Source organism: Peromyscus maniculatus, chromosome 10, assembly GCF_049852395.1.
Source record: "Peromyscus maniculatus bairdii isolate BWxNUB_F1_BW_parent chromosome 10, HU_Pman_BW_mat_3.1, whole genome shotgun sequence".
NCBI lineage: Eukaryota > Metazoa > Chordata > Mammalia > Rodentia > Cricetidae > Peromyscus > Peromyscus maniculatus.
The window spans coordinates 9,194,155-9,262,160 of NC_134861.1; the positions used below are offsets into that span (position 1 = coordinate 9,194,155).

General features: G+C 52.5%; 4 protein-coding genes across 7 annotated transcripts in view; 1 reads left to right on the forward strand and 3 right to left on the reverse strand.

Moving 5' to 3' along the window:
• Window positions 1–2,587: 2,587 nt before the first annotated feature.
• On the reverse strand, window positions 2,588–11,831 carry Polm (DNA polymerase mu). 3 transcript variants are annotated; one of them, XM_006972986.4, is made up of 11 exons: window positions 11,444–11,827; window positions 10,255–10,435; window positions 9,794–9,892; window positions 9,501–9,671; window positions 8,808–8,879; window positions 6,508–6,628; window positions 5,040–5,172; window positions 4,790–4,892; window positions 4,446–4,688; window positions 4,279–4,362; window positions 2,588–3,833 (listed from the first exon to the last, which is right to left on the reverse strand). In XM_006972986.4, exons 1-11 carry the CDS (start codon window positions 11,629–11,631, stop codon window positions 3,747–3,749), a joined length of 1,482 nt encoding a protein of 493 aa, XP_006973048.1. In that variant the 5' UTR covers window positions 11,632–11,827; the 3' UTR covers window positions 2,588–3,746. The 3 variants fall into 3 exon arrangements, with proteins under 3 accessions (XP_006973048.1, XP_076401981.1, XP_076401980.1); XM_076545866.1 differs by having other exon boundaries at window positions 11,560–11,824; XM_076545865.1 differs by lacking the exon at window positions 4,279–4,362 and having other exon boundaries at window positions 11,444–11,831.
• A 20,429-nt stretch (window positions 11,832–32,260) lies between these two features.
• On the forward strand, window positions 32,261–41,937 carry Aebp1 (AE binding protein 1). Its single transcript, XM_006972987.4, has 21 exons — window positions 32,261–32,764; window positions 34,257–34,631; window positions 35,047–35,118; window positions 35,242–35,313; window positions 35,419–35,529; window positions 35,604–35,672; window positions 36,303–36,380; window positions 36,736–36,816; window positions 36,899–36,952; window positions 37,544–37,653; window positions 37,729–37,868; window positions 38,198–38,282; window positions 38,379–38,523; window positions 38,627–38,712; window positions 38,958–39,081; window positions 39,321–39,517; window positions 39,620–39,799; window positions 40,003–40,354; window positions 40,435–40,574; window positions 40,667–40,766; window positions 41,107–41,937. The coding sequence occupies exons 1-21, from the start codon at window positions 32,518–32,520 to the stop codon at window positions 41,700–41,702; spliced, it is 3,414 nt and encodes a 1,137-aa protein (XP_006973049.1). The 5' UTR covers window positions 32,261–32,517; the 3' UTR covers window positions 41,703–41,937.
• Window positions 41,938–42,035: 98 nt separating this feature from the next.
• Pold2 (DNA polymerase delta 2, accessory subunit) lies at window positions 42,036–48,127 on the reverse strand. Of its 2 annotated transcripts, none has more exons than XM_006972988.3 (11): window positions 48,069–48,127; window positions 46,549–46,824; window positions 44,901–45,022; window positions 44,606–44,729; window positions 44,189–44,303; window positions 43,897–44,095; window positions 43,559–43,639; window positions 43,253–43,410; window positions 42,911–43,038; window positions 42,519–42,620; window positions 42,036–42,269 (listed from the first exon to the last, which is right to left on the reverse strand). In XM_006972988.3, exons 2-11 carry the CDS (start codon window positions 46,820–46,822, stop codon window positions 42,109–42,111), a joined length of 1,464 nt encoding a protein of 487 aa, XP_006973050.1. In that variant the 5' UTR covers window positions 46,823–46,824; window positions 48,069–48,127; the 3' UTR covers window positions 42,036–42,108. The 2 variants fall into 2 exon arrangements, with proteins under 2 accessions (XP_006973050.1, XP_042141599.1); XM_042285665.2 differs by having other exon boundaries at window positions 47,472–48,074.
• A 19,331-nt stretch (window positions 48,128–67,458) lies between these two features.
• The window catches only part of Myl7 (myosin light chain 7), a 2,415-nt gene continuing 1,867 nt past the window's right edge, over window positions 67,459–68,006 (reverse strand). The window contains exon 7 of the mRNA XM_006972989.3: window positions 67,459–67,605. Coding sequence (XP_006973051.2) covers window positions 67,504–67,605 — 102 coding nt within the window. The 3' untranslated portion in view covers window positions 67,459–67,503. The remainder of the gene's footprint in view (window positions 67,606–68,006) is intronic.

Sequence of the window (68,006 nt, forward strand, 5' to 3'; positions counted from 1 at the left end):
TGTGTATCCAGAGTTAAAAATCTTAATTCCTAGTCACCTGATAGAGACTCAAACCTGTCATCATGTACAGGAAGCTAGATGAAGCCTTTTTCTAGAATTAGTTAGTACTCTATATGACTATTAATATCATGACAAAAAGTTTAAAATATAGTTTATATTTTGATAATGTTTGTACAGATATTTACATTTTCTTTATCATGAAATATAACATCAATAAGAGATAACATATTTAAGTTTTGAGATTCCAGCTGGGCTGTGGTGGTGCATGCCTTTAATCCAGCACTCGGGAGGCAGAGCCAGGCGGATCTCTGTGAGTTTGAGGCCAGCCTGATCTACAGAGTGAGATCCAGGACAGGCACCAAAACTACACAGAGAAACCCTGTCTTGAAAAAACAAACAAACAAAACAAAAGTTTTGAGATTCCAAAAGAATATTTCTCAAAGGACTTTGACACTTATTCTAAAATTTATAATGTGTTTGCAGTTCTGTGAGGGATAGTTATATCATGTTAGGTGTAGTTATGACCTGGTTAAATATATAATACATTTACAATTGTATGTGGGATAGTTAGACTATATTAGGCATAATTATGACCTGCTTATTGTTTTCGTTTGGAAATTAATCATGACATAAGGAGGTACAATTGTGTGTCAAATTGACAAGGGGTAGATTTATGATGGGTGTTCTTGCTATATCTGGAATGAACTAAACCCCAAGTGGCTGGGTACATCGGTGAGGGATTTTTTTTTTCTTCTTCTTCTTTTTTTTTTTTTTTTGTTTTTTTTTTTTCCAGACAGGGTTTCTCTGTGTAGCTTTGTGCCTTTCCTGGAACTCACTTGGTAGCCCAGGCTGGCCTCGAACTCACAAAGATCCACCTGCTTCTGCCTCCCAAGTGCTGGGATTAAAGACATGTGCCACCACCGCCTGGCTTTTTTTTTCTTTTTTCTTTTTGATCTCGAAAAATTTTTATTCAAAGAACATTCATGGTTTTCAGTAAAGTCCATTCGTGTGTGTGTGTGTGTGTGTGTGTGTGTGTGTGTGTGTGTGTGTGGTTTATTTATTCTCTAAGTAGCACTGGGCTGTCCTAGAACTCACAGTGTAGAACAGGCTGACCTTGAACTTAGAGATCTGCTTGCCTGTGCCTCCCAAGTGCTAGAGTTAAAGAGATGGGCTACTATGCCCAGCTGCATGTATAGATTTGTGTGTGTGTGTGTGTGTGTGTGTGTGTGTGTGTGTGTGTGTGGTTTTTTTTTCTTCTTAATTTAATTATTTTAAGTGGGAAGACCTAGTTTTAATGCTGGATCTTTTGAGGCAGAAGAAAGACCCATTTTAATCTGGGTCCCTCCTTTTGGTGGCAGGACATGGAAGGAAGCTCTCTCTCTCTCTCTCTCTCCTCTCTCTCTCTCTGCTCTCTTGCCCTCCCTCTTTGGCAAGCCCATTTATTCATTGACATTAAAGGCTACTTCTCTGGTATTCTGGCATATACTGAAGACAGCTGAGACATCCAGCTTTGTGGACTGAACAACTATTGGGTTCTTGGAGCTTCCTTTGGTAGACAGTCATTGTTGGATTAGCTGGACCACAGCCTGTAAGCCATTCTAATAAGTCCCTATTTTATATATATTCATTCTGTAAGTTTAGAGATCCATGACTAATACACATGACCCCATAATCCTATGCCTGGCTATTTATCCAAAAGAAATGCGAATATATTTGTGATGTTGAATATTGTCAACTTGACAGCACTTAGAATCACCTAGAAGACAAGCCTCCAGGCATGCCTGTGAGGGATTACCTCTATTAGGTTAACTGAGGTGGGCAGACCCACCCTGAATGTGGATGACACCCTTCAGCTTGCTAGTGCATAAAAAGACTAACTGAGCATGCACATTCATCTCTGCTTCCTGGCCAAGGAGTCAAGCTCCCTCAAGCTCCATGCCTTCCAGGCCATGATGGACTGAACCTTGAACTGTGAGCCATAATATAAGTCCTTTCTCCCTTAAGTTGCTTTGTAACTAGGACAGCACTGTTCACACAGATACACTTACATGCGTGCCCACGGCAGCTCTAGTTACAATCACAAAGCCAGTGTAAACCTTCTGGAGCTGGGTGGACAGTGGGAGGCTCACAGCGTGCAGCAACAGGAGAAACAAACTTGATACATGTGGCAATTGCAGGAGCCCCCAACAATGGCTTACATAAAGCTTAGTTGCATGGCTATGACATATCTGTAGGGACAAAACCAAATGAGTGGTTTGGGCTAAGCCTGTCACCATACCAGCACGCTGTAAGGCAAGGTTCTGGAGGACACAGCTATTGTGCACTGATGGTGTGTGTGTGTGTGTGTGTGTGTGTGTGTGTGTGTGTGTGTGTGTGTGTTAAAATGCCCAAAACTAGACTCCATAAGAATTCATCAGGGCCTGAGGGATGGCTCAGAGGTTAAGAGCACTGACTGCTCTTCCAGAGGTCCTGAGTTCAATTCCCAGCAACCACATGGTGGCTCACAGCCATCCGTAAAGAGATCTGGTGCCCTCTTTTGGTGTGAAGGCATACATGCAGGCAGAACACTGTAGACATAATAAATAAATAGATTAAAAAAAAATTCACTTTATTGAATGTCGATCTTTAAAATACTTATAATGTGGCGATTGGTCTGGGAGGCTCTCCTCTGTCAGGGAGAGTGGGCACTGGGTGGACAGTAGGCAAGGGCAAGGGCCTTCTGAGTCAGAGGGTGCCGGGGGTGTGAGGGAAATGGAGGACATTGTGCCGAGTCCACGTCAGTGCTTCTGCCTCAAGTAGGTGAAGGAGTTGGTCACAAAGGGTCTGCAAACAGGGACAGGAAGTGAACCGGGAAGGGGCGGGGCTTAACTAGAGGGATACAGCTGAGACTGGAAGAGGTGACAGAAATGCCAGAGCCACGGACCCGCCTGAGGACTGCAGGTTTGGAACTGCCGCAGGGGCTGTCGGAAGTGGCAGAGCGACTGGTTTTGAGACAGGACCGGGGAGCCTGCACCTCACAACTCAAGACAGCAAGGGCACTCGGCTGCAGCCCACTGATCTTGCCGGTTTTCAGTATTGCTGCCAGGCTGAGCTGCACAGCCTCTGTCCCAGAATTCACTGTGGGGCTGTGGATGCAAAGGGGACTGTGGGTAGGCAGGCTAGGCTCAGCCCAGGCTGGAGTGTGAAGGGGGCAATAGCTACGAGTGGAAGAAGAGGCATGTGGAAGAGGACTCTGGGGCTGTGCCACTTATGAAGTCTGGGGCCCAGCTGTGGGTGGTGGCGCCCGGCAGCCCCAGGGTGCTGTCTTGGGCCACTTCCTTCTCCAGATTCTGTAGCACAGACCTCACTCAGGTTTCTTGTGCATCACCAGAATTATACTTCCCATATCAGCTCAAGCACAGGGCAGGCACACGGGTCCCTTTTCCAGCACACTGAATAGGGTATCCAGCAGACAGCAGCTGGACAGACCAAATGCTCACACCAGGACCAGAACCAAGACTTCAGACGGCCATAGTTCCATGATCTACGAACTGCTCAGAGCCCCCAACCCTGGGGAGTGTGGCGGTTGAAAGCTGACTCAGGGTCACCCCTTGCCAATGTCCCCGCCGCCGCCGCCGCCGCTGAAAACTCCATTTGCACAGGTGAGGCGATGGGGTGGCAGCACACCTTCTGTCCACAAACATCCTGGTCAAACGTGAGGCGACCCCTCATTTTTTGTGCGTGGGTGTGGTGGCCAGCAGGCAGGATCAGGCGTTTCTCTGCTCTGGAGGGAGGTACTTGAGGCCCAGGAGTCTGAAAATGTCTTCCTCAGAAGTTGCATGGAAAAATGTCTTCTGCAAGGAACAAGAGAATCAGTGGCTGGGGCCCAGATCAGGCTTCCATGCAGTGTAGCTGGGCCCAGATCAGGCTTCCATGCAGTGTAGCTGGGCCCAGGCCATGCTACAATCCAGTGTAGGTGGGCTCACGCCATGCTACGATCCAGTGTAGGTGGGCCCAGGCCATGCTACAATCCAGTGCAGCTGGGCCCAGGCCATGCTACTATCCAGTGTAGCGGGCCCAGGCCATGCTACTATCCAGTATAGCGGGCCCAGGCCATGCTACTATCCAGTGTAGGTGGGCCCAGGCCATGCTTCCATGCAGTGCAGGGCCAGGTCCATGTTATTGTGCAGCGTAGCTGGGACCATGTTATACTCCCTGGCAATGCACATTATGTTTGAGATTGGGGACCAGGACCCGGGTTATAGGAACCGTTTTTCACCCTGGTTTCTGGCAACTTACCCGCTCGGGATCAAACAGTCCATGGCTGTTGAGCCACAGCCCCTTCTCTTGCCGGCTGAAACGCCGCAGCTCCCGTTCAAAAAGCTGGGGAGGGATGGGGAGGACACGTGCCTTTGGCAGGGCCGGCCCACCGCAGGCCCAGGCCCCCCAAGGAACACAAGACCTACCTGGGAGCCAGTCCAGCCAAGAAGAGCGAAGGGGAACTGGCTGTTGGGGGTGACCACAAGATCGACCCTCACGGCTCTCCGGGCTGGACAGGGCTGCAGGCTCCCCACTAAAGCTGCACGCGGGGGCTGGGGCAAGCACAAGATGCAGAAACTCCTCTCGAAGGCGTCCATGGTGTAGTTCTGCCGCAGGAGGCGGCCAGAGTCTAAGTGGCTGCGATGATATTGGTGATACAGCACAAGTCCCTGCGAGAGGGGAGGCAGGTGTGGCCGGGTGCTGCCCTGGTGCTGGGAGGGCAGAGGGCTGGTCAGTCGTCACTGCTGGGCAGGGTGCCGGAAGTCCTCACCTGCCTCTGCAGTTGGCTCATCACTCGGGGCAGCAGCCCCGCTTCTTGGCCCTCCTCAGGGTGAGTGATAAGGAAGTCCACATCATGACCTTCTGACTTCCCCCTGAAAGAGAACGTTTGATTCTCTGGCTTCAACACAAGGCCATGTTCCCTTCAGTGAGTGGAAAGGCCGCCTCGGCATCCACAACTCAACTCCCTACCTTAGGGAGGAGCCTAGGGTATCCTCGGAAGGGACGGTGGGCCCTCTTACCTCCGGAAACCGCCGGTCAGCGTGACGGTGGCTCCAGGCAGGGTCTGTCTCACAGCGGCCTCCACCAACTGCTGCAGGGCCTCCGCGTCAGCTCGCCCAACTGGGGTGCTCAGGTCCTCGTAGTACTGGAGCCCTGTGGGCAGCACAGCCCATCTTCCTCAGAGAGCCCCACCCCCCAGACGCAACAGCCACCACAGCCCTGTGGCTGTAGGAAAGGCAGAGGGAAGGGTTGGAGCCGGAGCAGATCGAGATCCTATTCCTGGTCCACTCCTCCTTTTAAAATAAATTCTTATTTGGGGATAACTATAGATTCTCATGCAACTGAAGGAAACAAGATCCCTGGTGCCCTTTACCCAACTCCCCCCACAAACTTAGTATCTTGAAAAACTCCAGTGAGTTTGAGACTAGCACGGTCTATATATAGAGTTTCAGGCCAGCCATGGCTACATCCCAGAGAGCTGGGGCAGAGCTTAACATGTGCCTTATAAGGCCCTAGGTTCAATCCCCAACATTACAACATAACAAACCAAAAACTCCTTCATAGAACTACATGGCACAATGAAGCTAACACAGGCAAGACACAGCCTGCACGTCCTAGGTTTCAGCTTCTCCACTAATCAAAGGCAACCAAAAGGTGATAAAAAAGACGCGACGAAGATGAGTCCGCTCCTAGCCACCTCTCCTTTGGCCCATTCGTCTTCTGGCCTGTCACAGGGGCACTGCTGTGCCCTCCATGCTCAGTTAAGGAGGTTTAAGCATGAGAAACGGCAAAGTCTTGCACACAGCAAGCTCTTAGTAAACACTGCTGGCCATCCTGTCTACCCTGCCCCAGGAAGAGACAACTGAAGCATGAAGCACCCCGGGAAGGACATTGGCAGGCCGTGGCGCCCTTCAGTAGAGTCTCCAGCCAAGACCACTGGAGCGACCAGGCAGGCTACACAGACCAAATGCCTGCTCATCACCTGCTGGCTTCCAGAAGCACTCAGGAGTTTCATGCTATCATTTCTCTGTGTTTCCCAGAGAAGGTAACCAAGACTCATAGAGGTTAGTCCTGAGGCCATGGTTATATACCATGGAGAGGAGAGGACCCAAACCAGGCATAACAAACCCAAGGCTTATGCTGTTTCCACTCAATGGTGGCACCTGTACCCCAAGACTATGTATACCAGGCACCACATTGGACAGGCAGGCCCAGACCAAGACTGTCCTCAACACAAATTGAGATCAAACAGGAGGAAACATGAGGCCCAGATGCCACGGCACTGCTATAATAACAGTCACTGAGGAAGAGCCATGGTAGACCCCAGCTCCAGGGAGAACACCCCAGGGAGCCCATCTACTTGCTACCAGGATCCCTCTGCACCAGCTGCTCCCCGGCACTCAGGGAGTCAGTCAGCATGATCCCCAGCAGAGCGAAGGGCTTCCGTGTGTAGGGCTCCCCAGGTCCAGGTGGCTCTGGAAAGCTCACCTGCTTTCTGCTGCTGGGTCAGTCTCTGGGGCTGCCCTCTGAGCTCATCCAGGGTTCGCAGGCCTTCCTGGTACCACCGGTTGGCAGTCTTCACACCAACCCCAAAGATTTGGGTGAAGAGCTGCGTGGGAGAAGAAGAAGAAGGGACGGACAGGTCAGGGGCAAATTCCCTGGAAGGTGTCCCTGAGAATGCTGCCGTCATGCCCAGTGCCACAGGAGGAGGACTCGATCCTGGAGTCTGGCCCACCCAGACCACTGTCACAGGGGACTGGACCCACATACCCTTAGAGTAGCCCCACTAGGGACAGCATATTTCAGCTGCCCAACTACCAGAAAACTTCAGGAAGCTCTCTCTTCACCCCTTATAAAAGGTCTGTCCCCTTAATGCCCAGGCCCAGCCTGAGTGGAGTTATCCTGATATACTGGCTCGCCAGGTTTTTAGTTCACTGGGAAAATGCCTCCACTTACTACAGCTGGGATTTATTGTGCTTTCCCTTCAACAGCGAACTCAAGGAAGATTGAACAAAGAGGGCGGGTTCAACAGAGGCACAGGAGGCCTGGCCAGCCTCTACCACAGCAGGTGTGGAGAACTTGCTCCCAAAGGTTCAGACGCCAAAGGGTCCGTGGAGCCCTGGACTAAGAAGCATGTTGTCTGCCTTGGGCCAATCATGGAGAGACTCTCCCAGGAATTTTGGGATGAGACTAAGGCCAGCCCACACAGTAGTCGAGATTGTATACATGGTCCAAACCCTTCTGGGGCTATGTCTCCTAGCAGCGGAGGATACCTATACGTATCAGGAGGATGAAGGCCAGGTGTGGCCATGCACGCCTGCGACAGATACAGGGCAGCCTCGAATTTTATCACAAACAAACCAAATAGAGCTGCCTTGGAGAAGGACTGTCTCAGCCCTGCCCTTCCTGGGCTTTTCCCAACCCTGTTTCCTTGATTCTCTGAACTCACAGTGTAAGACAGAACCTGGCTTTCAAAATCTGGTACTAGCTCGGTAGCGGTGGTGGCACACGCCTTTAATCCCAGCACTTAGGAGGCAGAGGCAGATGGGTCTCTGAGTTCAAGGCCAGCCTGCTTTATAGAGCAAGGATAGCCAGGGCTATACAGAGAAAGCTTGCCTCGAGAAAACAAAGACAAAAACAAACAAAAAAGATCAAGTACCACTTTTGCAGAGGACCTGAGTTCAATTCCCAATACCCAGGTCAGGGAATCTACAACTGCCTCTATCTCCAGGAGATCTGTCACCTCTGCCCACTTCACTCACCCATACTGTGTGTGTGTGTGTGTGTGTGTGTGTGTGTGTGTGTGTGTGTGTGTGTGTGTACATACATGCACACCTACCCATGCATGCATCTGTGTAATTTAAAGAATAAACCTACAAAAAAACTAATCTGACACGATTTGAATAAGGCAGTGCATTCTGGTATCTTAGCATCTGGGAGGGGAGGGCAGGGGGAAGGTGGGCTCAGCTACAGAGTGTGTTCTAGCCCAGCTTGGGCTGTGTGAGATGCAGTCCACCAAAACCAACAAACCAACCCCTGGTGCTGTGGCACTTGTCTGTAATTCTAGCACTTGGGAGACTGAGGCCAGCCTGCACTACAAAGCAAAACTGTCTCAAAACAGATAGATAGAGAGACAGAAAAAGACAGACAGACAGAAAGACAGATGAATAGATAATAGGCTGGTGAAACTCAGCAGGAAAGGCAGGACTGCCAAGCCTGGAGTTTTGAGTTCCACCTCTGGACTCTACCCAGCAGAAAGGGAACTAACGCTTGCAAACTGTCCTCTAACCTCCACATGTGCCACGGTGTGTGCCTTCCCCCAAAGAAATAAACAAAAATTTTAAAAATTAAATATGCTAGGTCAAGAGCACCGGCTGCTCTTCCAGGGGTCTTGAGTTCAATTCCCAGCAACCACATGCTGGCTCACAACCATCTATAATGAAATCTGGTGCCCTCTTCTGGCCTGCACCAAGAATGACACCTGAGACCACAGAGATGGGGTGATATACACATTTTGTTCAGTGTGCTCTTTAATACATACAAGAATATTCCATCAAAAAACCAGATGGTACTGCATAATGCAGAAAATTCCCTATGCTCAAAACAGCCTCTGCCTGCATTCCCAGTGGCAGCCTGGTGCCTATCAGGTATCAGTTTAGCTACCATTTCTTAGTGACCCACTATGACCCCAGGCGGGGCGAAAAGGCCTTTGCTGGCTGCTTGCTCATGCTGTGGATTATGCTATGCAGGGTCCTAGCCACACACCCCCTCCCCACCCCCCGACACACCTTCATGGTCTGGTGCCTTTCTGAGCTGCGGACTTGTTCCACCTCCTTACATGTTCCATGTTCCAGCAGCTCCTGGGACAGGAGACAAAACAAAACTCTGAGCCCGAGGGTGAGGCAGTTCCCTCCACACCCTGCGGAGAGGGGCTCTGTGGTATCAGGGACTAGCAGTACTTGGAAGGGAGACTGCACCCAGGGAGGTAACCACAGCTGCAAGGCACAGCTGGGGTGGCAGGGGCCCCAGCCACAAAGCTCTTCAGGGCTGGAGTTGTAACAGTCAACGGGACCTATGATTGGCTCACTCCTCATGAGAGTCCCAGGATATACCAATGTTTACCTTTAGAAACATGTATGACTTCATCTAAAAGCGGCTTTGCCACTATGGGTTCTTGAAGGAAAAGTATCCAAAAGGTCGGTTCAACGTTGGGTCCTCAAAAAAACCCAGACATCCTGGCACCAACAACGGCACCAATGCAGCAACCTCCACTGAATCTGCTCATCCACCCTAGGGCGGGGGAACAGCTCACGTACCCGTGAATCTGAGCTTGAAATGGTTTACTGTGGCCTCGAAGCGGCATCCGTGTGCATGCCCATACTTCCAGACTGGGCTCTGAACCACCAACTCTCCTGCTATCCCACCAGGCCCAGGGCCTCCCACTCCACACACTCACCCCACTCAGTACGACAAGCACCTACCTGGATTACCCTAGAGGAGTGTTCTCCAAAGAGGGGCAGCCCCTGCAGCTGGCTCAGGGATGTGACAGGGCAGGGGAGAGACTTGAGCACCGAGGCGGCTCTGGAGAAGGAGAGAAGACGGCCCTGGTTGCCTTCAAAACCTGCTGCCTCTGCCAGGGTCTCCAGAGCCTCCTGCGGGGAGGGCCCTTGGTTAAGGTACAAGGTGGGCATGGGACCTTGCCTCAACCTTTTAGCGACCAACCAGCTTTAGCCCTGCTCTCTGGGGCAGGGATCTGCACACAGACGCAGCTTACTGAGAGGGTAGTGTTATGGTGTGTGAGAGGTGTGGGACGCTGACAGGCGTAAGTTGGCATCATCACTGAGCTTGGGGGCTCCTTCCTGGGTTCAGGTACCTGCAAAAAGGCAAGGCACGGGTCATCATGAAGCCGCAGGATTGGCATGTCCTCTACCCCTCAACTCTATATGTTTTGGCGGGGAACTGAGGTCTCAGAAGCGAGGGAGCTTGCCTCCTGTCTCCTAGCAACCTGGCTCCCAAGCATCTGGAGGACAGGTTCCTGTCAACTCAGTTCATCCCAAGTACTAAGGAAGAAACACCTAAATATACTAGAAGTAAGTAGGTCCCAAATGCTCACAACAGAGGTGGGATGGTCTGGCCCCAAATCCCTGCTGTGGCCTCTATCGGTTTCTCAGTCCCCACCTGCTCCTGAGGACACTGAGGCACTGTCACAGCTGAGCTAGTCCTTCCCTAGCTCACCTCCAGGTGGTGCCGGACCTCCTCAGGGACAGGCTGCCCTGCCGCCATGCTCTCTGTAAACCAGCTGATGTCCAGCAGAACTGGCTGGGGGCGGCCTGGGAGAAGAGCATCCATGTTCTTCTGCCAGCAGATGGCCTCCTCGGCTGAGGTCTGCTCCATCACCACATGCGTCACTTCCGAGCTGGGGTAAGAGGAGGAGAATGAGACCCAGGGCCTCTGCTGTCCTGCCCTTATACCAAACTTTGCTTTTGTAGTGCCCTCTATGATGACTGTCCTGCTTTCTTCAAATGCCTTCTTCCAGAAAGCCTTCCCAGCCCCTCCTGAGACGGATGCACCCCTCTCCACTCTTCTACCTGGTTCTTAGTGCAGGGACACTCACCAGCCAGTTTGACTGGTTAACTTGTCTGCCAGGGCCAGGTGGTTCTGATCTCAATGCTAATTGTTTGGAGACTTGCTATGTAGGACAGAACTCTAGCACCCTTTCAACCAGGATTACAGGCAGGCAACCCACCCTGCTAAGATTTAAATACAGACACAAGAGTTTTGCCCTATTTGTTCAAACCCCAGTAGGCAAAAAGCATGGTCTCTCTATTTGCTTTGCATTGGAGAAATCCAATGTAAACTATTTTGTCGGGCTGTTGTAAAAACGTAGAGCCATGTGCAATCCAAGTTGTTTTCTTCACTCATGTGTGAGTCTGGTGCACTAGTCTTTAGGAATGTTTCATTATTTGGGGGCGGGGTGCAAGCAAGCTAGCCAGCCTAAGGGGGCCAGGCTCCAAGTTCCTTTATTACTCTCAGTCGCAAAGTTACTCCATTGCCCTGGGCATGTTCTCTACAGGAGCTGGTTGGTGACTTCTGCAAACTCAGGACATCCTTGACCACTGGCTCACTGGGAGGGAGAGCGGCTAGCAAATATGGCTAACTACTTTTCCTTGTATGGCTTTTTAAGAAGTCTCTGGCTTGATGGCACCGTCTTAAAAAAGAGGAACTCTGAGTTGGAGGAAGGTACTGTGACCGCGAAGTGCCAGGGCTGGCTTAGGTCCCAAAGCCGCAGGTGCTGCCGTCCGCAGCTGCGAACCATCTCCCGCCCTGGGCCACGGTGGGAACATACCCTAGGGTGGCCGGCTTATACCAGCCCCCCGCGAGGCTGGCACCCCACCAACACCGGGCCCTCGCGGGAGCCGCACACCTGTAGGTATCTAGGACGCGGAAGCCTTTGGACCGCGCCAGACGCGCGAGGAAGGCCCGGCGGCTGCGGCCCATGCGCGGCTCGGCCAGGTAGATGGCCACCCCCGGGAAGCGCACCGGCGGCGGCGCGGAGGAAGCACCAGCGCGGTCTGGGGACTCAGGCCGCACTCGCCGCCGCTTGGGAAGCATCTGGATACGGAACTCAGGAGGCACGGAAGGCCGCAGAAGCGACAGAGCCGAGGTCAGGAAAGAAGGCGGAAGGCCAGCGAGGAAGCTGGCGGGGAGAGGAAGCGGTGTCCGCTCCACTGCGGGGGGTGGGGGACTCGATGCAAATGAGGCGCGCTCGGGGAAGGGTTGGCTCCGCTCCTGAGGCCCCACCTCTATGCAAATAACGTCCGAGGACTCGTCTGCGGCTGTGGACCTCCTCCCTGGGAAAGCACCATTGGCTTCGCAGACCTTAGACGGGGAGGGCCTGGGTCTGTGGGCGGGGCTTCTCAGACTGGGCGGGCCTTTTTCTTCGCTAGGGGGCGGGGTCTTCACCATCCTTTTCCTATACTCCCCCCCGCAAAGGGCGGTGCCTCAGCTTACCCTGGACCAGCTGCCTCTGTTGGTGACACAGCGCCTGCGCGCCAGCCTCTGCGTCTGCAAAGGAGAGCAGATATGTAGTCTGCGAGTGAGCTAACGGACTGTGAAAAAGTTTTCCAATCTAACGGCATTGGGACCAGCTGGCCGGCCATCTGGAAAAATAGAAATTGGCCCCCTCCCTCGCTGCTTCAAGTCAAGTAAACCCCAGATGGATCAAACATTTAAATCAATCTGAAAAGAAACCAAAACTGTACTGGCAGAAACTCGATTTTTTTTAAGTTTCTAAAAATTATTTATTAAATTTATTTATCTTTGTTTTATGTGTATACGTGTTTTTGCTTGCATGTGTGGCTGTATAACACGTGGATGCCTGGTGCCTGCCGAGTGAGAAGAGTCAGATCCCGGGAAATGGTGAGCTGCTGTCCCTGTGAATGCTGGGAACCTAACTCAGGTCCCCTGCCAGAGCAACAAGTGGTTCTTAATTGTTAAGCAATTTCTCTGGTCCCTTAATTTTTTTTTTTTTTAAGATTTATGTGCTTGACTGTTTTGCCTGAATGTATATATGTGTACCACATCTATGCCTGTAAAGAACCAGCCTTCCGCTGGCCGCGGTGGCACATGCCTTTAACCCCAGCACTTGGGAGGCAGAGCCAGATGAATCTCTGTGAGTTCGAGGCCAGCCTGGTCTACAGAGCGAGATCCAGGACAGGCACCCAAACTACACAGAGACACCCCTCCCCCCCCCAAAAAAAAAGAAGAACAGCCTTCCTCCATTTTAGGCTTAAAAGCCATCCTATAGTAGAAAACAAACTAAGTCTGTTCCTGTTCATGATAAAACTTATGTTTCTCAAGGATTGGGCTATGCCCACCCCCAACCTTAACTACAATGGTTCTGTACTGCCTATACAGAATGGCAATCATGTCTTTGTTTCACAAAGTTGTTTATAACCATCTTACAACCCTACCTGTGTTTCAAAACGTTATATGACTACCTGTTGTGATGACCTTGTTTTGGCCACATGTTCCATTCTGCTCCTATAACCCCACCTATTTTGCCGGTCAAATCTCCCATTTGGAAATCCCCTACCCATGAGCTGTAAAAGCCTTGTCTTCCTCAAATCCAATGCTGACCTCTTGAACCCCACCTTAGGGGGAGGCAGCCCGTGTTCATGAATAAAAAAGTTAGCTTTAATTAATTGCTTGCTTTAATTAATTTGCCCATGATGATTTGGGTTGGTGGTCTTTCTCCTCCCATCTTGGGGATTAACACCTGGTGCTGGTGGAAATTGGAGGAGTGTGCTAGATCTCCCTGAACTGGAGTTAGGGATGGTTGGGAACTGAACCCAGGCCCTCTGCAAGACCAGCAAGTGATCTTAACTACTTAGCTGTCTTTCCAGCTCCACTGGAATATTTTTGTGATCTCAGTAACACAACCAACTTGGTAATACTGGAGGGAAAGGGTGGCAAGTGGAACCATATATAAATTTACAATTTGGCCTGGCGAGGTGGCATGCCTCTGTACTGTCCGCTGCCTCTGTACTGTCCGCACTCCAAGCTGAGAATGGAGGGTCTCCAGTTCGAGAGTAGTTTGGGCTAGCTGTGCGTTGTAAATACTGAGTGTGCTATACATATGTGTGTGCCTATTTGTGTCCCAGAGCATACCAAAGAACAGGTCTGTAATCTTCCTGGGACAGGGGGAGAAGGGAAGGGCTCTTTCCTGGAATGCTGGGGAACCTGTTTGAGACTCCCCGGGTCCTGGAAGTAGCTTTGACAGCAGGGCTAACAGTAGGATGCGTAGTCATGGGGTAGGTCTTGGACTCGGTGAGACTGAGATGCGCTTGAATGGAGTTGCCATTCTTGGAGAGCAGTCCTTGGACTGTAGTAAGGACTCCACAGAGTGGAGACTTAAGATTCATATATTTGGGGGGTGGGGGACTGGAGAGATGGCTCAGTAGTTAAGAGCACTGGCTGCTCTTCCAGAGGTCCTGAGTTCAAATCCCAGCAACCACATAGTGGCTCACAACTATCTATAGTGGGATCCGATGCCCTCTTCTGGCATAAAGTCGTACATGCAGACAGAGCACTCATTCCTAATATATACATATATATTCATATATGGAAATAGTCTTTACGTTTCATTCCTCAGTTGACTTAATCGCCCCACACAGTTCTTCTGTGGTAGTCACTGTAGGAAGGTGGTGGAGTGAGTCTGAGAAGGGGAAGGACAATAGTGAGGCATGTCACCTCCTCTGTATATATCCAATACTAGGTGGCCTTAAGATAAAAGGGATGTGTGTGGTACAATAGCCTGGATGAGTCTAGAGAGCATAAATGCTAAGTAGAAAGAACCATGCCGTGTGGGCTCCTTCTGCCTACATATACACCCCAGTAGGACGGGCCCACAGAAGTTCTGTTAGTGAGGGCAGTGGCTCTCGGGAGGCAGGCCTGAGCCGAGGGCAGAGATCTGACGTGGGGGTGGCGAGTCTCTGGCCTCTCCTTTCCTGAACCCCCAGGCTGCTCTTGTGCCTCTCTGGAAACAGCGACATCTGACTGGTTTGGGTGGTCTGTTCCAGTGAAGTTAGTTCAGAGGTCCCATCGAAGTCCCAAGCCTCCCATTCCCCTCTCTGAGACCCCCACAAAGCAGAGAGCCTGCACAGACTACCTCATGGCTGGGCTCCATCAACTGCTCTGAGGCTTGCTGTCCCTTCCCACCCCCTCCAGGCTGGCTCTTCCTGCCCGTCTCAAACTCATGTTTGGATTACTTTTGCCCCAGCTGTATGAACTGGTGTTTTTCCAAGATGAATCTCCTGCTCCAGAAGACCTTGGCATGGTGTGTGTGGGTATGTGTGCGTGCGTGCGTGCGTGCATGCCTCTGTGTGTGTGTGTGTGTGTGTGTGTGTGTACATGAGTGTGTGTGTGTGTGTGTGTCCAGCCCCATTTTTTGTATTTTTAACTAGCAGTGGAGCCGGGGTCTGCAAGCCCCCCTTGTCTTTCCCTCTTTCTGGGCCTTCAAGACCCCTCATTGCCAGTTATGCCTGGGTTGGTTAGACAAATAAACCCAATGAACCTTCATTTTAAGGATGCTCCCTTTGCTACAATCCTCTGGCCAAGGCAGAAAGGGGTCCTGGGGCCCTGGTGCTTCTTGATTTCTCCCCACCCCTATATTCCAATGGGGTCCCATCCTGGACCTCCAGCTGCCCACCCAGTTCTTGTGGGTGGTGCCTGTCCAGAAGCAGAGACACACACCTTCCTTTAAAGGCAGCAAATGTTTCTCAAAAATAAATCTTCTGTATTTGTTACACAATCAGCCAGGCCCTGGCAAGCCCCAGCCCCAGCATTAGTACATCGAATGCCAAAAATCCAAATCTAAGCCAGACACGGTGGCACACACCCATAATCCCAGCAATGAGGAAGCTGAGGCAGGGTACGGGAAGTTTGAGGTTAGTCTGGGTTACATAGTGAGACCTGTCTCAAAAAATAAAATTACACAAATCTTGAGGTTCTGATAAATCTACATACAAAGGTCAGAGAAAGCAGTAAAGCTAGACCCAGGTAGCAGATTGAAGAGTAACACACACACACACACACACACACACACACACACACACACACATCCATAAGCCAGACCCAGGTAGCAGATTGAAGAGTAACACACACACACACACACATCCATAAGCCAGACCCAGGTAGCAGATTGAAGAGTAACACACACACACACACATCCATAAGCCAGACCCAGGTAGCAGATTGAAGAGTAACACACACACACACACACACACACACACACACACACACACACACACATCCATAAGCTAGACCCAGGTAGTAGATTGAAGAGTAACACACACACACACACACACACATCCATAAGCTAGACCCAGGTAGCAGATTGAAGAGTAACCCCCCTCCCCTGCAAACATCCTCGTCCTTCCAGAGTTTTTTTGGAATAAGAGTCTTTTGCTGATATAATTAGGGTAAGAACCTTGAGGTGATATCTTCCTGAATTAGAGAGATGTTTCTTGACCTGTGTCATTCTCAGGAAAGAGGGGGACACACATCAGAAGAGCCCAGGGGAAAGACAGCCGCCGAAGGTGACAGCAGAGACGAGGCCAGTGCAGCCACGGCCTGGAAGAGGCGGGCAGGGGCCTCAGCGGCAGACTTCGGCACGTGGGTCTGCTGACACCTGGGTTTTGTTTGTTTGTTTGTTTGTTTTATTTCTGGCCTTGAGAATTGGGAGAGAGTAGGTCTCTGCTGGTTCAAGCTGCCCAACTTGTGACAATTTGTTACAGCAGTCATGGGACAGGCACACCAGGGCTTAATGACTACAACATGTCAAAGCACTTGAAGGTCCTGGCCAGTGTTCATGAAAGGCCGGCAATCCCCGGGAGCCCCAGTCCAGCAGCGTTAGGAGTCTAACCACGGGCTTTCCAAATGCTGCTGGCAAGTGGGCTGTAGGGGAAAGAGATCAAGACAGAAGGGGCAAGTGCCAGGAGCAGAGCTGACTTCCAGCCTTGGAAGGAGCCCACCCAGGTGTAAAGAACATCAAAGAGAACCTGAAGACAGATGCTGGGGGGGTGGAGGTGAGGGACAGAGGTGTGGCGAGGGCTGAGCCGCTTTGGAAGGTTGTGAGGACTCACAACCATCCGTAATGAGATCTTGTGCCCTCTTCTGGCTTGCAAGCATGCATGTAGGCAGAACACTGTAGACATAATAAATAAATAAATAAATCTTAAAAAAAAAATCCAAAAAATGGCCAGGTGTGGTGGCAAATGCCTTTAATCCTAACGCTCAGGAGGCAGAGGCAGGCATATCTCTGAGTTTGAGGACAACCTGGTCCATATAGAGAGTTCCGGTCTAGCCAAGGCTACACAGTGAGACTCTGCCTCAAACAAACAAAAAATCCAAAGATGAGTTCATTCATACTACTGCAGAAGCTGACACTATTATATTTTTTTTAGTTATTTTCTCATTTACTGTGATTACTATTGAAATGAAACAGGGATACAAATTCGGGGGAGGGAGGTCCCTGGTTTATGGACACTGAGTTAGAAAATCTTGCCATCTCTCCTGGTTTCTGACCCACGGTGTAGGTAGGTGGAGAGTCCCAAGAGGCTCTCTGGGGAGGCAACAAGGTCCCCCTGAGCAGCCTCAAGCTAAGGTCAAGGTCAAGGGAAAAGGTGACAGCAGCCAGGAAGGTTTGTGGAAAGACCCTGGAGTCCCCGTCAGGGTCAGGGCTGCCCCAGAAGTTGAGTGGTCAGCTGGTAGATCAGGTGGGAAGTAACAACTGTTAGATGAATGGAGGACTTGGAGGCATCTGCATACCATGCTAATGACATATTGAGTTTTTTATTTCTTTCTGAATATGCTGAATTGCTTGTAGAGGTTCCTTGGTCTGTGCTGGGGCTACGCACCATAAGCTCATGGCAGCTTGGAAATCTTACCGGTGGAGAATGACTTGATACCCAGTCCTACAGAGCACCCAAGCTGAGTGGTACAGCACATGGTAGGTCAGTGGCTATTTCACCTCCTGGTCCAGTGCTCATCATTGCTTTCATCAAGTACCGCACGCTACTTACCTGGGAAAATACACAAATGCAAAGTGTAATTTCTACTGAACATAGTTGTCACACCACTGTAGACTTGAAAATTTGTAAGTCAAACCACCATAAGCTGGGACCCTTTGCACTTTGGGAGTGGTGGCTTTATATCTATCTATCTATCTATCTATCTATCTATCTATCTATCTATCTATCTATCTATTGGGTTTTTTTTGAGACAGGATTTCTCTATGTATCCCTGGCTGTCCTGGAACTCACTCTGTAGACCAGACTGGCCTGGAACTCAGAGATCATCCTACCTCTACCTACCAAGTACCAGAATTAGAGGCGTGTGCCACCACACCCAGCTTGGTTTTATTTTTATAGTTTTTTAAAAATGTGTATAAGTGTTCTATCTGACTATGTATGTTCACCACATGCATGCAGTGCCTTCAGAGGCCAATAGAGGGCGTTGGATCTTCCAGAAATGTAGTTACAGCCACCTATGCCGTGTGGGTGCTGGGAACTGAACCTGGGTTCTCTGCAAGAGCAGTAAGTGCTCTTAACCACTGAGCCATCTCTCCAGCCCCTGCTGTTGTTGTTTTGATGAAGTCTTGCTGTGTGGCTCAGGGCTGGAACTCCCAATCCTCTTGCCTTTGCTTCCAGGGGAAAGAGAAGGGAAGGTACAAACTACTACACCTGCTTTCACTGTCAGTTTCCCCACATTGCAGCTGACGTAGCCGGTTCAGAGCAAAACGAATGTATCCAAGGTTGCTGCAGCCATAGAGGCAGAAGCATGATTTAAGTACGCAAACATATATAAACTATAACTTAGACTTTGTGGCTGAGGTTATAGCTCAATGTTAGAACACTTGTCTATCATGCTTGAGGCCCAGTCACAGCAAAAACGCAATCCCCACAAAATAAACACACACACACACACACACACCATCTAACTAGCTAGCTATTTAACTTTAGAGCCACCCTTCCAACCATTCATTCAACAAACACACAGCCTGCTGTGTAAGCACATGGAATACAGTGTATGTGGCATACAGAAGCCACTGTCCACATGGTACAAGACAGACAAGGAGAATGTACATTGGGCCAGCAGGTTAGTCAGTAACAGTGAATGTGGCCCCAGGAATTCTTACCGCATACTGCTTTCCTGTAATGATGTTGATGTCTGCTCCCCCTAGAAAGAAGTAGAGGCTTGCCTCTTTGTGTGTGTGTGTGTGTGTGTGTGTGTGTGTGTGTGTGTGAGTTCTTTCTTTCTACCCTGTGGCGCCCAGGTATCTAACTGGGGTTGTCAGGCTTGGTGGAAATTGCCTCTCCTAGCTGAGTTGTCTCACTGGCCCCTTTTGATTATAAGCTGGTCCTGAAACTTGCTTTGGCCAACACAATGCAGCAGAAGAGACTCTGTGGCCCCGTGTGTTTTCACTTACAAGGTCTCACAACTGTCATGTCAAGAGGCTGGTCCATTTATGGGTAACAAGAAGCCATGTAGACAAGGATCACAGCTCCCAACCCAGACTTGGGCTCCTGCTGACCACAAACAGAGCAGGAACTCACAAAACTGTATGTATCAGTAGAGTGTAAAATCAAAACCAGGGAAGGGGCCAGAGAAATGGCTCAGAGGTTAAGAGCACTGGCTGCTCTTCCAGAGGACCTGGGCTCAGTTCCAAGCACCCACATGGCAGCTCACAACTGTCTGTAACTCCAGTTCCAGGGCATCCGACACCCTCACGTAGACATAAATATAGGCAAAACACCAATGCACATAAAAAGTAAAAAATGAAAACCGAGGGAGAAGGCCTGCCCAGGGCCGGAAGATGAGGTCTGAGCAATGCTCACACAGGCAAGCAGGCCTGTTCTAGACAGGGAGCTAGCAAGGTGAGCCTGTGTTCTGCATGGTCAAAAAAGGAAGCACCCATGCAGCTGGAGCAGAGCACAGGGAAGAAGGTCAAAACGTGGTCAGATCATGTGGCCCTGGTAGTCACCTGAGGGTCTTTGGCTTTCACCCTGAAGTGGAGATTTCAAGCAGAGGTTCAAAGTAGGACTTGACCCTTGTCAGCTTTAACATAAAGGGATAATGGTAGGAGAGACCCCTCCTACAGGTGACTGTCCTGCCCCAGATGAGGAAGACAGGCTTCTGGCTACACCATGATCTGAACGGATCTGCTCCAGCGGCGGACAGGCTGGACCTGCCGTCACCTGAGAGCAGAAAGCTGAGTGTGATGTAAGTGATGGTCCTGAGACCTACAGGGACATGGAGGGAAGAGGGTGAGGATCACCTTGCTCGATGAGTCACAACCTTGGAGCAGTGAGGTCTACAGCTGCAAATGAGGACACTGTCAGGAGCAAGGAGACCAGCAAAGGAGGGACACAGGTGCAGTTGTGAAGGGACCCAGTGCAGCTTCCTGCTGCGACAAGAAGAAACACCGAAGGAGATATCCAGAAGCAAACATGAGGAGGAGGGTGGAGAAGCTGGCTAGAGTTGGAGGGTACCTGAGAACCATAAGGTAACCCGTTCTCGAGGCCTCACCAAGTTCTGCTGGAGGCTGAGGGGTCAGGGAGCCTCCTGACCAGAAGCTGACCCTGGAAGAGTGGCCTCCATCTTCCATCCACTTGAAGGTGTCGCTCCGCCTGACACTTAAGTTAAATGACAGCTTGAGCTCTAGTTTCCTCCTTCAGGAGACAGGATCCTGCAGAAGCCGAAATGCAAACTGTAAACCGACGGACAGGAATTACACTTCCCACCGGGACGGGACATCCCTTGGTTACTCATGGCGGCACTGTGTGAGATGTGGATGGCTGAGCACACGCCTCTGGACACAGCGACTTAAGGACCAGATTCCTTAGCTTGACTTTGCCTTCTGATGCCCTGGAGGCCAGGGGGAAGGGACGAAGGCATCCTTGTAGGACTGCAGCAGGCCGAGTGCTGAACTCAACGTGAAACCACTCAGGGAAGAGTCAAATTGAGTTTCCAGCGTTCTCCAGTGTTGGGCTGAATTCACGGACACAACAAATATCACTGCATTTGTTTCAGATGTTGGGTGTGAAAAGAAGTTCGCAATATCCAAGCCTTGGGAAGCTTCTAGAGAAGCAACCTAGATGCAGTTAGCTGAGGGGAGCCCCAGGTAGGAATCCTAGCCCATGGGTCTCAGGCGAATCCAGATTCAGATAAACCGCGAGCACAAATGAATGGAGCCCTTAGGGACGTTTGTGCTCTGAATGAATGTGATTGTGTTTTCAAGAGAGCTAATAGATGGAAAGAGAGAGGGAGAGAGTCTGTTTACTCCCTGGGGGAACCTTACGATGATGCCTTCAGGAGGAAGGAGGGAGGCAAGCAGTGGAGCAGGTGGGCCAAGAGTCGTGAACTGCAGGCGAGGCGCCAGGGCAGGCAGCCTGTGCAGATGCCTGGAGTTTCCACAATAAAATGTTTCTAAGGGTGTGCACATCTCCATAATGAGGTCAGCCTGGCTAGTGCTCCCTGCCAGACTGCTCCAAGCACTCCACACATGTCAACTCTTTAATGTCCCGTCGGAGGGGGTGACATCAATACCCGACTCTGGCCGGGGAGGGGTTGGAGACAGAGAGGGCAAGCAGTGATGGAGCCGTGCTGGGCTCCCTCAGGTGTCCCCAGGTCTAAACACAAACCTCTGGAGGACTGTCGCTGCTCGCTCTGGTGGGGGAGGGGCGGCCTGTACTTTGATAACACTTATCGATAGTTTTGTTATTTGGCCTGACGTTTTCTAATTTTTCTAGAGTGAGAGCACAGTACTTACGCAATAGAAGTCTTTTGAAAGAACCGTCTTCACAGAGTGAAGGCAGCAACTGACCCGGAAGGGGGTAGAGGAGCTTCTGCAAGGTGGAGATACTGAGCCCGGGGCTCCCACCCCACGAAAGGGCATAACTGAGCTAGGCACTGGCCAAGACAGAGACACACTGCATGGCACCCACATTCTCGTAGGGGAGAGCCAATCAAACACTGGAGCCTCTCTGTCCCCATCCCTGCTCCCCACCAGGGAAGGACTGAGCCCATGACTATATATCCCTTCTCTAATTCAACACAGCTGGCAGGGATCCAGGCCCTACTGGGAGGTAGGGAGGATCACCCAGGGTCCCCAATGGTACAGGTATCCAGAACCATACAGGGTGTGGTCGCCAGTGGCATTTCAGTACCTCTAGGCATGAGCCCACTTTGGGAAGGGGCATCTGGGGAGGGGGCCAGGCAATGTGGTCATCTGCCACATATGAATTCTTCCTTCACCACTTGCTGGAGTGGCCGGGCAGTGGTGGCGCATGCCTTTAATCCCAGCACTCGGGAGGCAGAACCAGGCGGATCTCTGTGAGTTCGAGGCCAACCTGATCTACAGAGCGAGATCCAGGACAGGCACCAAAACGACACAGAGAAACCCTGCCTCAAAAAAAAAGAAAAAGAAAGAAAGAAAGAAAAAGAAAACGACTTGCTGGAGTGGACTCCTTGCCTCCTCCCACCAACAGGAGTCTGCTCCCTTGACCCCCCCCCATGCTTTCAACAGGATTTTGCAGTGTCAGCTGTCTAGGAGACACACTGTGGGGGGCACCTCTCCCCTCCCCTCCTCTCTCTGGGAGTCCCAGCTACTGCTTCTAAGCATTTTTGGCTCTGTCAACTCTTCGGCCATTTCTTGTGGTTGTACGTCTGCATCGTCCCTATCCCTCTGCTCTGTGCAGGCCACTCCAGTGACTTTTATTCCCAACCCAGTGAAGATCCAAGCTCAGGCTGACTTACCGCGTCTGCTCTCACCCCCACCCACCCCACCCCCACCCCCCACCCCGCCTCGCCCCTCCCCCAAGGTTCTCTGACCCGAGATCTCTGCGGGCCCCACTCAGCCTTCCTCCCAGGGGGTCTGTGTTGGTCTTCAGTGTCAGGCTGTAGCCATTGTTTCCTCTGCTGGAGAGAAACCTCAGGGACAGTTCTTCCACATGGTGGGTGTCTTCGTCAGGGTTTCTATTGCTGTGAAGAGACACCATGACCATGGCAACTCTTACAAAGAAGAGCATTTAATTGGGGTGGCTCGCTTACAGTTTCAGAGGTTCAGTCCATTATCATCACAGCGGGGAGTATGGCGGCATGCAGGTAGGCATGGTGCTGGCTACATCTTGATCAGAAGGCAACAGGAAATAGTCTAAGACACTGGGCCGTGTCTTGAGCACAGGAAACCTCAAAGCCCACCCCCACAGTGACACACTTCTCTAACAAGGTCACACCCACTCCAACAAGGCCACACCTCCTAATAGTGCCACTCCCTTTGGGATTATGGGGGCCAATTACATTCAAACTCCCACAGTGGGTAAACGAGTCTTACTTCCTCACCCTGTAGAAGGGGATTGTCTAGAGGACCGTAGGTGGGTGATTCATCAAGGTAGGCAAGGGTGTGAGGGTCAAAAGTGTGGACTAGAGCATCTCTAGCAAGGCAGTATCAGGTCAGGAGCAAGGTACTGGTCCTTGAGTTTTCGGACACATTCCAGAGCTAAGGAAAAGGGGCAAGACGTGGGAAGGGTTGTCTTACAGGCCCCCAGAGTGGACCTGCCTCCACTGTGTGGAGGCCCTCAAGTCTTTGCAATGGCCTGGGGGTGGTACATGGGGATGGAAAGAGATGTGGGACAAGCAAGTGAGTCAGCCATGATGCACAGACACTGAACTCCCAGCCCGGGGGAGGCAATGGGCCAGGAAGACGGCCAACCTTGGGAATAGTGATCCAGACCCTGCAACACCAAGGGAGAGGGAAGTCAGAATAAAGTCCAGGCTAGACATGGAGAACAAGAGCTGTCTGAGGTGAGAGTGGGCGGTCATCTCTGCAGCAGGAGTGCTTCCACAGGGAGGAGGCGGGAAGACAATAGGGACCTATGAAGGGTTGGGCGAAGTGTTTGCCTAGGCCCTGGGTTCGATCCTCAGAACTGAAAAAAAAAAAAAGAAAAGAAAAGAAAAGAACATACCAAATGACACTTTTGGACCCCTTGCCTCAGAAGGAAGGAGAAGAAAGTGGAGCCACTTGGGAACTCGGGGCAACCTGAACTCTGCCCAGGGGAGATGCAGACTGAGCTATGAAGAACTGCCTGGGGCTGAGGGAATGGACATTTATGTGTGACTCACCCTTCTTAGCCGGGGGTAGGGGTGGGGGTGGCACTAGAGATGGCAACCAGGCAGCTATAGGTCCTGGCATTAGACCTGGGGCACCCCGTGTCCTGGCGAGCATTCTCTCCCTCTCAATGCTGGCAGGAGCTGGGGAGCTGGGCTGGGTACCTGCAGGGTGTCCCCCAGGCTGAAGCTGGCTGCCCACTTCATGTTTTCCTTGGCTGGGCTTCTGGCTGAGTCTGCAAACGGCAGGAATATGAGTACCTTATCCCCCCACACACACACACACCACACATGTGCACAGACACACACAGACACATACACATACCACACATGTGCACAGACACACACACACACATCACATGTGCACAGACACACACAGACACATACACATACCACGCATGTGCACAAACACACACACACACCACACATGTGCACAGACACACACAGACACATACACATACCACACATGTGCACAGACACACAGACACACACAGATACACACACACACACACCACCCATATACACATACCACACATGTGCACAGATACACACAGACACACAGACATACATAGACACAGACACACATACACACCACACATGTGCACAGACACACACAGACACATACACATACCACACATGTGCACAGACACACAGACACACAGATACACACACACACATACACATACCACACATGTGCACAGATACACACAGACACACAGACAGACACAAACATAGACACACACACACACACACACACACACACACACACACACACCACAGCTGTTGATGTGGCTGCCCCCAACGTCTCATGCTTCCTAAGATTGGAGTTCACACCCTCCTCATCCAGACACTGACTTTTTTTTTTTAAATGGCATCTTTAGATCTCAGGGATCTCACTAAACACAAGAACAAGAAAAATACCACGTGTAGCAGAGGCTGTTAATGTCAAGCCCTTTAGTGACAGCCCGGGATGTCAGGAGAAAGCTGTGCCTCCCACCTCCCTTTGTAGCTCTCTGCCCTGGCCTGGGACCCAGTTGTGATTAAAGGCCCACGGAAATCAATGGAATGAATGCGGAGCTTCCAGAGAGTGTTAGAAGTTTTGTTGTTTGTTTGCTGGTGGGTTGGCTGGTTTGGGGGGCGGGGGACGTCGGGGGATTCCAGATGGTTTTGCTCTGTAGTACACACTAGCCTCAAACTCTTGCTTCTTTTGCCTCTGCCTGAGTGAGGAGAGCATGGATGCCATCCACCACACCTGGCTACAGAGCGTTCTTAAAGAAAATGTCTGTGGGCTCGACGTTGTGAAGATGGCCGGATCACAACCATTGGTTTGTATTGTGAGAGCGAGGCTGTATGTTGAGGCCAAAGGAACAGCGTCAGAGGAGCCGGAGCCTCTGACGGTTGTTAACGGTTATTAGATTGCCTTACTCAGAACTCCTTGCCTAGATTTAATTTACAAGAGTAAGACTTACATTTTCATCATATTTTAGGTACCACAACACCGTCACCACAGCAGGGTGCTTGTTGGAGTTCAGCTGCTTGCAGCAGAAGTAGTCTTCTATTCTCTACTGCCAAGTGGTCTTAAATAAGACGGCCTCCCCAGGTGTTCCTGTTCCCAGTGTTTAGACAGCTACTGCCTGGTACTTCTTACACGGAAAGATTGTGTGTGTGTGTGTGTGTGTGTGTGTGTGTGTGTGTGTGTGTGTATGCATGTCATGTCATGCCTGTGGAGATCAGAAGACAACTGTCAGAAGCCCCTCTTGGAGGCCAGAAGAAGGTATTGGATCCCTAAGGCTTGAGTTACAGGTGACTGTGAGTGCTGAAAATAGAACCCGGGTCCTCTGGAAGAGCTGTCAGTGTTCCTAACCACAGAGCCATCTCTCCTGCCCCTTGGTTTAGATTTTATAACCTTTGGTGAGGTCGAACATTTGTATATGTTCGGTGGCTACCTATGTTCCTTTTGTGAATTGTCTGTTTATGTCTCTTAGCTCACTCTAAAAAAATTTATTTTACTCTACTTTTTATATATGGATGCTTTGGCTACATTTATGTCTGTGTGCCAAATGCATGCCTGGTGTTCATGGAGGCCAGAAAAGGGCACTGGATCCCCTGGGACTGGAGTTACAGACTGCTGTGAGCCACCATGTGAGTGCTGGGAATGGAACTGCGTTCTCTGGAAGAGCAGCAGGTACTCTTAACCTCTGAGTCATCTTTCCAGGTCTTTTAGCTCACTTTTATTCTTTGGATTTTTTGTTTTTTTTGTTTTTCTAGTGGTAGGACTAGAACCCAGGGCCCCATGCATGCTTGGTAAATGCTCTCTCAGTAAGCTAGACATTTAAAAGGGAAATAGATTCAAATTAAACTTTAAAAATGCAGCTTTCTTTGCCAAGCTGTGATGGTGGCACACACCTTTAATCCTAGCACTCGGGAGGCAGAGGCAGGTGGATCTCTGTAAGTTTGAGGCTAGCCTGGTCTACAGAGTGAGTTCCAGGACAGCCAGGACCACTTTATAGAGAAACTTTGTCTCTAAAAAACAGTTAAAAATAAATAAAATAAAATAAAAATTAATAATTAAATAAAAATGAATAAAAGTAAAAATTATTGTTTTTCAGGTACAAGTATGCAGATGTATCTCCATGAAACCTTGAACCTTGAACCATGTTATAGAGGTTTAATAATGTCATTTTGCCTCATTTCACAGAAGAGAGAAATGGACTCAAAGAGAGTCATTGGCTTATCTATAATTTCTGCATTCAGGAGGCTGAGGCAGGAGCATCATGAGTTCTAGGCTAGCCTGGACTACGTAGCAACACCCTGTCCCAAACGAACAGAAAGAGTGCAATGCTGTGGAGTTTGACTTCCCGGCAGGTTGGGCTGAGGCCGCAGCTGGTTCCTCAAACTCCAGGAGGCGGATGATGCTCACTCTCTTCCCCAGTGTTCTGTTTTCTTTGAAATTTCATCCCCAGTGACCTTTGTTGTACACAGGACCAAAACTAGTATGCAACCAAGTTCTCTGCCCAGGGCGAGGAATACTGACTGAAATCTTAACCTGTCTGAAGTTAATCTTGATGAAGGTGTGCGGGGGTGGGGGTGGGGCAGCAAACGGAGCCCATTTTGAAGGGTCTCCTCCTCTCTGGCTTAACACTGGGATGATTGTAACACTAACTTGTCACATGTCCTCTTCCCAGACCGGCAGGCTGCAGAATTACTCACCAATGCTGGACGCCTGCCCTGCCTGGATGTGGTGACCCCCCATTCCAGAGAGTCTCCCCACAGCTGGGCCCACTGTCTGCCCTGCGGTGAGTGGAAGGAATTCAGCACGAACTCTGCTCGCTCAGCAGCCAGGCCCGGGGAGCCTGGACTATGGAAAATCACATGTGGTTTTCAAGTCGTTGGAAACTGAGAGGATTGTTCTGCCAGTTGGTGGGGTGGCCAACCACTGCCTGGAAGACCCAGGTTCACACAGCACAGGGAACCACCGCACTTCGTGGGCCTGAGCGTCGGACCCCACTGGTGAAGTCCAGGCAGGGAGGCTGCAGAGAAGGAGATGTCTCTAGGGACTTCTCCCAGAGCAGGGAAGAGTCTGGTCCTTTTCCCTTTGGTGCCTGGAAAGACCCAGTGTCCAAGAGGGACACTTTCTGAGGTCCCAGAGGCCTGATGGCAAGAGTCAGGTTTTTTGGACCTCCAATTCAAAACGGCATCTCCCCAGATGCACATGGTGGAGTTAACCGGTAGACATGGGAACAATTGAAAAAAAGGGGGTGCAGCTTATAGGGCCATCAGAACACATACATGGCTTACTCACCTCAGACCTTCCATGTTGGAGCTGTTGCCACAGAGAGTTCATAGGCTTCAGGCTCAGTGAGGGAGGTCTGCCTGCTGCCTAGTTCCCGGGTTCTTGCTGCCTCCTGCCCCATGTACAGCTCCCCATTAGAGCTCAGGGCTCCTGGCAGATAAGTTTTGGTCTCTGATCAGGCTCAGGACCTGACATCATCACAATGGTGCTCGGGAGCTTCTGGGAAGGAAGCTGGCCCCACCCTCCTCACTGGTGCTGCCAGGGACCTGTTGGCTGTTGACTCTCTCTCTCTCTCTCTCTCTCTCTCTCTCTCTCTCTCTCTCTCTCTCTGTGTGTGTGTGTATGTGTGTGTGTGTGTGTGTGACAGAATCTTTGGAAGGTGCGTTCTGTTCAGTCTTAGAAGGCTTACCTGGGACTGTCTCTGTCACTGATGCTGTCCTCTGAACAAGTCACCTCTCTCTGGGCCTTAGCTTCTTCACTCAGAAAGAGAGAAACAGACTTACCCAGCAGGCTTTGCCTCGGGGCCCTGCCGGGTTGGACTTGAGCTTTCATGAGAGGTCCACGGGCATCGTCTGGCCAGCTGGTATTCCGTTCCCCTCTCCCAAAACAGTTTGGGGGTCCTTGTGTGGGCTCTTCTGTCTAGGGTCCCAGTTGCTGAGTTCCTGGACTCAGCCTTTTCTAGCCTCAACTTTCCACAGGAGAGTTACACCTCTTTGGTGAACTTGCAAGCCAACATCCTGTTGAAAGGTCTAGACATTCTATTGTGTTTTTGTTTATTGCAGGGGGGTGGGGGGGTGCCATTGCACATGTGTGGTGATTAGAGGCCAGCTTGCAGGAGTTGGTTCTGTCCCTCCACCATGTGGGTCCTGGGGACAGAACTCTGGTCACCAGGCTTGGTAGCAAGTGCTTGTACTCACAGAGCCATCTTGCTGGCTCACCCCCTAGATACTGTTGACCCATAGGCTAGGACACACATGGAGGTGTGTACAAATTGCCTTGGAACCCCAAGGCAACTGGGCTGGTAGAGAGGGGCTGGGTGGTCAACTGAGTGGTATGATTCTGCCTTGCCCACCTGCACCCAGGCATGCGGAGAGCCACAGGGATGTGATATTTCATCAGTTCCTCCCTGAAATGGTCCTACCAAGATGACCAGGGCCATCTTGTTACACCCTTGGGAAGCAGAGGTATACTTCTGGCTCCAGAGTGTGTTAGGTAGATTTCAGCTAAGACCTTTAGACTTACACAGTTCTCTTAGATGGAGCCACCGCAAAAGGCTCCCACTGCGTGGGGCGAGAGGAGCATCTGCAAAGAGATGCTGTGAATTCCTCAGGAACTTCTTGGGAGGCCACGGCATCTCGCAGACATGGGGCACAAGTGAGGAAGCTGTGGACACCGTTGGCTAAGACAGGACTCTGAGATCTGAATACAGGAGAGATGGCAGAGTCACCAGTAAGTGAGGAAGCTGTGGACACCGTTGGCTAAGACAGGACTCTGAGATCTGAATACAGGAGAGATGGCAGAGTCACCAGTAAGCAGAAGGGGGTCTGACCATTGTGACCCCTGGAGGCTTGAATGGTACCTGCAACGGTGACATTAGATTGGTCCAACGGGCCAGACCCCTGCTCTCAGAGTCAAGCCAGTCCTTCCCATTGAAGTGTAGGAAAACTAAGGTCTTGCTTCAGGTGAGAGGAAACAGGAAATGCCTTCCGTCTCCAGCTCCTTTCAGGCTCCCCTCTCCTGCTTCTGACCCATCATCAGTCAGCATTAACTGACTAATGACTAATATTATTTTCTTTTTTTTGAGACAGGGTTTCTCTGTGTAGCCTTGGTTGTCCAGGAACTCTCTCTGTAGACCAGACTGACCTCGAACTCAGAGACCTACCTGTCTCTGCCTCCTAAATGCTGGGACTAGAGGCCTGCACCACCACAGCCCAGCTCATTTCTTTATTTATTTTTAAATATTCATTTTTAATTGTTTGTGTATTCGTGTTTGCCTACAAATACGTCTGTGTACCATGTGCATGCAGTGCCCATAGAGGCCAGAAGAGGGCATCAGATTCCCCCCAGAACTGGAGTTACAGATGGTTCTTAGCTGCCACGTGGGTGCTGGGAACTGAACTTGGGTCGGCTGCAAAAGTAGCAGGTACTCTTAACCAGTGAGCCACCTTTCCAGCCCTTACTTATTTTTGAGGCAGGGTCTCACTACAGAATCCAGACTGGCCTCAAAACCGCTATCTTCCTGGCTTGACCTTCTGAATGCTGGGATGACAGGTGTGCTCCACCTGACCGGGTCTACCAGGTCCACTTTAATTAGAAACTTTGATTTCTTACCCTGTTTATAGTATCTCCACCCTGAGAGCCTGACCTCAAGATTGGTTTCTCATAAGAGGTAGATACCCTTCCTTCTGTGGGGAGATCTGATATGCAGAAGGGAAAGAGATCTTTGTGTCCTTTCCCATGTGACAGCTTCGCTTATACGATACCACAGAGCATCATCTGCTTTGCCCTTGGCCCAACCTTAGCCTCTCTCTCCTAGTTCTTCTCCTGGGCTTCTCTCTGGCAGGTAGCCCTCTTGGCAGGATGCTTGTTCCAAGGCCTCAGAGGTACAAACTACACAGATCCACTGACGGAGCAGAGGCTCGGGCCTCCGCCCTCAAACAGCCTCCATTCTCCCGGGGGCCTCTCCTTCCAGTTCTGCAGCACTAAAAAAATGGAGGGACACCATCCTTCTCTCAGGCTGTCTGTCCTGAGATCCCTTGGGAAGACCATGCTACATTCACATGGGAGGCTGGGGTCAGGAGGGGAGTTACCAACTGTCTATTGGGCCCCCCAGAACACTCAGACATGGACACTTAGTGCTGCTCTTGGATCCACTAAGTGTTCTTGGTCATGGAAGCCACCGGCCTCCCACTTCCTCAGCTGGCCTTGGCTGTGCCCTCCGGACATTTGACTTAGATGTTGTGCTCTTCGGCAGAGCGGAGGGCTCCCCTCACAGACTCTGGCTTCTGGTTATCCCCCTGCCCCAGGGCTGTGGGCCCAAGTCAAAAGGACTTCCTGAGGATGGGTTCCTTAGGGGAGGAACAGCAGCCAAGCATAACATTCCGTGTCCACCTTCCTGGACTCCCCTCAGACCTCCAGGGCCCACCTCCTCCCAGGCCCTTCTGCTGGCATTCCTGTTAATGACTCACTGAGGCTGAGGAGAAGGCTCTCTAGACCTTGGGGTTTTGTTTTCCATTTTTGACATGGCTTCTGTTTTCTCTGGCAGAGAACATCCGGCCCAAATTCAGTCCAAGTATGACCCATTCCCAGGGAAGTGACATCCCATGGCCCCTCATGCACCCTGTAGCCTCCCCAGCATGACACATTGGACCAGACTGGATGCATGGAAGCAAATTCCCAGAACTGATTTTGAGCATAGTGATTCAGAGGAGGGCAGTGGGCGAGACTTGCTTCATTCATTCTTGGTGCTACCACCAGGCTGAAGTCACTTATGCGCTGGCCTAGCTGTGAGAGGGTTGTCCTGGGATGGGGACAAAGCTGATGAGGGCCAACGGCCTGTGGGATGCAAGTGTTGACCATGTGTACCAGGCACAACCCAGCACGATCCATTTAATATGTTGTGGACACTGGGGTCACTTGCCAAAACAGATGGCTAGGAAGGCAGAGACAGGATAACCTCAGGAACCAGTTCTTGATGTTGTATCCCTGCTTGCTTAAGAAGAGCCAGAAAGGGGGCTTCCTGGGGGTGGGTGTGGAGCCCAGTCTCTGAAAGTCTCCCTGGTTCTCTACCTGCTCAGGCTGGCCCGGGGAGGTAGGGGTTGAGATGTCCTGACCTGCATTTTCCTTTTTCTCCATGTCAATCATCCTAGGGCCCCTATTCTCTATCGGGGTGCCTCCCCACTTGGTTGAGAGTTGCCTGCCACTGGCCTGGACCTACAGCTACAAGCCCACTTTTACATCCGTCTTCCTTCAACGGCAAATGCTTAGCTGTAATGGCCACTGGGGCCAGCCAACGTTATCTTCTAGAAGCCGATGGCAAACACCCTGGCACTTCCACCGATGTATCCTGGGATGCTCCGAGTCTCTGTGCGCCCTCCGGGCCTGTGTGGTAGCCAAAAATATTGTGAACCATTTGTTGTTGTTTTAACCGATTCCGGTTAGAGAAAGGAAAGAAATAACTATTTGTCCACATTGGGACCCGAGCGCTGAGCTCTAAAGTGGGGCTCTATCTCCAGGACAGCAGCTGGGTTGCTGAGGGCAGTTCTTCACAGCCTCCCTCGGAAAAGTGAATCCTCACAGGCTGTCTTCTCTGTCGTGGACAGTGGTTGGCTCCACAGGCCTGGGAAGTTGGTGATAACTGCACGAAGGCGACACTGGTGACACGCAACAGGTGACACTTTGAAGAACCAGCCTCCAGAGAGGGGGAAGGAGTGGGATGCCAGTACCCGCGGGGCCTAAGTCTCTTTTACCCTCCCTCTTCTCCTAGCAAGCCGGGAGGCTCGGAGCAGAGGGCACAGCAGGTAGAGCATAGGCCTCCTTAGACCCCGCACATCCGCACATCCGCTCCCGCATTTAACTTCTAATCTGCTCTCTCTCCTCCCAGGCCTTCCTTCCCCCCACGCGCCCTGCACCCAGACCCTCTAAGCTGGGCGCAGATGCTGCTGGTAGTCGGGGCTCCGCGCTGCTCCGCCTCCCTCCCCCGCAGCCCCCGGTCCAAGGCCAACTCCTTCTCCTCCTCCTCCGGAAACCCGAAGCCCCCGCCCTGGCCAGGACTTCGCAAGCACTCTGGAGGGCGGTCCGCGTGAGAGCTAGCCACGCGGGGTGGGAGCGCCCAGCGCCGCCAGCCAGAACCTCTCCCGGAACCCCTCATCGTCCCTGAATCTCCCTCTCCCACCCCTTTTTGGATACCCTCGACGCCCACGTTGCTCCTCAGGGTCCCTCACGCCCTTTCCCGCCCCGCCCCCCGCGCGGGGCACCGCCCCTGCCACCCAAGTCCCGGCTTGAGCCCACGCCGCTGCCGCGCCGTGCCCAAAGCCATGGCTGCGGTGCGCACCGCACCTCTGCTCTGCGGCCTCCTGGCACTGCTGGCGCTGTGCCCCGTGGGGAGCCCACAGACGGTGCTGACGGACGACGAGATCGAGGAGTTCCTCGAAGGCTTCCTTTCGGAGCTGGAGACCCAGTCCCCGCCCCGGGAGGACGACGTGGAAGCCCAGCCACTTCCCGAGCCCACCCAGCGCGCCCGCAAATCCAAGGCAGGGGGCAAGCATCGGGCAGATGCAGAAGGTGAGAACCAGGAGGCGTGGGAGGCCATGGCCTCAGGTGAGCATACAGGTGGAGGGTCTGGACACTTCCCCTGCTGCCCAGTGAGGAATGGCTCTCCAAGTGCAATACAAGGCAACATCGTGCCAGGCAGCAGTTCTAGCCAGGAGTTTGGAGACCTGGAGGTATGTCCAGCACAGGGTGGCACTAGGCTTTTGCGGTTCTGGGGATCCAGTCGTCCAAGTCTCATGAGGATGTAGGTTTGGGCCAGAGGGGGATTGTGTTTTACCTCCTGCCGTTCAAACTGACCCTAGTCTGTTAGTGGCAGGCTTCTGTCTCCTCTCCTCCCTCAGAAACACACAAGGAGGGGAGGGGGATGCGGAAGACTTCTGTTCTCCAAACTTCCAGGTGAAAGTGGGCAGTCTGAGATGGTCAGAACTAGCCGAGGTGATACCATCGCGGAGGCATGTAACCCGGAGCCTCTTACGTAACCAGTTGTCCGTAAATCTTGGCTGGTTTTCATGGCCCTCTGGAGGGTGGCAAAGGATCTTGTGATCTCTCTCCCAGGAGACTGTAAGGCACCACTCATCATTCCTGAGGTCAGCAGCTCCCCCTCCGGCCCCCACTGCTGTAGGTCTATCCTGCTCTTCCCTGCCCCTCACCTCCCTGCACACTGCCTCCAGCAGTCATGGCTTCCTAGACAGGGCTGAAATGACCCTGCTTCTGCTCCATGTTTTGTGATGTTCCCTGTGTGTGTCATGTTTCCCATCCACCATGAAATTCTCTGCAGCATTTGGAGCTCCTAGGGTGCTGGGAGGGTGGCCCCTGCTGCTAGACTTCTCTGAGATGGGCCAGCAGCTAGCAGCTGCCTACCTGTTCCTCTGTCCTTGATGTGGTCCCCAAGGCTTTCCACCTACCCTAGACCTTCCTTTTAGGCTTCAAGATGTACTGAATGCCTGCCTGCCTTCCTGCCTGCGTGCAGGGCTAGGGAACCAAACCCAGGGCCTTGCACACACCAGGGGACGGATGGCTCTAGTACTGAACTTGAGGGTCTCTTTGAAGTTTTCTTGTCGCTGTACGGAGGCTCTAGGAAGGCCGAGCCATGTTCTTTAACTTGCCTGGCAGTCTGCTCAGGAGCCTTGCTCCTCCAGGCGCCTTCCCTGAGCCTTCATGCCTGGCACAGAACTGTGCTCCGGGACTAACCAGACATTGAAAAAGTGGATTGTGAGGGTCCCCCACGAAAGTTTTGGCAGATGGAAATGGCTCCCTAGATATCATGCTCCATGCTCAGTCGTCAGAGCAGCCGAGAGTTGACGCTGGGTGCTGGGGATGTGCAGACAGGGAGCCTGGACACGGATCTCATTCTACCTACCATTTGAGCAAGTGACTAACCTCAGTTTCCCGAGCTATACCGGGGACTGACGAGTGCCCCCACACTCAGGCTGTGGGCACCCTGAGGGACCACATGGGTACACAGAATGGGCTCTGATTGATTCTACATCTTCATCCTTGGCAGTCCCTCCTGAAAAGAACAAAGACAGAGGGAAGAAAGGAAAAAAGGAGAAAGGCCCCAAGAAACAACCCCTGGAGGTGTCCACCAGACCTCCCAAGAAAGGAGAGGAGAAGCCACCCAAGGCCACCAAGAAGCCCAAGGAGAAGCCACCCAAGGCCACCAAGAAGCCCAAGGAGAAGTCGTCACCTAAGGCCACCAAGAAGCCCAAGGAGAAGTCGTCACCTAAGGCCACCAAGAAGCCCAAGGAGAAGCCACCCAAGGCCACTAAGAGGCCCTTGGCAGGAAAGAGGCTCTCAACTGTGGCCCCCTTAGAAACGCTGGAGTGGCCACTACCCCCACCCTCCAGCCCCAGCCCCCAGGAGCTACCACAGGAGAGAGGTTTGTAGCAGACTCCTTGGGGTTCTGACCTCCTTGAGGACATGGAGAAATGAGGAGAGGTTCCTGGGACCCTAACATAAGGAAGCTTTGAAGCCTTGTCCTGAACTTGGTAGTTTTATCAGCGAGTTCTCTGAAGGCTGCCACTTGGGCAGGGAGAGAGCTTGAGAGCTTATAGGTAGAGAAGCCTGTCTCCTGGCCCCACCTGTTTCCTCCGCTGGCACCAGCTTTATAATAAGCTTCCCCGCATCCCCTAGGAGGCAATGTAGCACTCCAGCCCCAGGGTATACCAGCGGAGTGCCTGTGTTTCCTTGGAGTGAGCCGTGATCTTAGGAGGGCGACCATAGGGTCCACAGGCTCTCAAGGTGGTCCGGGTAGGCACCCCTGTTTATCTGCTTCTGGGTCTTGTGTGTTGTAGGAAGAACCTTCCCGAATACCTGGCAGGGTCAAGGAGAGGGGACCCAGATGGAGGCCAAGGAGCACCAGCCGGGTGAGTAGCTATCATCCTCTCGGTCTCAGGGTGACCAGCCACTCAGCCCTGCTAGACTCCGAGGACCTCTGGACTGGACCTGGGTAGGGTTGTCAGGAGGCCATTGTTTATCTTTCCCCTCAGAGCCAGAGGAGGAGACCGAGGCACCCACACTGGACTACAATGACCAGATAGAGAGGGAGGATTATGAGGACTGTGAGTAGACCCCTACCCAGGCGTGGACTAGACTCTGGCCTGGGCACTGATGGTTCTACCTGAGATCCACCCAGCGCGGCTGCTTAGAATCTACCTCCCCCTTAGTTGAATACATCCGGCGCCAGAAGCAACCCAGACCGACACCCAGCAGGAAGAGGCTCTGGCCAGAGCGCCCTGAGGAGAAGGTTGAAGAACCAGAAGGAAGGAAGGAAATCGGTAAGATGGGAGGCAGTAGAGAGGACTCAGGGTCAGAGGAGAGGCCCTAGTTGACCTCCACCTTACCCCCACAGATCCACCTCTGAAGCCTCTGCTGCCCCCTGACTATGGGGATGGCTACTTGATCCCCAACTATGACGACAGTGAGTATCTAGTATCCCGGAGTCCAAAGGATACAGGTGCGTGGGTATCTGGGGCCAAGAGCACAGTCAGGACACTGGGCCTTCTCTGCCTACCTTCCTGGTTCCTGACTTTGCTCTTGCCTCCAATAGGGGTGTCCCTGGAACTCGCTGTCAGCCCTGTTACCCTGTGCGGGCCCAGCCCTCCCTCCCCTGGGCTCTAGCAGGCTTCCTGCCAGCTCACTGCTTCTGCCTTCTCCAGAGGGTGGGCTGTGGCCCTTGGGGACTCCTTCCCAGATCCCACTGGGTGCCTCCGATCTCCTTTCTGGGCTCTTGGCTGTACAGGTCCTTATCTTTCCCTGCTCTTGTCTTACTATTGATGCCTCCAACCCTTGGCCTCAGCCCAGACCTCAGGGCCTGCCCCCTCCTGGCCACATGTGCTCACTGCCACCCAGGCATCTCTCCTGCCCATCTTTGATTCTTCCTTCACATAGGCAGACCTTGTACCAGGTTTGTGACCTCAGTCCTGGCCCGTCCCCTACCTTCTCGCCTCTCTCCCCAATTGTTCAGGCCTGCCTTATGGGCTCCTGTGAAGTCAGGAGCCAAGGCCAGCGCGGGATCGGGCCCAGCTAAACCTGGCTTTCTCTCCTACAGTGGACTATTACTTTCCCCATCCTCCACCACAGAAGCCAGATGTTGGACAAGAGGTGGATGAAGAAAAGGAGGAACTGAGTGAGTGAGACCAGGCAACTACCATAGCACACCACCATCTGAGGCCACGTGTGTCTGCTAGATGGGCCTTTCGTTCCCTCAGCCTGATCCTTATCTGCATGCCCCAGGCTCAGCCTGACCCCTCCCTACATGCTCTCAGGTCAGCCTGACCCCCATGTGTCCCCAGCTTAGCTTGAACCCCACCACATGCCCTCTGCTCAGCCTGACCCCTCCTGCTTGCTCTCGGGTCAGCCTGACCCTCATGGACCCCTAGCTCAACCTGCCAGGCTTCTCCATGCATTCCCAGCGTAGCCTAGCCTCCCTACTCCAGGCCCAGGGCTGACCTGACCGGCCTCTCTTATCTGCCATGGCCCAGAGAAACCCAAAAAGGAGGGCAGTAGCGCCAAGGAGGAGACAGAGGACAGGTGGGCCGTGGAGAAAAACAAGGACCACAAAGGTGTGTGGCCAGTCCCCGGGGGGGCGGCGTTGAGATTTTGGCTGCGTAGACCCTTGGCTTCAGCCCTTCCCTTGGCTCACAGGGCCCGGGAAGGCCGAGGACCTGGAAGAGGAGTGGACTCCGGTGGAGAAGATCAGTGAGTAGGGCTAGGTGTAGGGTGATGACGCCACTCAGGACCACACAGGGGACCAGATCTCCCTCAGAAGCCCATCCCACCATAGCTTCTTGTAGCACACGGGAGAGCCTCGTGCGCTGAAGACAGCCTTACTCAGCTGCACCTGTGGGCTGACCTGAGGCTGGCCTGCTTCAGGGGTGGGGTGAGGGTGGGCAGAACTCCTTGGTGTCCAGCAGCTGGGTGACAGCCGGGATGGGGACAGGGCCTAGGGAAGGGAGGGAGGGAGGTCTCCAGCTGCCTTTGTAGGCTTCAGTTTGAAGCCAGTGTGCCAACGGCCTCCTCTGGGTGAAGTCCCCTGGGAACCGGGGATTTCTCTTAAGTGTTAGGCACCGCCAGCTCATTCTTCAGATGGCGGCTAATGCAGGGGACGCAGGCTTGGGTCACATTGGCTCCTGGCCTGATCTGAGTCCCCTGGAGATGGGTGGCATCTGCAGTCTTCAGAGCCACAAGCTACACAGCTGCCCTCTGACGGGCTCCCACATGGAAGGGCCTCTGAATTAATGAAGGGAGGCTGGGTCCGTGAGCCGCTAACCCAGGGTTGTGTGTCTGCAGAGTGCCCGCCCATTGGGATGGAATCACACCGCATTGAGGACAACCAGATCCGTGCCTCCTCCATGCTGCGCCATGGCCTGGGAGCTCAGCGGGGCCGGCTCAACATGCAGGTGAGGGAGTGGACTGTCCAGCCTGCAGTGGCCCGGGGCTCCCCGGCCCGTGCTCAGCCTCCCCTTTAACAACAGGCTGGTGCTAATGAAGACGACTACTACGACGGGGCCTGGTGTGCTGAGGACGAGTCGCAGACCCAGTGGATCGAGGTGGACACCAGAAGGACGACTCGGTTCACAGGCGTCATCACCCAGGGCCGAGATTCCAGCATCCAGTATGTAGATGGGCTCTTAGGCAGTGGGCAGGGGCCCCAGCACAGCTCTGAGTCCCACTTGGGACATTCTAGATAGCGCTTGACCTGCACTGGAAAGGCCAGGAAGATCAGTGAGGGGCCAACCATGGCCCTGGCCCCCAGTCCACGGCTAGTCAGTCTGCATGTAAAGATTGGACAGTGCAACAGCCACTGCCCATGGCCAGACACAGACTCTGGCTCCAAGGGGTCCAGGCCATGCTCCACAGCCCTGCTCCAGGCTCAGAAGTTTGTCTCAAGGCCTTAGCGCCTTGGATGAGAGCAGCGTTGCCTTGACTGTGTCTGCTCCACAGTGACGACTTTGTGACCACCTTCTTCGTGGGCTTCAGCAATGACAGCCAGACCTGGGTGATGTACACCAACGGCTATGAGGAAATGGTGGGTGCCCAGATCTTCTGCTTGGCTTTCATTGTCTGGGCCAGGGTGGGCTCTTGGGAGAGCAGGGTACCACAGAAGAGGCCTGCTTCTGTCTAGACCTTCCATGGGAACGTGGACAAGGACACACCTGTACTGAGTGAGCTCCCTGAACCAGTTGTAGCCCGTTTCATCCGCATCTATCCTCTCACCTGGAACGGTAGCCTGTGCATGCGCCTGGAGGTGCTAGGCTGCCCTGTGACCCGTGAGTGAAGGGGGGCTGGCTGTGGCTTTGGGTGGCTGCAATGGGATTTGGGGGTGGAGCCAAGGGCAGCTGATTCAGGCCCTGCACACCTGCTCTTCTGCAGCTGTCCACAGCTACTATGCACAGAATGAGGTCGTAACCACGGACAGCCTGGACTTCCGGCACCACAGTTATAAGGATATGCGCCAGGTCAGGAGCCTGAGTCACAGGCCGGGATGGGCCCTGTGCTGGGGTACGAGGGCGTATCCTCAGCCATGTCCCTATATTTCAAAGGCATACTCTCCCTTCAAGGAATGTTGGCCACCTCTTACTTTAGGGAAGGAACCAGTACCTGGGGGCATCAGAGGGACGGGTGTTACTTGCCTCCTCCCATAGAACCCATTGGGAGCAGGAGGATGCTGGTCAGTGACATCCCAATGTCTCCTCCCTGCCAGCTGATGAAGGTGGTAAATGAGGAGTGCCCCACAATTACCCGCACATACAGCCTGGGCAAGAGTTCACGGGGGCTCAAGATCTACGCCATGGAGATCTCGGACAACCCTGGGGAGCACGAGCTGGGTGAGGGCCTGGGGACATTGTTTTGCCAATGCCTAGAGTACCAGGGTCCCTGAACTGCTTCCGTCCTGTGGGGCCTGTACAGTCGATACACAGTACTCACCATCTCCCGCCTGACCTGGAGACCCCAGGGGATCCAGGCCTGCCTTGCTGCGCACCAAAAGCCTCAGCTGCCCCCAGACCTTATGGGTACATCTGGGCCTTGCCAGGCTAAGTGCCTGCTGTGGCTCCTATCTTTGCAGGGGAGCCTGAGTTCCGCTACACAGCTGGGATCCATGGCAACGAGGTGCTAGGCCGAGAGCTCCTGTTACTGCTCATGCAGTACCTGTGCCAAGAGTACCGTGATGGGAACCCCCGAGTGCGCAGCCTGGTGCAGGACACGCGGATCCACCTGGTGCCCTCGCTGAACCCTGACGGCTATGAGGTGGCCGCGCAGATGGTGGGTTATGGGGCTGGCCAGGGGTGGGTCGAGACTGGAGGTGTGGGTAGTCCTTCCCTGACTTCCCACCCCATAGTCACCTATGTATGGTCTTCCTTGCAGGGCTCAGAGTTTGGGAACTGGGCACTGGGGCTCTGGACTGAGGAGGGCTTTGATATCTTTGAGGACTTCCCAGATCTCAACTCTGTGCTCTGGGCAGCTGAGGAGAAGAAATGGGTTCCCTACAGGGTCCCCAACAATAACCTGCCAATCCCTGAACGCTACCTGTCCCCGGATGCCACGGTGAGAAGCAAGCAGGTCTTGGCATGCCAAGCAGCTGGGGTAGGGTGGGGGATTGCTGATAGGCAGCTGAGGTGTTGGCATTGAGATCCTGGGGGACAAGAAGAATCAGAGGGACGTGGACAGGATGTGGGAAGTAGAGCACTAGTGTGGGTGGGGCTCCACAGATGGAAGGGGACATGGCTTCTTATGACACCCGTCCCTAGGTGTCCACAGAAGTCCGGGCCATCATTGCCTGGATGGAGAAGAACCCCTTTGTGCTGGGTGCCAACCTGAATGGTGGTGAGCGGCTTGTGTCTTACCCCTATGACATGGCTCGGACACCTAGTCAGGAGCAGCTATTGGCAGCAGCCATGGCGGCTGCCCGTGGAGAGGATGACGAGGAGGCATCCGAGGCCCAGGAGACTCCAGATCATGCGATTTTCCGCTGGCTGGCCATCTCTTTCGCCTCTGCCCATCTCACCATGACTGAGCCCTACCGGGGAGGGTGCCAGGCACAGGACTACACCAGCGGCATGGGCATTGTCAATGGAGCCAAGTGGAATCCTCGGTCTGGGAGTAAGTCAGCCTGGGAAGAGCTTGGGAAAGGCCTGTGATCTGGGGAGGGCATGACCACGGGTCTGTTTTTGTCTGTCCAGCTTTCAATGACTTCAGCTACCTGCACACCAACTGCCTGGAGCTCTCTATTTACCTGGGCTGTGACAAGTTCCCTCATGAGAGCGAGCTGCCCCGTGAGTGGGAGAATAACAAGGAGGCGCTGCTTACCTTCATGGAGCAGGTGGGACAGCCTGGGCTACCCAGGAGGACGATGGAGCCTGGGAGGAGTGTGGACGTGGAGTCTCCACGTGGGCCCATATCTCCCTTTTGCAGGTGCACCGTGGCATTAAGGGTGTGGTGACAGATGAGCAAGGCATTCCCATTGCCAATGCTACCATCTCCGTGAATGGCATCAACCATGGTGTGAAGACAGGTATTCTGCATGTCACCCCCCCCCCCCCCCGTCCCCCCTGTTTTTAAGGGTCGACATGTACCTCTGGCTGGCCTAGAACTTCTGTATAGTCCAGGCTGGTCTTGAATTCACAGCCCTGCCTTGAGTACCGAGATTACAGAGCTAGTATCATGACACCTGGCTCGTGTGTGTATAGCTCTGCCTTCCCAGGTGGGGCTCACCTTGTCCTCCCAGAGTAGTAGTCAGTCTCCCCGGTAGCAAGGCAAGCCTGGGGAGACCTCTGAGGACTGGGCCTGGGGGAATCTGAGAGGGCAGAGCTGGAGAGGCCCTGGGACAGTCAAGCCTTATCCTCTTTGTACAGCAAGTGGGGGAGACTATTGGCGCATCCTGAACCCTGGTGAGTACCGCGTGACGGCCCACGCAGAGGGTTATACCTCGAGTGCCAAGACCTGCAACGTGGACTATGATATTGGGGCCACCCAGTGCAACTTCATCCTGGCTCGCTCCAACTGGAAGCGCATCCGGGAGATCCTGGCTATGAATGGGAACCGGCCCATCTTCCGCATTGACCCCTCACGACCCATGACCCCCCAGCAGCGGCGCATGCAGCAGCGCCGTCTCCAGTACCGGCTCCGGATGAGGGAACAGATGCGGCTGCGCCGCCTCAACGCCACCACAGGCCCTCCCACCAGCCCCACCCCTCCCCCTACACCCCCCTCTTCCCCTACACCAGGCGTTACCTGGAGACCCTGGGAAACTACAACCACTGCAGGCTGGGAGGAGTCCGAGACTGAGACCTACACAGAAATAGTGACAGAGTTTGGGACCGAGTATGGGACTGAGCTGGAGGAGGAGGAGGAGGAGATGGAAGAGGAGGAGGAAGAGGAGATGGTCACAGGCCCCACGTTTCCATTCACAACAGTGGAGACCTACACAGTGAACTTTGGGGATTTCTAAGACTGGGATCCCAACGCCTGGCCTAATTCCAGCTAAGACAGCCCTTCTCAAGTCTGCTCGCTGTCACACAGCCGTCAGAGGTCCCCTGGACAGGCCCTCCTCCCCAGGGTGGGACAGCAAGGCCACCAGGACTCCGCAGCCAGAGTCTATGCAGAAGCTCCAGTTCTACCTGCCAGCCTTTGGGGAGGGGCAGGCGAGGAAGCCACGGTCACATCAATAAAACAAGCTCAAGGCACCAACCGCCCTGTTCTGCCCAGTGGGAGAGAAGAGAGTCTGGCTGGCTGGGGGCCTCTCCCTGACAGTCCCGTCCCACACATGCCCAGATGCTCCAGGTTCAGACCTGGAAAAATTCATGGTTTATTTACAGGGCTCAGGTGGCAAGGGGGAATGGCCCAGCTGCCTCTCCTCAGGGACCCAGCCCCAGGTCTTCCAGCTCATCGTGTTCTGCTCCAAAGCCTGCAAAGCTGATAGGCTGGCAGGCCAGGCTGCGTAGGTTCACCAGGCAGGCAGTCTGTGTGGAACTGAAGTCAGGAACGGCCACCAACAGTACCACCTGGTCCTCAGGACCTGCAAGGCAGTTGTAGGGGGCCCGCCTTAGGTGCCTTAGGTTCCGGTGGGACCTGCCTCACGGGGAGGTCCCCACAGCTGCACCCTGTGCTCAGACCCACCCCAGACCCTCTCCAGGCAGCTCCCCCTCACACCAAACACAAAGGCCACCGCACAGGCTGTCGGTCCTGCGGGGACCCTTGTACCCAGGTGAGGCAAAACCGTTCCTGACGACTCAGGCCCGGAGCCCCCCCAAAGATAAAAACTTACCTCGGATAATTTTGGAGCCAAAGCTGGGGGTGTTGCCGCAGAAGTAGACATGAGGGCACTCGGGGAAGATGAACGGGTCAGTTTTGTAGAAGGGGTAACAGCCTGGAGAAAGGCCTGTTGCTGAGCAGCTGGCCATTAAGATGCCCCTCCCTCCCTCCCTCCCTCCCTCCCTCCCTCCCTCCCTCCCTCCCTCCCTGAGTGCTACAGCATCCCAGCTGTGACACAGGTGCCCTGTGGTCACCCGGCACCACTAGGGGCCGTACGCTCCTAGTCGGTAGCTGTACAGGGCTTTGGCTCTGGACAGAGTGGCTTGCAGAACAGCTTTGCTGAATATGAGGCTGGGCTGGGCCATCCCAGCACGCTTGGTCCCTCAAGTGTAACTGAGCAGATACCTAGGGTGTCCGGAGCCGTGGGGCTGATGTGACGGACCCGCAGGGTCCACTCTAGGATCTCTAAGTGGTCTTCCATGCTGCTGTACCGGAAGATATCACTCACATTCTGTCCCGACGTCCCCAGGAACCTGAAAGGGAAAAGACTCTGTTGACTGTGGCCTGGAGGGGGCGGCTATCACTGCCACCCCACCCACAAAGACTATCTCAGCACCTACCTACCCGATGGCCTCATGGGGGTGCTCTAGCCAGCCTTACAGGGTAGATAGATACCAGGAGGGCCTTCTGCAGCCCTGTCCCCTCCCAGACTTACTCTGTCCCCATGTCTTGTACCATGCTGACTACCTGACTCCGTCAATGGTGGCCTGGTATGGGTTGGTGACCAGCTGGAGTGTGGAGTAGGCAGTGGCCAGTGGGAACATGCAGGGGTGCAGGGGCTGCTGGGGGAGCGTGTAGTTGGTTGGATCAAACTCGCCTGGCATCACATCCACGGGTACGGAGGCCTGGAAGGCACGAGGCAGGGGGAGCTCGTCTGCCTCAAGAGGCCCCACCCCCAATCTGCCCACCCCGTCTTCCCTTCCCCCCTTCCCCATGCAACAGCAGCTTCAGCAGCTGGATTTCCACAGCCCCTCCAGTCCCCGAGCCGCTCACACTCAGCTGCAGGAGGATCTCATCCAGCATTTTGACTGCCTCCACGCTGGCTGCCTGGGTTTTCTTGGTGAGGTACTTGGCCTGGGAGAAGAGATCCAGGATGTGGTAGGGCCCTCAGTGAGGCTCTGATTAGGGGACACCCAGAGCCCATCAGGGTCCTTGGCTCTGAGAAAGGCAAAGGCCAGCAGCAGGTACGTCTACCTGCTGAAGGGTCGATGGGGTGGAACTCCAACTCCACCCTGGCCCCCCCATGCCATCGGGGAGTGGGGGACAGCCCTGGAGCAGCAGGCCCAGTCATGCTACCGGGCCAGGGCTGAGTCGTTGGGCAGACTCCATACCTTGTTGATAGAATCTCTGCTCTGGGTATTGTGACTGAGGAGGTTGCCTGCCAGGATGACTCGGGAGACATGGGCGGCACTACATTGTTCTCCTTCGTCCCCAAGCTGCCCCGTCACCACATCCACCAGCAGCTGGGTGCCCAGGAGGCTCTCGCCGCCACCTCCGCCCAGGCCCAGCCCGGATACCAGCAGCACAAATCTGCAGAGGATGGTGAGGTCTTGCAGGTTGCTGGAAGGGGGGAGGCGATTCCTCCCAACAGAGACACTGGGGTGCCCGAGTGCGGCTCCTCACCTGTCCGTGTCAAGTGGGGGCATAGGCTTCTGGGGAGCCAGGTCAGCAAAGCAGTGGTCCTCAACCTGAAACCTGCCATCGTCTCTCACGGAGCCAAACACTGCCAAGACTGTCCCTGAGGGAGGGTGGGAGCAGAACCCCGAGGTAGCCTCTGAAGGTCTCCTACCTCTTAGCCACCCCCCAGCCACTCCAGCAAAGCCTCGATTAGATGTCTACTCAGGCTCACTGCTCTTGAATGGAGACAGAAGACTGGTCTCCCAGATGATCATCCGTGGACAAGCAGCCTCTGACCACGTGAACCCACAGCTGCTTCCCAAGACGCTAGCGTGGCAGCCTTTAATGCACAGGCCTCCCCATACACACCTTGCTGGGTCTCCCACAGCCACCCTCCTTTCAGGGGGTCCCCACCACTCCCACCTGTGACCAACTTCGACACATCGATGGTGCCTTTCAGTTTGATACGCTGCAATTCATCTTCTAAGACCAGCTCATCATCTGGGTGGATGTATTTGCTCCGAGGAGGCTGGGGGATCAGGTTGTGCTGGGAGGCAGAAGGCAGGCAGTCTCAGAGCCCAGGTCGCCATAGCTCCCGAGTTAGGAAGTGGCACCACAGTCTCTGCCTGCCTGGATTGGCTTTCTTACCCCCTCTAGGCAGAGGCCCAGCCTCAATCCCCTGGGACAAGGCTGGCGCGTCGGGGATGGGAGGGCTCACCTCCTCGCTGATCTCCCGCAGGATGGAGGGCTGGAGCGGCATGGCTTTGAAGAGGGTGCCCACCACACAGCACTGTTCCCCAGGCTGCAGCTCACACAGCTTCTTCACCCCAACTCCACTGCCTGGGCGTGAGGGCACAGAGTCAGACTATGAAGGCCCACCCTGATGACCCCCAGAGGACCCTGCTGCCCAGCCTCTACCACAGGACACTTATCGGCGGGTCTCACAGGAGTGCCTGCTCCCCTGGCCTTGGCCAGGAGCGAGAGCATGTTAAGTGAAGGTTCCCTGGACCTCAGTGTGATGGTGAAGGGGGTCCATCAGAGGGGATGGAGGGGCTGTGGGTGGATGTAGTGGGACCTTGATGCCGAACAGCTACAGAGGCAGGGAAGGCCAGGGGCCAGGCTGTGTGGGGACGGGAAAGAGACTGGAGTGGGACAGGCACAATCCCGGGACTCGTGGAGCCACCAGAAACTGGAAGGATCTACCCTAAAGCCTCTTGAAGGAACCAGCCCTGCTGACAACCAGAGTTCAGACTTCTGGCCTCCAGAACCACGGGGAATAAACATGTGTGTTGTCCTAAGTCCCCTGTTTACAACACTTCTTTACCGTGACCACAGGAAGCAACTATGAAACATTATCTACATCCCAGTCACATGCTACGTCCTGACAACTACCATGTCCTTAAGACGTTGGATTCTTTTTTTTTTCAAGACAGTGTTTCACTACATAGCCCTGGCTGTCCTCGAACTCACTCTGTAGACCAGGCTGGCCTCAAACTCACAGAGATCCGCCTGCCTCTGCCTCCCGAGTGCTGGGATTAAAGGCGTGTACCACCATGCCCAGCTAAGACTTTGGATTCTGATGTGCCAGCCCCTGCTCTGCCCAATGCTTCCTTCTCTGAAAATATACCTTACAATTCCCACTTCCTGCCCCTCCACCTGGGTCCACTCTATCCCCTGTGGAGTCAGCAGCCTGGTTCATTCAAAGCCCCCAGGAGGCAAACCAGAACATATGTGAGTGGCCTTTATGCTCAGCAGGAACGATGTGGAAAGCCAAGCTGGGCAAGAAGAAGGAATGCAAGTTCCAGAAAGCTCCAGGGCTTCCTTAGCACAGACCCAATCCTAGAACAAATTGCTGAGGAGGCAGGGTGAAGTGGAGGCTGGGCCAGAACCACACTCATGCCCCGGAACAGCCAAGAACATTCCTCAGAGCTCCACCCAGAGGAGCAGACGATTCCACAGAAAGAAGAGCGACTCTAGCACCAGAGAGAAGCATCAGGTGCCAGGATAAACAACAGATTCCAAATCCCCACCTGTGGCTCTGCTATGGTTTGGGTGTGGTCCATCCCTCAAAGGCCAGCCTGCCATGATGAGGGGCTCTCTCTCATCATGAGGGTGGGCAAAGAGTGACTAATCTGCACTGAGGACAGGAAATAGCTGCCATCACTGCCAGAACTCAGTCCTTACCTCAGACCAGCCTCTGAGCCAAATCTAGCTTAAATCCCACAGGTTAATTTAATCCTCGTTATCATCTTAAGAAGAGAGCCAAAGAGGCTAAGTTTCCACGGTAACTGGAAAGTGTTAACAGGTTAGAGAAAAGGCCAAGGTCTAGGTGCTGGGCTGCTCGGAGCGGCGTACCCCAAGCTTACCCCAGTGCTGCTGGGCCCGGCTCACCAGGAAGGGTCTCATCTGGATGAGGCGGGTGGCATATATGTGAGCATACTGTCGGCTAAAGCTGCGCTCTCCCAGTCGAAAGGGCTGTGAGGAGTTGGTGTAAGTCGCCACAGGCACCCGGGCAAAGGTGGCATTGCTGGCCGACGGTGGGGCCAGCAGAGTGTGGGCCCTCTGTGCCGCCTGCTCTGAAAACATGGCAGCCCTCCTGGCTTGTTCGGTCCAAGCAGCTGTGTCCAGGCTCAGGAGCATCACTGCAAAGACACACAAAGGCATCCCTGCAATTCCGACTTCAACACCAAGAGGCAGCTCCCCTGGTGTCTCAACCCAGCTGCCCACACTACATTCACTGGGCACCGAGAAAGAAGGGGAGCACACGTGTGTCTGGAGATGTCATCCTGCAGCCTTCATCAGAAAAAACCTGGAGCTCACTCCAAACCTTGTTCATCGAGTTCTCCATATTTCTACCCAATTACCAGGGTCTCAAATTCAACATACCCTCAAATCGAATTACCGATCTGCCTTCATCCACTTCCCTGGAAACTACCCCACTTCTGGGAATGCTGCCAGGCATCAAAGAAGCCTGCCATAATATAATTAGTGATAAAAATAAAACAAAAAGTTGTCCCTGCTCTGCTCATGACTCTCCAATGGCTGCTTTTTCGGTAAATAGAGACCCAAGTTCTTACCACTCCCTGTAAGATCAGCTCTGGGCCCGATGGTCCTTCCATCCCCATCCCCATCCCCCCCACCCCCACCTGTTTCTCTTTCCAAGTATCCCTTCCACAGCAGGGGCTCCAGCGGAGCTACTCTAGGCTGGCTCTTCTCCTGTGTGCCCCCCAGATTCACTGGCTTTTCCCCTTCAAGTCTCTCCTCAAAACTCCCACATCTAATTTACTACCTCTGCCACTCCAATTATTGGCATCATTTGTCTTCCCAAGCGTTTACTTTGCCTCCTCCAAATGCACCCTAAGTTCCAGGAAGGCAGAGGGTTTTGTTTTCTTCCAGGAGGTATTATTGCACAACCGCCCCACGAGTCGGATTAAGATGTGCTCGGGGGATGCACAGAGAATTTCAGTAAATAGTATGGAGTGCTTCAACATATTTTTCATGCATAGATAAAATGACAACAGTCTGGACACTGTAAGTTCTTAACACAGCTTTCTTTTCATTTTACTTTTTTGGTACTGCTAATACAAAGTTCCAATTCTTGCTAGCTGGCTCTGCTTTCTTTAATAAGGCAGCTCTGGCTTAGGAAGCGGACTCAACGAATTTGCCAAAGGGGCGCGTGTGAAATGTAAGCCAGACACGCACGGTGGTGGGCAGCGGCCCACACAGTGCCCCCAGCCACACGCGGCGGGCCACCCGCCCCGCAGCAGACACCCCCAGCTCGGGCCCACTCAGCAATCCGTAGCACCATCGAGACCCCGGCCCGCGACCCCAGGAGCCCCCAGGCTGGCCCAGCACCCACGTTAGCCCCGCTCGCCAGCACACTCACCGCGCCGCGCTGCATCCCGCCAATCTCCGCGCGCCCGTCCCGCCCACCGGCGCACCCGGCCAATCGTCTTCCGCTTCGCCCCGCCCATCGCCGCACGCCTCATCCGGCCAATCCCCGTGTGCCCCGCCTCTGGTAGCCGAGGGAACACCGAGCCACGCCTCCGGTTGCTCGGACAACGTGCCCGCCCTCCCCCGCCCCCCCCCCGCTCCCCACTCTCACCCCGCGCTAGGATTCCTGCGCATGCGTGGGTTTGCCGCTGGGCCAGTGTGAGCGTGTAGGGTAGGGTGGGCCGCTGTGAGGCTCTCCACTCGGCTCCCGTCACAGTCCGCAGTCGCTGTGGCTTGGTGGCTCCTGGGGGGATGAAGCTTCCCTCCCACTCTCTATCCTGCGCTGGGATTGTCATTCTGGCTTTTTAAGGCCCGTCCTGTCAAGCAGCACGCACTAATCCGTGCAAGCCAGCCGCTCTTCTGAATTCTCAGGCCTTACCTACTTCTCAGATTCCCTTTGAAGCATGAGCTAGGCTCCCATGTCACAGGCAGGGAAACGGAGGCAAGGAACACTCACCCGGCTAGGGAGCCAAAGCTGGGATTCACACTAACCACCCTGACTGACTTCAAGTGCAGCAGTCTTCACTGGTAACATTGTACCTTTTCATTTTTTTCCCCGCCTAATTACTCAGTCCGAAACTTAGCATTTAAGGTAGCTTTCTTCTAACTTGATGAGTTTTTTGTTTTGTTTTTCATTGTATGTGTATGGGTGGTTTTGCCCTCATGTATGGTTGCGCTCTACATGAGTGCAGCGTCCTCAGAGGCCAGAAGGGGGCGTGATAGCCCCTGAATTGAAGTTACAGATGGTTGTAAGCTCTCACGAGTGCTGGGAAGCCTTGTGGAAGAGCAACCGGTGCTCTTAACGACTGAGCCATCTCCCCAGCCCCTGGTTTGTTTTTGGTTTTTAGTGGATCTATTTATTTAAATTATGTGAATGCACGTGTGTCTGTGTGTGGGTCTGTGCATGTGAGTGCAGGTGGCCTCAGAGGACGAAAGAGAGTGTGGGATCCTTTCGAGTGGGTGCTGGGAGCCCAGCGGGAGCTCTCTGAAAGAGCAGGAAGTGCTCTTCTTACCTAAGCCCTCTCTCCAGCCTCTTCTTCCTGCTTTAATAATATTTTAATAATTTGTTTTTAATATTTCACTTTGTCAAATACTCTTTCCTGTGGAAGTTGGGGGTGTGAGGGTGTGGGGTTTTGGCTGCTGATTCAAGTAGTCTGCGGCATTTTAAAATATTATGTTGAAACATTGTTGTGTTCCAGGGACAAACCCCATGTGATGGCTGTAGAAACTAGTGAGTGGAAGTAGAACCCAGAGTTATAGTAACACTACGCTTTCTAATTGTTCCTCTCCCTCTGCTAGAGGTGCTCATTTGGTTTTTAGCTGCTGTCTACCAGCGTTGACTTCAACCCTCAGAACTCTCTTTAGTATTTCTTGCAGTAAACGTCTACTGGTAATGAACTCCATCAAATCCTATCTGTGAGTGTTTTTTTTTAAGATTTATTTATTTATTACATAAACACTGTTCTGTCTGCATGTATGCCTGCAGGCCAGAAGAGGGCACCAGATCTCCTTACAGATGGCTGTGAGCCACCATGTGGTTGCTGGGAATTGAACTCAGGACCTCTGGAAGAGCAACCAGTGCTCTTAACCTCTGAGCCATCTCTCCAGTCCACTGGTAGTGGCTTTTTCTTGAGACAGGTGTCTTATATCTGGTGTAGAACTCACAGTGTAGCCAAGCAGGACCTTAAACTCCTGATTTTTCTGCCCACATCTTCTGAGTGCTGGGATTACAGGCATTGCCACCACCTTGAGTTTTGTGACGTGATGGAGACTGAATCCAGGGCTTTATGCATGCTAAGCAAGCACTGTGTCTGCTGAATTACATTCCTTCACTGTACTCCTGCTTTTGTTTGTTTTTGTTTTGAGTCGGGTATCTTGCTAATCTCCAGTTGTTAGCTTCTGCCTCCAGAGTGCTAGGACTACAGCTGTTCTAGTTAGGTTTCTATTGCTGTGATAAACATGATCAAAAGTGACTTGGGGAAAAGGCTTATTTAATCTTATAGAGAAGTCAGGACAGGATGGATATGTTGGCCACCTTGATAGTGTTCACACATCTGGGAGGATCTGTTCACTTTAGCTTTTTTTTTTTCTGTTTCTTAGATTTCTTTTTCTAAAAATTTTTATGTATATAAATGTTTGCCTGCATGTATACCTGTGCACCATGTGCATGTAGTGCTCTCAGTGGCCAGAAGAGGGCATCAGGTCCCCCTGGAACTGGAGTTACCATGTGGGTGCTAGAACTGAAAGAATCCAAGCCTCTGAAAGAGCAGCTGATGTTTTTAACTGTTGAGCCATCTCTCCAGCTCCCTATTCCTTAATGTTTGATAATTTTATCTGATTTTCACCTTTGATGTTCTTTATTGTCACTGTCCAAATTACCTTAAACTCTGAGTCTACTAAAGGCTTCATTTTAATTGGATTTTTCAGCTTCAGAATATTTTTGCTATCTAAAAAATCAGCTTAAAAGTTTTCTTTTTGTCTGTATCCCCATTTGATTGTACTGTGTGCATTTATTTGACTGTGTGCTTCCTCATTAATCAGCATTAATACAGTTGCTTCAAATAATTTGTCTGTCGGGGCTGGAGGGATGGCTCAGAGGTTAAGAGCACTGGCTGCTCTTCTCGAGGACCTGAGTTCAATTCCCAGCAACCACATGGTGGCTCACAACCATCTGTAATTTGATCTGGTGCCCTCTTCTGGTGTGTAGGCAGAATACTGTATACATAATAAATAAATAAATCTTAAAAAAATTAAGAATTTGTCTATCGAGTCAGTCTTCTGGACTTTCTCTGGTGTATGGGTCTTTCTACCTCCTCATCCTCATGACCTCTCAACCTTTCTGGTGTGAATTTTATTAATTTTCCCCCCTTTGAATGATTCATACTGTCCTGTTTCTTTTACACTCTATGATTTTTAATTTAGGGTTGGGGTTGAAAAATTTTTTGGCTTTTTTATTTATTTATTTATTTTGAGACAGGGTTTCTCTGTGTAGCTTTGGAGCCTGTCCTGGAACTCAATCTGTAGACTAGGCTGGCCTAGAACTCACAGAGATCCTCCTGCCTCTGCCTCCTGAGTGCCGGGACCAAAGATGTGCGCCACCACTGCCTGGCTGAAATTCCTTTTGATGTTTCTGTTTAATTCTTTTAAATTAGCATACAAAATAGTGTGTTCATTATGGCATTTCACACATAAATATCATTATACTTTGTACTTTTTTTTCTTTTTGAGACAAGGTCTCCTACGCAGGACTGGCTCTCCTGGAACTCACTATGTAGATCAGGCTGGCCTGGAACTCACAGAGATCCTCCTGCCTCTGCCTCCCAGTGCTGGGATGAAGGCGTGCGCTGCACCATTGTTATTCATCTGTTTCTTTTGCTCTTCTTTGCCATCCTCCCCGCCCCTCTCTTTCTGGTCTCTTTTCTTCTTTCCCTCCCTTGTGCGTTCACAGTAGGTGTGTCAGGTGACCCCTCTTTCCTCCTCACTTGTCGTGGTCATCCCCCCTCCTCCCTTACCTCTCTCTGATATATAAAAACTGAGCATTTGGACCCCACAATCAGGAACTCTAGACCTCCAGGCTGGAGAGACGGGACAGAGGTTTAGAGTTCTTGCCGATCCTGCAGATGGCTCGGGTTTGGTTCCCAGCACCCCATGGCAGCTCACAATTGTCTTCCTTTAAATCATTCCCTTAGCTGTGGCACATTGCTCACTCAACAGCAAGATAACTGTCACAGACCTGGAAGGTCCCTAAAAGGCTTGGTCCCCAAGGAGGTGCTGGTGAAGACAGTGGAAACTTTTTTTTTTTAAGATTTATTTATTTATTACTATGTAATATGTATGACTGCAGGCCAGAAGAGAGCACCAGATCTTGTTAGAGATGGTTGAGCCACCATGTGGGTGCTGGGAATTGAACTCAGGACCTCTGGAAGAGCAGTCGGTGCTCTTAACCTCTGAGCCATCTCTCCAGCCCCAGACAGTGGAAACTTTGGGAGGTGTGGTGTCGGAAGATACGCCCCTGGCCTTTTCTCTCCCTTTCTTCTCACCTCTTAGCTTTGAGGTGAGCTGTTTGGCTCCGTTTTACATTTCTGCATGGTGCATTGCCTTGTTTAAGAGCAGTAGGGCCACAGATCCTGAGCCTGCACTTCTGAAACCAAAATTTAAAATAGACCTTCTTTCCCTCGCTGCCCTCCCAGGGTCTCGCTGTGTTGCCAAGGCTAGCCCCCAAGTCCCAGGCTCAAGCACTTTTTCTGCTAATCTTCCGAAGTAGCCAGGGCTGTAGGTGTGTACCTTTGTTCAGACTAAGCCTTTTCGTAAACTGATTATCTCAGGTATTTTGTTACTGTGCTGGAAAACTGTCTGAGAGGTACAGGCTTGGTGTGTGGGGTAGTCAGTGTCTTAATTAGTGTTCTGTCGCTGTGAGAAGACACCATGACCAAAGCGACTTATAAAAGAAAGCATGGGGGGGTTGCTTACAGTTTCTGAGGGTTAGTCTGTTTCCATCATGGTAGAGCATGGCGGCAGGCATGCATGGTCTGCAGCAGGAGCCCAGAGCTTACGTCTGATCCACAAGCAGAGGCAGAGAGACTGGGCCTGGTGTGGGTTTTTGAAACCTCAGAGCCCACCCCCAGTGACACCTCCTCCTGTGAGACTCCTACCCCTTCCCAAACAGTTCACTGCCTGGGAACCAAACATTCCAATATATGAGCCTGTGGGGGGCATTCTTATTCACACCACCCCAGTCAAGGAGTTAGGGAATTCCGAGAGGAGGCAGAGTCCCCAAGACATATCTTTTTTTTTTTTTTTTTTTTTGGTTTTTTTTTTTTTTGGTTTTTTGAGACAGGGTTTCTCTGCATAGCTTTGCGCCTGCCCTGGAGCTCACTTGGTAGCCCAGGCTGGCCTCGAACTCACAGAGCTCCTCCTGGCTCTGCCTCCCAAGTGCTGGGATTAAAGTCGTGCGCCACCACTGCCCGGCCGACATGTCTTAAACTTTGAAATGTGGACATTTCAGCAAGCAGTTGGAACTTCTGGAAGTTCTTGTCACAGCTTAGTTAAAGCAAAGGAGGTAAACAGCCTGGGGCCTCATCACTTTGGGCCTGTGGTGGGCTGAAATCCTGCCAGCGGGAGCAAGGGGAGGAGACTGTTCACTTCATAGCAGACGGAAGCAAAGGGGGGTGAGAATACGGACAGTGAGTTCAGTTAGCCGTGCCATCCTGGCCAAAGCTAAAAGGAAAGCTTGTGGTCATAGGTGTGCGTGGTTATTGCCTGTCTCACACACTCATTTTGAGATTGGGGCCATGCAGAACGGCCTTTGACTGACTGCAGAGTCAAACCAGCAGTCACAGAATGCGACTTTTTCTTTCTTGGTTTGTCTGTGTGTGGTTTTCATGTCCAGGGCTCACATCAAACTGGCCAGAATGCACTTTGCACGCCCACATCAACAGAAGCCTAAAAGCACAAACTCTGGCTGGTTCACTGTTTTGTCTTGTGGTAAGACCTACCACCCTTTCCCTGACTCTGCTTTCAGTAACTGTTTCGTCTAGACTCCATGGTTCTTTGAGAAGGGACTCTAGAAACAGTGTCTCTTACCTAAGGCCACTTCACCCAAGAACCAAGGTGATTTCTAGCTCTCTGGTAACAGATGTTGGGAGAATCATTGTGTATGGAAGGGCCACCCCTGGCTAGCTGAGCTCTTTTGATAACTCTAGGAATAACTGGCTGGCTTTGGGAGGAGCAGTTAGAGAAGTCACCAATGCCAGGCATCAAGACGAAGTAAATACAGTTACTCTAGGGCTGTCAAAATGGCCCAGTGGGTAGAGGCACTTGATGCATGAGCCTGACTGCTGGGGCGCCATCCCCAGAACCCACATAAAGGTGGAAGGAGAAATGGACTCCCCAGACCCAGGGATTTTGTTTTTAAACAATAGCTTTTTAAAAATGAATTATTTTAGATTTCTTTATTTTATTTTATGTGTATGAGTGTTTTGCAGGTCTGTCTGTGTACTGCATGCATGTGGTACCCAAGGTGGCCAGAAGAAGGTGTCAGATCACCTGAAATTGGAGTTATGGACAGTTGTGAACCACGGTGTGGGTGCTGGGAATCGAACCTGGGTCCTGAGTCCTCTGTAAGAGCAACAAGTGTTCTTAACTGCCGAGTCATCTCCCCAGCCCTAAAATAATAGCTTTAGCATCTGGCTTCTGGTCAGGCATATAACAAGTTGGGAAGTGACCACTCCATCTACACAATAAAGAAAACTGCTGAGCAAACCCAAAATTACCAGCTTTTGTTAGAGCCATCAGAGGATTGCGGTCTTAGGGTGAACCACTATCCTGAATACCCAGGACAGACAGGCAAACACGGAGAACCACAGCTTACTCATGGCTGGAACTGGACTCAGGCTGGAGAGCTTAAACTGTAATCAGGAAATTGCTAGACTCAACATGGACCGTCGTTCAGGTCTTGCTTTAAGACAGGATCTCACTGCCTTGGAACTCACGACCCTCCTGCCCTGCCTTCCTAAGTGCTGGCGTTACAGGCGGACACCACTACACTTGCCACTAATATGGGCAATATTGAGAAAACACACAGTCAGGGAGCCAGGTGTGGTTGTGAAGGCCCATAATCCCAGCAGAAGGATCGTGAGTTCAAGGCTAGTCTGGACTTCACGTGGTGCTGTCTTCACGAAACCTCTAGGGAAGCTGTTTCTCTTTTCTCAGTTGTTCACAATTTTACACATATCTAATGTATTTTGATAATATCCCCACTATCCTCACCTCTCACACTGAAGGCGGCCTGGTCTACACAGTGAGTTGTGAGTTCCAGGACAGCCAGGGCTATGTAGAAAGACCCCGTTCAAGAAACCAAATAATAGGAACAGTAATAATAATCAATAATAATAAAATAAATAAAAATGAAGAAGGAGAAGAAATGACTTGTCCCCAGCAACTGTTAACGGCGCTTGGCCCCTCAGGGAGGGGTGGCCTGTGAGTCCCTTCCCTACCCGTGATGGAGTGATGATGGGCCCAGTCTTGTTCAGGAGGAAGCTTGGTCTTAAGAAGACCCTACACTGTGCGTGAGTCTTACCTTCAGAAGCCCTGGTAAAGATGTTACAATCATCTGGCTGAGATCCTTTATCTAAACAGAAATAGTGGATGGGCAAGGGCAAGCTTTGCCAGCCCTGGCATCTGCCAGCTTTCTCTCCTTCAGTGAATGGCCGCAGTGAGAAGGTAGGCGCGCTGACAGCGGCGCCCCCTAGTGGAGTGCTTGTGCAGGCTCCGGTAGAGGGACATGGGCCTTTGTAAGCGTCATAGCTCTTTGAAGCTTTTCTAGTATTATTTTATTTTATGTGTATGGGTGTTCTGCCTGAGTAGGTCTGCATACGTATATATGCCTGTTGCCCTCAGAGGCCAGAAAGAGTTGGATCCCCTGGAACTGGAGTTACAGATGGCTGTCAGCTGTCACACGGGGGCTGGAATCGGACCCCAGTCCTCCGGAAGAGCAGCCATCTCTCCAGCCGCACATTATAGCTCTTGTGTGGGCCTAGGAAATTGGGCTTTCCTGGCTGTTGCATAGAATTCCTGAGTCATTCATGGCAGCAGTGTTCCAGCTCCGGGGCCTGGAGTGTCTGGGACCCTTTGCCCTCAGGCTTGGCACGTCTCCAGAACTCTGCCAGTGACCAGAGTCTGCAGTTTCTCTCCTCTGGCTCCTGCCAGCCTTTTTTGTTTGCTTGTTTGTTTTTGTTTTTTATCAAGACAGGATTTCTCTGTGTAGTTTTGGTGCCTGCCCTGGATCTCGCTCTGTAGATCAGGCTGGCCTACAGAGATCTCACAGAGATCCGCCTGCCTCTGCCTCCTGAGTGCTGGGATTAAAGGCATGCGCCACTGCGGCCTGGCTCCTGCCAGCCTTCTATCTTTCTTCGGCCTCAGCTCTCTGCCATCTCACCTCCCACTGATGCCCTTGTTCCTGCCCTGGCCCACGCCCTTGGGCTCTTCAGTAGCTGCTAAGGAGCAAAAAGATGCTCCGCCCCCTTTTGTACCCGCTGACCACTCGGATGCCGCTGCCACCCCGCCGGCTCTGTTGTGTCTTTCTCCTTTTGAAAATTATTTTATTTTCAGTCATGTGTGTCTGTCTGTGCATGATGGGTACAGCTGCCTGCGGGGGCCAGAGGCATCAGATCCCCCCGGAGCTGGAGTTACAAGAGGTTGTGAGCTGCCAGATGTGGGTGCTGGGAATCAAAGCCAGGTCCTGTGCAAAAATAGTGCACCCTCTTAACCCCCAGCCGTCACTCCAGCCCACCGACTACTGCGCCCCCCCCCCGTGTCATTTTTCTTGTTCCCAGCTCAGCCTCTACTGCTAAGGGTAGGAAAGACAAGACTGCTCAGAGGTCTTTTGTTGAGCCTGATGTTGCAAACCTGGGCTTGTATCCCAGGAGAGTGTCTCTAAGCCACCTCACTGAGTCTAAGCAGCCTGGGAAAATAGCCAGAGGAGGGGAGCTTGGACCAATCATAGCACCTGTCACGTGCACATGAAGGTTTGTGTCTGAATGAAACACTTCTTGCAGGTAAATCAGCCTTGCCTGGTTAGCATCAGTCACAGTGTTGTGTGTGTGTGTCGTCTCCCCCGCCCCCCCTTCTAACCTCAGGCAGACATTGTTGCAGGGTCATCTTGAGTCCATTAAGGCTTGTTAGAGTACAATGTGTCTGGTGTCAACTGTTGGAAACATTCCTGCCAGAGGCTGTACCTTCAGGAGCTAGAGCAACGAGCTGCCTGCAGCTGTTGATAGTATATTCAAGGTTTCCATGGAACCTTCTGAATGCTGGCAGAAGGCAGTCTCACTGACTGTCTGACTGATGGTCCTCTTTTTTTTTTTTTGAGATTTATTTATTTACTATGTATAGTGTTCTATCTGCATGTATGTTTGCACACCAGAAGAGGGCACCAGATCTCATTTTAGATGGTTGTGAGCCACCATGTGGTTGCTGGGAATTGAACTCAGGACCTCTAGAAGAGCAGTCAGTGCTCTTAATCGCTGAGCCATCTCTCCAGCCCCTGATGGTCCTCTTAAAAATATATTAGTAGTAGTAGAATTATTACTATCATTTAAAAAATGTGCATGGGTGTTTTGCCTGTGTATATGTCTGTACACAATGTTCATGCAGTCTTCTCAGAGGCCAGGAGAGGGTGCTAGATTCCCTAAGTCCAGAGGTATAGATTGTTGTGAGCCACATGTGGGTGCTGGGAATTGAACCGGGGTCCTCTGGAAGAGCAGCCAGTGCTCTTACCTGCTGAGCCGTCTCTCTAGTCCGATAGTCTCTGCTCAAGGCAGCCAGGGCAGCAACAGAGTCCAAGCTGCCAACTAAGGAGTCACATGTCCGCCCTCCCCCGTCTTTTTTATTTACAGGAACATAAACACCAAGAGAGTCTTCAATAATGGCATCATTAATTCAACCACATAGTGGCTTTAACGGATTGTAAGAGTGCCTAACACCCGCCCAAGTGTGCCCTAAGAGTGCCCGGGAAAGGAAGGTCTTCTTCCTCTGTCTCTATGGTTGCTACAGGGAAGCAAAAACTCAGAAAAGTCCCTGAGTGTCTTCAACAAGGGAGCCCTTTCAAAATAGCAGTTTTAAAATAGGCAGAAGCCTTCTGTTCTCATACGACTTTCATAAGGGAAACCATTTTACCAAGGAGATATATCAGACTCCAGACACCTTCCTATCTTACCTTAGGGTAAGGAGTAGAGAGAGGAGCGAGCCCAGGAAGTACTGGGAAGTACAGCTCGGGCATACTCACACCGAATCACAGATCTAAGCTATACCCGAGTCAGCAGTGGCCTGGGAACGTTTGTGCCTGTGTTTTTCTGTGTGGCTAGTTTCTGATTCTGTCTCTTCAGCCTCTTCCTAGGTGTATTACTGACACTCAGTCAGAAGAATGTCAGCAGCAGCAGGCAGGAGCATGGCTGTTTCTAATCAAAGAGCCCATTGGACTGTCAGGGTATGTCTCCGGGCTATCTGGAAGTCACTCTAGGTTCTCCAGAACCTGTGAGGGGTGAGGATGTAGAGGAGGTCAGAAGTTCAGGGGGTCCTGGGGAGATCGGGGTGGAGGTGCTGCTGATAGTGAGTGGCCAAGAGGGAGATAAGGTTCTATTTTGGAGCTGTGGGGCTTTGCACATCAGCGCCACATTCCGAGAGATGAGCTTCAGTCAGGGGAGGCAGGGCAAGGGTTAGGAGACGGGAGGAACAGAAGTTGCTTTGGACGCCTAGGGTTGCAGAGACAATGTCCTGGAGAAAAGGGGCCATATATACAAAGGGTGTGGGAGAGAGACCAGCAAGAGGGATCTCCCTATTGCACACACACACACACACACACACACACACACACGCACGCACGCACGCACGCACGCACGCACGCACGCACGCACGCACGCACGCACGCACACTCGCAGTGCAGATGTAGGCAGCAGAGAGACGCCCTTGTGCAAAGCCAAGCCTTCCCCTGTGCACCACCTCCGCTTGCAGGGGCAGGCCCTGTACCAACAGCCTTTGAGGGGAGACACCCTTTGCTACCCAGAGAGCAAACTCTGGGCGTAAACTGCTCCCAAACTCAGTGGACGCAGTCTCCAAAGGCTCTTCAGCCTCTGTGTCCAGGTGGAGCTTATTTTCTCTATTCTCAACTAAGGTGTCTGCAGAGCCTGATTTGTGTCAGGGTGGAGGGCTACCCTGACATTGCTCTCCTGAAGTCATCATGGTGATCTGTGTCAGGGTGGAGGGCTACCCTGACATTGCTCTCCTGAAGTCATGAGGAGCCAGGCGAGCCCTGGGAAGAACACTGTCCAGACCTGAGGCAAGATGTGGCCTTCTGGAAATGGTCGCTGCTGGGCAGTGTCCTGAAGCCTATGGACACAGGCAGAGCAGGGCTTCTCCTGACCAAGAGTCTCTGCTTTCAGGTCCCTGAGCCCTCTCGGCGGCCCTGGTGGTCACTTCCATGTGCCGGGTTTTGGCAAAGAACCTGCTAAGTCAGTTGGTCACACCCTCCTCTCCTCACACCTGACCTCCCTTCTCCCTCTCTCCCTCTACCATGTGATGTCTGGCCACACCCACTTGCCTTCAACAAAATCTCTGGACAGTTAATTTGGCCAGAATTCCCGACTCTGGTTATTTTCCATCCTCCGATGCTGCCGTTGGCTCCTTGACCACACTGTATCCGGGGTCAAGCCTCATCTTTATCCCCACTACAAAATCCAGTGTGGTGGTTCCTACACCTATTAGGATGGCCCAGAACAAAGTCTGTCTTACTGTGCTAAAGCGCAGTTATCAGTGAAGAAGGTTGGTTGGTTGGTTGGTTTGAGACAGGGTTTTGCTCTATGTAGCCCAGGCTGTTCTCAAACCAGTGGCAATCCTCCTGCCTTAGCTTTCCTGCTCAGCTTGACTACATTTTTTTTTAAGAGAAGGGGGACGAGGAGGAGAAGGTCTGGAAGGGGTCTCTTGTCACGTGGCCGTGGCAGCGGACACAGGAAGTCACTGTGGATCGCCGAAGCTCTTCCTATCTCGATGACCTGGCCAGAGCTGCTCCATTGTCTCAGGCAGAGCCTGAGCTCTCTGAACTTGGTGTTCCATGCCTTCCATTCAGGGCTGGCATCAGGTGACTGTCCAGAGAGGCCTGGGTTCCTGTGGAGTCAGTGACCACCAGCAATGGGGATGGGAAGACCGTGACACTGTTCCTTACAGCATCTGGTCAAAATGAAGTAAAGTCTCAAGTTTGTGTTGATTTTTTTTTTTTCCAGAGCTGAGGACCGAACCCAGGACCTTGTGCTTGCTAGGCAAGCACTCTACCACTGAGCTAAATCCCCAACCCCATGTTGATCTTTCTTCAACGTTGGTTAGTGCTACGGTTGGCCTCCACTGGGGTGTTGGCTAAGCTGATGGATCACTTATCTGCAGGACAGGCCTGGCCAGATCTTATTGGCTCAAAACAAGATGCTGGCCGGGCGGTGGTGGTGCACGCCTGTAATCCCAGTACTCGGAAGGCAGAGGCAGGTGGATCTCTGTGAATTCAAGGTCAGCCTGGTCTACAAAGCTAGTTCAGGACAGGCTCCAAAGCTACAGAGAGAAACCCTGTCTCGAAAAACCAAAAGAAAACAACAACAACAACAAACCAAGATGCTGTAGGATGACCATGCATCTCCTGGTCTCTGACTTCCTGAGCTTTCCATGGCCATTTGACTGGAGGTAGGGGTCCATGGGAATCCTCTTCCCACATGTACAGCCCCAGATGAACGTGCTAAGGGCCGTGTCTGTGTATAACCTCTTATTGTTTCGTTAGACAGGGTCTCACTAGGTAGCCTTAGCTGACTTGGAACTTACAGTGTAGACTAGATGCCTCAAACTCACAGAGATCCACCTGCCTCCACCTCCAGAGTGCTGGGATTAAAGGTGTGCGCCCTGATGCCCAGCCCTATCTTTTTTTTTTTTTTTTTTTTTTCTTAGTGACCTTTGGATTCCCAAACAACTGAGGGCAGAGCTTCCAGCTTGGGGTCAACATGCCACAGGCTGTCTTACCTTCCAGCTTCGGAGCAGCAGCTTTGGCTCTTGGTAGGAGCGGCTCTCCACTAAACGGTGTTGTGCCCGCATGCCTGGGTGGGTGCTCAGACAGGGCTATGGCTTCTAGGACTCCGTTACCTGGAGAGGAGATGGGGGCACTCACTCGGGCCCACGTCATCTGCTTGTCTGATAACTGTTGCATGACGTCAGACCGTGGATGTGTTAGTTATCACCACAGCAGCCTGCCTGCCTCGACCACCAAGGCAGGACACCATCACCTGCCGCCAGGTGCCCTTCCAACGTCAGCCGCGCCACACCCCACACCTTTTAAAAGTACCAGTCTGTCACAGTTTTCTTCTCTAGCTCCTCTTGCTTTCCTGTCCGTCTGTCTGTCTGTCCGTCTGTCTGCCTGCCTGTCTACCTCTCTTAGATGGCCTTTTTCTCTTTCGCTCTCCCCCTCCTACCTCCCCCAATAAAGCTCCTGCACTCACCGCTGGGCGTGGTGGTCACTTAGTGGTATACCTTGGCAGGGCCCGCCGAAAGGTACCCACTTCACCTTTTTTAAAATCATTATAGGACGTGTCCAGAAGTTCTGAACCAGAATCAGATTACTCCAGACAGATCACAGAAGAGGAAGATGTAGGGGTTGGATGGGTGCTGTCAGGAGGCTGTGAAGTTCTGATGTCTTCATGTGTAGCCTCTGGGTATGCGAGAGTCACAGAATTTCCAAGTGCAGGGAGTGGATCTGTTCTGCTGGCTTATCTCTCAGGGCTGTACCCCTAGACCTGGAAGCTCTCTGCTCTGCTCTGCTCTGGGATTCCTCTGCACAAATGTCAGTGCGGTGTGAACTGACATTCCCAGGGGAAAAAGCCATACCTGGGTTACAGAGCCTACAACCGGATAGACTGATTTGAGCTGCGATTGTGGAGAGCTGGAGTCAGATTATCTCGGGCTATCTTTAGGGACTCGACAGCCGTTTCCTGTCCATCTCTGTGTGTGACCTGACGTCCTTGTGACTGTTTAGGTCGATCCTTTTGGAATGTGTTAACACCAGCTCCCACCAACCAAAGGCTAAGAAAGTTGTCAGCTATCTGAGGTGACAGGAGGGTCCTTTGTCTGTCTGCTAGGCAGGAACTACTCTCGGGTTCTATCTGTGGGCAAAATTGCTGAAAGTGGAGTCTTTACTGTGCAGCCAGGAGTCCAGCCTGTCTTAGTCACTATGGAGGAAGAGAGGGGGATGTGAGCCCTGAAGAGCATCTGTAGGGAAGAGAACACCATAGCTCGCCATTGGGTGCTGTTAGAGTGTGGGCCCATCTCCTTGACACAAGGAGACAAAGCCTCAGGGTGAGGTCATACATGTGCACAGTACAGGGAGGATATGCCTGCTCCTTCACCCTGGCTGCAGCTCCCTCTGTATTGCTACACCTTCAGCTATCAGTCTAGAAGATTCCAGAAGTTTCGCTGCACATGGTGGTCTGCTGCTTCTGTCTGCACAGCATCCCTAGATCCTCTGATCTCCTGTTGCAGTGAAATCAGTATGAGTTAGTGCCAAGTAGGACCCCAGCCTGTGGAGGCTGGTCTGGATCAGAGGGCATGTGCATAGCCTTTGGGACAGCAGGCATCCATCAGGCCTTGACAGTGTGAGGCTCTGAGTGGCCCACGCCTGCTGGGGAAGCATGTGGGGGTCACATATTTCTCATACCAGGGCAGGAGTCTAAGAGTCTGGCTCTCGCTGAATCAATGGTGTTAAGTCAGCTAAAGAAAGAATGTGTGGAGAGATACTGGACAGGAGCAAGGCGGGACTGAGATCCAGGGGTTCAGGGGGTCTCAGCATGAGATCAAAGGACACACAAACAAAGAGTCCCAGCCTCCACTGCCTGGGCCTTTAGTGGGGAACAGCTTGTGCTATGCACTCCAGTCAGCCCGGTCAGCACTGTCCCCAGAGAGTCCCTCTGCCACCATGCCTTTCCCTGGCTTGTGAAGGCCCTGGCAGGGTGGATCACTGGGCCATGTTGATAACTCAAAACAAAACCTCCTGCCAATCCAGAAAACCTTTCCACAAAAGTGGATAGAACAGCTGGGCGGTGGTGGCGCACGCCTTTAATCCCAGCACTCAGGAGGCAGAGCCAGGTGGATCTCTGTGAGTTCGAGGCCAGCCTGGTCTACAGAACAAGATCCAGGACAGGCACCAAAGCTACACAGAGAAACCCTGTCTCAAAAAAAAAAAAAAAAAAAAAAAGACAGAACAATCAGGAAACACTGGGTAATACTCATCTCTGACAGAGATCAAAGACAGGCATCTCACTCCTGTATACAGCCAGGGATAACCTAGTCCAGCCACTTTATGGAAAGATACGGGAACCATATGTCACACACAGTGAATCCTGAGTACCCCGCAGGATTGGGCCATCTGGGTTTGCTAATTGCCTTTATCCAAAGGAAAAAAATGAACTCCTATCTTACAAGCCCAGCCAGGCGCCTGCTGAAGTTAGGCCTCTGCCTTCCCGGGGAAGCTGGGGAGATAAGGGTGCTGTCTCCCACATGCTGACATGTCAAGTGGGCTCCCAGGTCACTAGGGAACAGCCCTGGGTTGTAACTCAGGAAAGAGGCTTGCTTGACTTTCAGACAGATTTATATAACTAGAGGCCGAGAAAGACCCGGGAGTTACTAGATTTCTAAGCAAATGCTCCAGCAGAAGACACGGGGGAACTCCTACCCCTCCTTTATGCCCTGGGGGATTAACTTGTTCTTATTTTGTTTATTTAAAAAACTTTAATATGTATTAGTGTGTGTGTGTGTGTGTGTGTGTGTGTGTGTGTGTGTGTGTGTGTGTGTATTTTACTTGAATGTATGTCTGTGCACCACATGTGTGTCTGGTGCCTGCAGAGGCCAGAAGAGGGTGTCAGGTCTCCAGGAACTGGACTTAGAGGCGGGTTTGAGTCACCATGTAGGTGCTGGGGAACAGACCCGGGTCTTCTGGAAGAGCAGCCAGTGCTCTTCATCACTGAGCCGCCTCGGAAGCCTCTACTTGTTGTCTATTTATTTCTTGATGAGTTTTTTGTTTCTTTTTCTTTTTCTTTTTCTTTTCCTTGAGACAGGGTCTCACCCTGTAGCCCTGGCTGGCCTGGAACTTGCTATATAGAGCAGGCTGGCCCTGAACTCAGAGAGATCCAGTGCTGTGATTAAAGGCATGCACCACCCCCCTCCCGGCTGTTTGTTTATTCGTTTTGTTTTGGTGTGGTTTTTGGTTTCTACACAGGGTTTTTCTGTGTAGCCCTGGCTGTCCAGAAACTCACTCTATAAACCAGGCTGGCCTCGAACTCAGAGATCCACCTGCCTCTGCCTCCCAGCGCTGGGATCAAAGTTGTGCGCCACCACTGCCCAGCCTGTTCGTTTATTTTTAGCTGACACACAATAGTTGTTTGCATGTTTGGAGTGCCTTGTCATGGTTCTTTCTAGCCGCATATATATCCTAAAACTGAGCAAATACATCTGTCTCCTCAAACATCCATCTCTTTTCTTTTGTAAGACATCCAATGTCCGTCCTTCCAGAAGGTCCATTGTTATGATCTGTAGCCGCCTTCCCCGGGCCATGACACATTTCTCCTGCTAAGTGAACAGAACAGCGGTTCTTCCTCTACCCTCTCTCCACCACCGGTTCATGTTCAGCTTCCATGAGATCAACACTTGACTTTGTCTGATTTTTAAAAGAATCATCCTCTAGATGTCTCTGCTTCGACCCCTCAGAAATGATATTAGGGCACTGCTACACAGCTGAACCCTGCCCTGACGGCCCAGATGAGACCAACACCTGCCCTTAGGGAACCACACTGTAGGGCAAAGAGGCTCCCACAGGCCTGAGCATCCAGCGTCTGCTGGGATGTTGGGCACAGGTGGGGGATGGGTGGGGTCCTCTAAAAGGAGGAGACGACTGGAGTCCCTCCAAGGAGATGGGAAAACTCTGATGCTGTTGTAGCAACAAGGGCAAGAATCTTGGGGTGTCCTGTGTGGGGCTCTGGGGTGGGATGGGTTGGGAAGTTCCAGAGGACCCAGAGCTCTGGAGCATCTGGAGTGTTCACCTTGGGTTAGAATGTGGTGTCTTCAGAGCCAGGAGGCTTCTGTGGCTTCTAGAAGGCAGCAGGATCAGGAGAGGATTTGTATGTAGCCTTCTGATAAGGTCCCCCAAGGGAGCCTCAGGAAAAACTGGGGTGCAGGGTCATAGGTGGTAGGAGTATACAGAGCCTATTCTTAAGCCACAGAACTGGGGTTCAGGGTCGTAGGTGGTGGGAGTATACAGTGCCTATTCTCAAGCCACAGAACTGGGGTGCCCAATGTGCGCTTTGAGGCCCTGCTGCACTGCTTGGGTCTGCTTTCCAGTAGAGACTGCTACCTGGCCATGGAAGGTGGGACCCGTGTGTGTGTGTGTGTGTGTGTGTGTGTGTGTGTGTGTGTGTGTGTGTGTGTAAAATCTTAGGTGCCATTCCTCAGGAATGTCCACCTTGTTTTGTTTTTATTTGCTTGTTTTTTGGTTTCGAGACAGGGCTTCACTGTGTAGCCCTGGCTGTCCTGGAACTCACTCTGTAGACCAGGCTGGCCTCGAACTCACAGAGATCCGCCTGTCCCTGTCTCGAGAGTGCTGGGATTAAAGGCGTGTGCCACCATGGCAGACTTTTTTTTTTGTTTTTGAGACAGTCTTTCACTTGGCCGGATACTCACCAATTAACCTAGCTTGGCTGGCCAGTAAGCTTTGGGAATCCACCTGCCTCTGACTGGGGTACAAGCATTCACAGCACATTCAGCTTTTCCACCTAGGTTCTGGGGGTTCTAAGGGCCTGCCTCATGCTCACACAGCAGCTGAGCTCTCTCTAGCGCATTAAAAGACACCCTCCCCCCACCAGGTGCAAAGCAGGACCTTGATTCAAATACAAAACAAAATGAACATCTGGCAGAGATTTATTTGCTCATTTATGAGGGAGCCAAGGAGATGTTACAACTACTTTGAAGGCAAACTCAGGGAGCACCACATGTGTGGACAATCAGGAAAGTCTGCTCCACAGATGAAAGGTTGGCTTCTCTCACAGAGCGGAAGGGGGAATCACCTGCACTTCCGCGGCCTTCAGTTTCATATCCGCAGATGAAAGCTGTGTAACCTGGCGGCTAGTTCCCGTAACCTACAGAGTGTGAAATCCTCAAAGACAAGGCAAAGGGCAAAGACCCCATCCGATCTCTAGATCCTTTTTCTGAACGAGGGTTCTGCCATGCAGCCCAGGCTGGCGTTGACTCATGGTCCTCCTGCCTTCTGGGTGCGGGGATAACATTCACCACCGGTCACACCTCCCTCTCTGCCTCCCCCCCTTCCCCTCCCTCTCTGCCTCCCCCTTTCCATCTCTCTCTCCCCCTCCCTCTCTGCCTCCCCCTCTCCTCCTCTCTCTCCCCTCTCCCCCTCTCCTCCTCTCTCTCCCCTCTCACCCTATCCTCCCCTCTCCCCCTCTCCTCCTCTCTCTCTCCCTCTCCCCCTCTCCTCCCCTCTCACCCTATCCTCCTTTCTCTCTCCCTCTCCTCCTCTCTCTCCCCTCTCCCTCTCTACCTCCCCCTCTCCTCTCCTCTCTCTCCTGTTTTTTTGCATCTCCTCCCAGCTCCAAGCCGAGAGCCCTTGCAGCAGGCTTGGAGGGAGGGTAGCCAAGGGCTGCTGCTCCATTCTGGTTTGGCTGAGCCAAGTCCCTAGTTTTCTGTCTCTCCCTTAGGTGCTTGGGGGGGGGGGCAGGGATCACCTGCTTCTGCACACTGTGGTTCCAGCAGAGAAGGGGAGATGGGGTACACTAACAGTTCTGTAGGGGCAGTCCTCTCCCTGTGCTCCAGTTGTGTGACCCAGCGACAAAACCCTTGATATGAGGGCCTCAGGAGGCAGGAGGCCAGTTTCTAGGATCTGCCTGTGATCTGGCTCTGCCTCCAGTGTCCATGTCCCTGTCTTCCTGTACTTCAGGATGATTGTGATCCACCCTCCCCTCCAGTGTCCATGTCCCATCAATGTCCCTGTCTTCCTGTACTCCAGGATGATTGTGATCCACCCTCCCCTCCAGTGTCCATGTCCCATCATGTCCCTGTCTTCCTGTACTTCAGGATGATTGTGATCCACCCTCCCCTCCAGTGTCCATGTCCCATCATGTCCCTGTCTTCCTGTACTTCAGTATGATTATGATCCACCCCCCTCCTTCTCTTCCCCACTTTTCCCTCCCTCTCTTTCCCTAGGGGAGGGGCGCTTACTGGGAACGGAATACAGGGCATGCAATATGCTAGGCCAGACATCCAGCACCAAGGCATCTCTCTAGTTCTGGCTGTGTTTTTAAACAGGTTCCTCTGTGCTTTTCCCACAGGGCCCACATAGTCAGCAAGCATATCAAGAGAGACTGGGCAGTGGGCCTGTGTGTAGAGCAGGGAGGCTATGTGGTCGAAGGTAGGGTCCCTGGGGCTGCACCTGTTAGCTGAGCTGCTGGGCAGAAAGTCTGCTGAGTCTCCAACAAGAGATTTCTTCTTGACCCAGACCTCAAGAGCTGGGCTGCCTACTTGTGGCTCATTCCTGGGCCTCGTGGAGGTTGTGTGCACCCCATTTCCTCTCTTGGAGTTCAGCAGTGGGCAAAACAATGGTTCATACTTCACTTGGTCGTGTGAACAAAGGTGGGACCTCATGGGGTCCCCTGTCCCCTGCCTGGTCCACCCCCATCCTGTACGTCAGAGTCAAGCCAACGCCTCGGTTCTAGTTCAGCCACAGAGTTTATTGAGGTGACCCCAGCTGGCCTCTACTCCTCTTTCTCATCGCCATGGGTGATGATGTAGCAGAGGGACTTGTAGTCGATGTTGCCTGCCAGGTCCATGGGTGTCAGAGCGAAGAGCTGCTCCACCTGCAGGAGGCACCCCACAGAGTGCGTGCGGCCCGTGATGCCACCCCGTCCCAAGAACTGTGCATGAGGACTCAGCCTTCCCAGCCCAAGTGCAGTCGGATGATTTTGTCTGTTGGTGGACAGACTAGGAAGTGGGCCCGAGTGGGGGAGGGGCCAAAGGCTCATCTGACCACAAAGCCAACCCCACCCTCTTCTGAGTCTGCCTTCTCCCCTCTGGGTCTTAACAGAACCGGGATCTCTTCTGGGAAGATCCTGTTACCCTTTCAGCTTGTACCACATAGGATCTGGGTCCCGAGCCCTGCGGGCGGCGGGTCATGAGGCCTTCCCAGTGGGCCTTCCCAGGGCTAGAGTGGCAATGCCAGGTACAGGTGTTGACGGGGGTGGGGGGGTGGGGGGGTGGG

Excerpts from the sequence above, each read along its gene's own strand:
- Aebp1 (XM_006972987.4), top strand. The coding sequence starts at position 32,518 with ATGGCTGCGGTGCGCACCGCACCTCTGCTCTGCGGCCTCCTGGCACTG. Across the intron at positions 36,817-36,898 it reads GAAAAACAAGGACCACAAAG|GGCCCGGGAAGGCCGAGGAC; the intron begins GTGTGTGGCCAG and ends CTTGGCTCACAG. Across the intron at positions 36,953-37,543 it reads GACTCCGGTGGAGAAGATCA|AGTGCCCGCCCATTGGGATG; the intron begins GTGAGTAGGGCT and ends GTGTGTCTGCAG.
- Pold2 (XM_006972988.3), bottom strand. The coding sequence starts at position 46,822 with ATGCTCCTGAGCCTGGACACAGCTGCTTGGACCGAACAAGCCAGGAGG. Across the intron at positions 44,304-44,605 it reads TGTGTCGAAGTTGGTCACAG|GGACAGTCTTGGCAGTGTTT; the intron begins GTGGGAGTGGTG and ends ACCCTCCCTCAG. Across the intron at positions 43,640-43,896 it reads GCAGAGATTCTATCAACAAG|GCCAAGTACCTCACCAAGAA; the intron begins GTATGGAGTCTG and ends CTCTTCTCCCAG.
- Polm (XM_006972986.4), bottom strand. The coding sequence starts at position 11,631 with ATGCTTCCCAAGCGGCGGCGAGTGCGGCCTGAGTCCCCAGACCGCGCT. Across the intron at positions 6,629-8,807 it reads AAAGGCACCAGACCATGAAG|CTCTTCACCCAAATCTTTGG; the intron begins GTGTGTCGGGGG and ends TCTCCCACGCAG. Across the intron at positions 4,893-5,039 it reads CTGACCGGCGGTTTCCGGAG|GGGGAAGTCAGAAGGTCATG; the intron begins GTAAGAGGGCCC and ends GTTCTCTTTCAG.